The sequence below is a fragment of the Vicia villosa genome, unplaced genomic scaffold, assembly GCF_029867415.1.
Source record: "Vicia villosa cultivar HV-30 ecotype Madison, WI unplaced genomic scaffold, Vvil1.0 ctg.000077F_1_1, whole genome shotgun sequence".
NCBI lineage: Eukaryota > Viridiplantae > Streptophyta > Magnoliopsida > Fabales > Fabaceae > Vicia > Vicia villosa.
Window position 1 is genome coordinate 308,597 of NW_026705001.1, and position 72,089 is coordinate 380,685.

At 34.5% G+C, this 72,089-nt stretch overlaps 6 protein-coding genes across 6 annotated transcripts; 2 read left to right on the plus strand and 4 right to left on the minus strand.

Annotated features, from left to right (window-relative positions):
• Positions 1-1,006: 1,006 nt before the first annotated feature.
• Positions 1,007-2,163, minus strand: LOC131623737 (uncharacterized). Its single transcript, XM_058894761.1, has 3 exons — positions 1,767-2,163; positions 1,336-1,499; positions 1,007-1,225 (listed from the first exon to the last, which is right to left on the minus strand). The coding sequence occupies exons 1-3, from the start codon at positions 2,161-2,163 to the stop codon at positions 1,007-1,009; spliced, it is 780 nt and encodes a 259-aa protein (XP_058750744.1).
• A 1,060-nt stretch (positions 2,164-3,223) lies between these two features.
• On the minus strand, positions 3,224-4,935 carry LOC131623646 (cytochrome P450 703A2). The gene is made up of 2 exons (XM_058894650.1): positions 4,009-4,935; positions 3,224-3,862 (listed from the first exon to the last, which is right to left on the minus strand). Exons 1-2 carry the CDS (start codon positions 4,933-4,935, stop codon positions 3,224-3,226), a joined length of 1,566 nt encoding a protein of 521 aa, XP_058750633.1.
• Positions 4,936-11,463: 6,528 nt separating this feature from the next.
• On the plus strand, positions 11,464-18,297 carry LOC131623689 (COP9 signalosome complex subunit 2). The gene is made up of 12 exons (XM_058894704.1): positions 11,464-11,645; positions 12,640-12,732; positions 13,153-13,231; positions 13,907-14,147; positions 14,234-14,308; positions 14,444-14,578; positions 16,276-16,463; positions 16,812-16,880; positions 17,009-17,099; positions 17,221-17,355; positions 17,796-17,908; positions 18,010-18,297. The coding sequence occupies exons 1-12, from the start codon at positions 11,636-11,638 to the stop codon at positions 18,098-18,100; spliced, it is 1,320 nt and encodes a 439-aa protein (XP_058750687.1). The 5' UTR covers positions 11,464-11,635; the 3' UTR covers positions 18,101-18,297.
• Positions 18,298-19,591: 1,294 nt separating this feature from the next.
• Positions 19,592-20,337, minus strand: LOC131623738 (uncharacterized). The gene is made up of 2 exons (XM_058894762.1): positions 19,843-20,337; positions 19,592-19,603 (listed from the first exon to the last, which is right to left on the minus strand). Exons 1-2 carry the CDS (start codon positions 20,335-20,337, stop codon positions 19,592-19,594), a joined length of 507 nt encoding a protein of 168 aa, XP_058750745.1.
• A 7,403-nt stretch (positions 20,338-27,740) lies between these two features.
• LOC131623647 (uncharacterized) lies at positions 27,741-29,257 on the minus strand. The gene is made up of 4 exons (XM_058894651.1): positions 29,037-29,257; positions 28,801-28,893; positions 28,317-28,689; positions 27,741-28,148 (listed from the first exon to the last, which is right to left on the minus strand). The coding sequence occupies exons 1-4, from the start codon at positions 29,169-29,171 to the stop codon at positions 27,988-27,990; spliced, it is 762 nt and encodes a 253-aa protein (XP_058750634.1). The 5' UTR covers positions 29,172-29,257; the 3' UTR covers positions 27,741-27,987.
• A 16,778-nt stretch (positions 29,258-46,035) lies between these two features.
• Positions 46,036-49,208, plus strand: LOC131623690 (ubiquitin-conjugating enzyme E2 22). Its single transcript, XM_058894705.1, has 7 exons — positions 46,036-46,187; positions 46,875-46,948; positions 47,331-47,475; positions 47,561-47,638; positions 48,077-48,189; positions 48,343-48,446; positions 48,612-49,208. Exons 2-7 carry the CDS (start codon positions 46,946-46,948, stop codon positions 49,021-49,023), a joined length of 855 nt encoding a protein of 284 aa, XP_058750688.1. The 5' UTR covers positions 46,036-46,187; positions 46,875-46,945; the 3' UTR covers positions 49,024-49,208.
• The last annotated feature ends 22,881 nt before the right edge of the window (positions 49,209-72,089 follow it).

The following is a 72,089-nucleotide window of genomic DNA, read 5'->3' on the forward strand; positions in this document are numbered from 1 at the left end:
CCATTTTGGGTCACTCAAGGCCTCTTTCGTCTCAACGGGTTTGGATTCGACCATGAGTTCAAAATGGTCAAAATCACCATCATCGTTGACTTTGTTGTCTCGGAACAACTCACAATCTTGGAGTATATAAGGCAAACCTATTTGCCTTGTTTATCTTCTCATATTGTTTTCAATTTAAGCTTCAACAAGGGGGTATTTTTGCATTATCAAATTCTGTAGAAACTTAATTTTCAATGTTGTAACCGATTACATTTTTCTGGTAACTGGTTACAAGCCGCTGTCGCTCCTTGATCTCATAAAAAATGACTTATCGGCTGATCACAATCCTTCTATTTGCTACATCATACAACTTAGAACCTTCAGTGGAGTGACACCCTACATGTATAATCAATTCTCCATTGTCACCCAACTTCTTTGCATTCAGACCATGTCTCTTCCGGTGTTATATTCTCAAGCTTCTTTGTTGGACACATATTCAACAATAGGCAACTGTGGACACCGCTTCTCCCATAACTCTTTTGGTAATTTCTTCCTCTTTAACATGATTTTCACCATGTTCACAGTCATTAATTCTTCCTTTCGGCAACACCGTTTTATGATGGTGTATAGTGTGGTACTAGCTTATGTATTATCCCTTCTTGATCATAAAACCTCCCAAAGTCATTTGATACGTATTCGCCTGCACCGTTTGTTTTGAAAACTTTGAGCTTGTGACCGTTTTGCATATCAACCATGGACTTGAACTTTTTAAACACTTTGAAAACCCCATCTTTTCTCTTGAGTAGGTATGTCAATAGCTTTCTATTATAATCATTGATGAGTGTGACAAAATGTTTATTGCCACCAATCAAATCAACTTACATCAGTCCACACATATTGGAATACACCACCTCAAGATGATGCTTGGTTCTACAACCTGCATCCTTGCTGAATTTTCCCCTGTGTTGCTCCGCTTGCACACACTCTTCACAAATTCTAGTCGGTATGTTGATCAATGGAAGCCCTGTTACCGTTCTGTTACATTAATAACTCTAAAATTGAGATGCCAAAGACGATAGTGCCATATCCATTTTTCTCGACTATCCGTTGTAGAAAGACACCTATGCTCTATAACCTTCAACTCAACCTTGAAATTTCTATTGCCAGCCATAAATGCTTTAAGGATCAAAACCTCGTTTACATCCATAACGCATAACGCCCTGTTCTCCATAAAATTCTTGTAACCCTTCTTAAGTAATTGGCCAATACTTAAAATATTACACTTGATTTTGGGAATATACAACACATACTTTATAAAAAAAAATCTATCATCCCTTCTCTTGATTGATACATTACCGATCTCATCCACTCATCTGTGAACTTTACTTTGTTCTTCATGGTACGATTAATTTTGACAAACCAATATTTCCTCCCTTTCATATGCTTAGAACATAAGGGGTCTAAATACAATTTCTCGTTGTAGTGAACTGCTCCTCTCACATTCTCCATTACATTTTCTTCTGCCAGTCATTGGTTACAACTTTTACGTAACTAGTTACAACATGTTTTTGCAGCGTTTCCAAAACTTTTGTTGCTATATTCCCCCTCTGTGATCATGACCAAGAGTGTGTTCTCCTTATCAAACTCTTTTCTTGCAACTTTAACTTCATCCACTTAAGGATCCTTCTTGTTCGCGTTGCACTCTCTTGTAAAATGATTGAACTTTTGACAAATAAAACATTGCATTTTTCTCTTGTCAATCCTTTTCATTTCACATATAAAGTTACCTTGACCATCATCCTTGTTGTATCTGCTCTCACCCTTTTGACAAATCGAATTTTTGGAACTTTGAGACTCTCTTCCACCCAAATTCAGAAAATTTCCTTTACTCTTTATGGGTAATTTTCCTTTCGACTTCTTGTCTTTCTCATTGAAACGAGTTTGCAAAGTGATCTCTGCCTTTGCCTTGGCACTATTTCTCTCCTCTATCCTTTGCTCATGAGCCTCAAGAGAGCTTTGTAGCTCCTCTTTACTCATCCTTGCAAGATCCTTCGATTCCTCAATTGCTCCGACAACATTGTTAAATCTTGGCGCTAAAGAACCCAAGATTCTCATGATAAAATATTGCTCTGTGATCGTTTCTCCACACGCCTTTAATGGGTTCACTAACTGAGTAATTATCATTGTGAATTCATTGATTGTCTCTTTTTCATTTGTTTTAATTAATTTGAGTTAACGTTTGTGAGTTTGTAACCTCACAACCTTTGCTTTGTCAGCCCCTGCATATGTCTTCTCCAAGATTTTACACGCTTGTTTCGATGATTCACAATCATAAACTTTATCAAAGTTGTCATCATCCACACATTGATTGATAAAAAATAGAGCCTTGAAGTCTTTCTTCATCTCTTCCTTATGTGTTACTCGTCGTGCATTCGTTGCACCTTCAGCAAGAGGATTCACCTCATTCTTGATCACATCTTAGTAGACAAACAACACCTTCATTTATTTGCATCATTTGTCGTAATTCTTCGCATCAAGGATGGGTAGGTTTGTAGGGATTCTTTCATTTGAGACAAAATTCATGTGGTGAAAAATATTATAACTTAAAATCACAAGGTTGGTGAAAAATGAAGTAATTGAGTGTGGAGAGGGAGAGAGATGGTGAGTTAGAGAGATAATTATTGAGGGTGGGAATATGAACTTTCATTAACAATTGATGTTGATATCTCTAAGATATTTATTCAACTTACAATGGACTGAGATACAAGTAAGTCAAGCTGAAACAATTGAAAAACTAAATTTGCGTGCCTGTAGCAGGTTACAAAAAACCTGTAACCGATTACTGCAAATGCGTAACCAGTTACACCAACAATAAATTCACCTATTTTTCAACTAATTTAGTTTGTTTACATAGTTGTAACCAGCTACACCCTTGTGATAACCGTTTACATCACTCTAGTTATTAAATTTCTCTTAACAATATTAAGAGAGTATTAAAAACATAGGTTTCATCAATGATAAAAGAGAGAAAGTTAATTGATAATCCACAGAGTAAATTTTTTAAATTTTTTTAATATTATTAGTCGTAGGATTAATTAAATCTAACAACTTAGATTTTCCCAAGTCAACTTATGTTTGATATGTCAACACATATAATTTGAAATAACATTAAATTAATAAGTTTAATTCCAGATAATTATTTGTTCATGCATTTTTTCGTTAAACAATAGAAACCACCCTTAAATCAATCATACATATGTCTTGCCAAACGTGGCTTGGCAATAGCGATCAACGGTTGAACTTTGGGCATAGTCATTCCATAAACTTCTTGAGTATCAATATCCTGATGATTCAATCCCTTAGGTGGTTCCCAATCAAAGCAATGAAAGAGTCTAGCCAAAGCCATTAAAACCAACGTAACTCCAAGTGGTGCACCTGGACATTTGCGTTTTCCAGCACTAAAAGGCAGTATCTTAAAATCACTTCCATGACTAATCTCAACTCGACTCCCATTATCTAAAAAGTGTCTCTCAGGCCTAAACTCCTCCACATTGTCCCAAATCTTGGTGTTTCGACCCAATCCATGAGTGTTGATGAATACACGAGTCTTTGCAGGAATATAGTATCCATTGATAGTAGTAGGTCGAAGTGATTCATGTGGAATGAGGAATGGTCCTGCTGGATGCATGCGAAAAGTTTCACGTACAACACATCGTAAGTAATTAAGGTAAGGCAAATCTGATTCCATCACCATTCTATTAGGGCCAACCACTGCATCAAGTTCTTCTTGGATTTTATGAAGGACATGTGGATGTTTGATTACCTCGGCCATCGCCCATTCGTTAGTAACAGCTGAAGTGTCTGTTGCAGCCGCTATCATATCCTAAAGATTTAATAACTTTGTTATAATCATATAAAGCATAAATATCAATTATTCAATGAATCCGAAAAGTAGATTTTTGTTTGTATTAGTGATTAAAATTTATAATACGAAAAATGAACCCTAAAAAAATAGAAAAAAAACAATACCTGAATCAACGCTTTTATCTCAACATCATCCATATGCTTTTTGCCATCTTCACCTGGCAAAGACAATAAAACATCCACAAAATCAAGTTCTTCATCACATTTTCCTATCTCTTTCTTATTTTCCCTTGCCTTTCTATGTTCTTCAATAATTTTTGAGTGAAAATCATCTACTCTTTTTTCTACTTCTCTCATTTTCTTTTCACAACCATGAGGATCAATCCATCTCCACATTGGTAAGTAGTCACCTAAATATATCACACCTAATAACCAAAATAATTCATGAGTTATGTGCATAAACTCTATAGCCTCTTGTGGACCAGCAGATTTAGAACCAAAATATTGTTTCCCTAATAACATTCTAGTGACATTGTTCATTGAAAAAGCACCTAAAACTTCCCTTAAATTAATGTCCTTTTCTGATTCGACCATGGCCAAAACATCCTTAATAAGATGTTGTGCTTCCTCTTGGCGATGTTTTGAGAATGATTCGAGTCTCTTAGTAGTTAACAAATGTTCCATACAAATTCTTCTCATTCGTTTCCAATGAGGTCCTAATGGAGCCAGTGCAACATCACCACATCCATATGCTAAATGAACTGCAGCAAGAGTGCGTGGACGAGAAGCAAAAACATCATCTTGAGAAAGAAGAATTTCACGTATAATATCAGGGTCATTAGTAGTAATGGCATCAATATTTCCTAATTTTAAGTAAACTAAGGGTCCATATTTATCACATAAAGATGCTAAGTCTCTATGAGGGAGTTGTCCTAATTGGAGAAGGTTACCAACAATAGGCCACCTTGGTGGGCCAGGAGGAAGATGTTTTTTCTTATGTAAAGAAGGACATTTTTCTATAAGCCAATCTCGAATGACTTTTGAGGCCAATGTTGTTAGGAGTAAGGTTAGGGCAAGTATGGCCAATACCATTTTCTAACATAAATAAACTCACTTCATATGGTGAAAGACTTTTTTTTCTAATGGTTTTTTTAGGTGTCTAGAGATTATTGAAATGAATTCATGACTTGTTTTCAACTATGGTTAAATTCTTTATATATAGCATGTTTCGAGGCTAAAGGGATTAAAATAAATTTTCTTTCATAGATTTTAATAGATCACAATCTTTATGAGTTCATATTTATTTTTCTTTTATTTTTCTTAGTTAGTTGGAAATATTAGACTTTTATTGGTACATAGTTGGTAGAACATCATGCACATGATGGTTGTTTTCAAGTTCTTTTCTTATTGAACACACACAAATGTTGCATTCTTCCTACTTTAAATTTTTGTATAATCACAATGTACGTGACCCTTGAAATACATAAAGAAGTTATATATTATTCCCTCCGTCCCAAAATATAAGAGAAAAAAAACATTTTTCTTGTCTTAAAATATAAGAGAAAAAAATCATCTTTCATTTTTTCAAGATAAAATTAAATACAAATTGCATTTGGTTTACTTTCTCTCTCATATTTTCTATAACCAAGAGTAGATCAAATTTGTTTTAACATATTTCTAAACACTTTATTTCATTAAACCCACAAGTTAAATAATTATGTTTATAATTTTCTTAATAAATTTGTTTTTTGTTTTTTCTCTTATATTTTGGGACGAAGGAAGTATTATATAACAATATCAAAGTATTTCTATATTAAAAAAAAATCAAAATATTGTTGATTTATATTTTATTACTATTTTACTATAATAAAAGAAGAATTTAATTAATGTTTACTTTCAAGTCATTAAAAATGTTCAACTTTAATCGCAACAATTTCTAAAATTATATTTATGGTTGACTGTGATTTGTTGACCGTATAATTTTTTTTTACAAAATAGTGTATTAAAATTAAACTCAAAAGAAATAATATTACTTTCGACTAGTATTAGCTTATAAAGAATATTTTTCCACTTAATCTTCTTCTTGTCAGGGCCGACCCAACACATTTTGAGGCTCAAGGCGAATTCTAAAATAAAGTTTTTAATTGTTTTTATGATTAGATTTTTAATCAAAATTTTCTTTTATAAAGAAAATTAATTTGTTAAATTATTATAATCAATTTTATTTAATACAACTTTTCGGTTAATAATAAAACTAATTCATTTAGTTAGTTTATAATATTGTTGATATTATAATAAAATTTTATCATCTTCAATTAAAAAAAATTTGCAAACACAATATTTATAAAAATTATTAACATTACACTATAAGTAATATACAAATATAGAATAATTAAATCTCTTTATATAATTAAAAATATAATTGATGTGTTATTTTTTATAAAATTAGTAATATATTCTTAAAAATAAATGAATAAATAGTAAAAAAATTACAAAATAAAAGATAGCGAAATGACACCAATTTTTGTTTTTCCATGTTATTTTTTACCCATTCTATCTTTCGTTAAAACTAGTAGAAAACCCATGCGTCCATACGGGTTCTGGTGTTGACTGCGGATACCTGGAGTACATTTTTAAACAGAAAATATGAAGCTCAAATGCAACATTATTTAAAAGAATATTGTATACACACCTAAAAGGAATGTCTCTTGATTCATAAGAAAACATCGTGAGATTTGCAACCAGAAGCTACATTTATGCATTGATATCAAGACTTGATCTCTTCCGAATATAGAATAAATAAAATATAGTTAATATATTATAGACAAATCATGAGAAATTAAGCAAACAAATAATATAATTTTCAAGAAACAACTTATATCTAAAAGAAGTTGAATGATATTATTCAAAATATTGTGTTCATGAATAAGTCTTTTAAAGAGATATTTTGTAATTAAACAAAAGTATTACCCATAATAAACCCTTAGGTGAAACATAAAAAAAATTACAAAATTGAGAAAAGAAATCATATAACAGAGGAGAATTTACCAATTTTCATGATTTGAAGAAGTGAGAAGAAGAAATAAGCCTATTTTTTAAAGGTTGGCAGAAGAAGATGAAAAGGGAAGAAATGAGACTCACCCCATTAACTGGTTGATTGTTGAGAATATTTATTTCATAAATTACCTACAAAACATGAAAATAAAATTTTAAAAAACACCACCCTAATTCCTATTCTCACAAATTCCAATATTTTATTCCATAATCTTGTAATTTTATGCAACAAAAAAATTGATCTTTCATAAAAGATAAAACTCAAATCTGAAAAGAAAATTATAAATCATATAAAAACCCATATTTGAATTTATACGAAATAAAAAAGGGAGCAAGATCTAATCATCATCACTATGTATTTTGTAGGTGTAACAGTTAACTATACAATATCATTGAATGTTGTCAATCCATTGGTCGATGAACTTGATATTGTTAGACTAAATACTTAGCTATACAATATTGTTGAGTCGAATGTTGTTGAGTCGGATGTTGGAAAACTTAATGTTGCTAAATTACGTTTTCATGAAACGAATGGTGATAAATATTTATCATAGAGCAAAAGTCTATCTTAAGATATGATATATTTAAATGAGTTTGTAGTAAAGCTCTTTAAATATGTTTTGGAATATGTGTTAAATATAAATAAATAAGTAGAGACAAATAGAAAGTTGAAATGTGATGACACTATAACGAGGAAATATCAATTTCCAATAAGTTTGTGTGAATATTATTTGTCTTAAAATATTTTCACTCTTTATGTTGTTTGTGAAGCACAAAATCGTTATAGATGCACGTTATAGAAAGTCATACTATTGTTGCTGGTTTAAATGTTAAAAAGATAAAATTTATTGTTGAGGTAACAATGAACGTGGTTCTTACCAAAAATATTCACATGACTTTGTAAAGAAAAAAGTGTGACTAATATTCGTTAAGTTTATAATGTTCGACAAAAAAAAAACAAGGTTATAAAAAGGGGTTCGAGTAGCATATATTAACATTGTTCGAGTAGCATATACCTATGGATTCAATGTTAAAGTCTTAGAAATATAAACTAAGATATTTGAATTTATTGGTGTTATCGTTTCAAAGATGACATATTAAATTGAATTTATTTGTATAAACTATGAAAAAAATAGGATGTTGTTACTTAGAGTCTTGAGATATATTTCAATTTGATAAATGATCTAAATAATATGTTGCAAGTCATTGTCACCATTCATGATATCTTAATAATGAATGTTGCTGTAAAAATTATTTTTTTTCAACAGTTTTACGGTGTCGGTATCACATAATAAAAAATACGAGTGATGGATGTAAGTTGGATTTAAAACTTAAAAATCGCAAGACTAAAACGAGAGAGAAAAAACATTAAACCAAAATAATTGTGAAAAATAAGTTTTTAGTGACTCTGATGTACAATTTAGAAATGTGTGAAGTTTCTAAATTTTTTCAAATTTGTTGAAACTACCATAATGGAACTAGGGATGGAAAAAATAGTTCTAACTTAGATTAATCAAGTTATAAACTTCTACAATAAAAACACAAAGAGAGTTGAATATGAACATGGTATGTTGAATCGATTTTGTTGAATAGTAAGAGTGACTTTTACAAGGACTGAGAAACAATTAACTAAATGACCGTGTTGTAACATATTGTGATACATGCCTCTTTCGAGTAAAATCTCATTATATTATAACATAGAACAAGAGAAAAGTTGTGTACTCTCAGTTTGTTGTAGTTGGTAGTATTTCTTAGGTGAGATTAAATTTTATTCTTTTATGAAACTGTACGATTATAGGAAAATGGCTTGTATAAGTCCAAGTGGATTTGTATAATCATAAGAACATATGATATTTTATATGCTTGTAACATTGTCATGAAGCATTGTAACATTGTTTGTATGTTTACTTCCAAATTGGAGGAATAAAAATATTCTAAAATTTGATTTATATAGTGAAACATGATTTTATATGCTTAGAGTTACCCATAACTTCCTATCCATCTTCAAGAGTATGTAATGACTTAGATTAAGGTGTATAAATATATTTCAATATAACATGCTAGGACATTTCGTGTACGGCCTAATCCAATACAGTTAAAATCATAATTTACTGAGTATGTCTAATCCTAACACACCGAATCCTCCTCTGCCTACAGTAACCCAAGGCATTTCGTGTCTTAACAAGAATGAAGCGTGCTAAGGCAACCGCTTCATCTCCACCTCTCTCAAACAACCCAGATTCGATGCCCTCTCCGTCATCTGCATAATGTTCTGACAAATCGGTAAGACATCAATGACACGATCATCCCTGACCTGCTCATTCTCCAGGATCTCCTCATGAGCGCATAGTGTCATGTAAGGGTGTGACACAGAATAAAACCAAGTCATGTAACCCTCAACATAATACCACTCACATGTGACTTCCTGACTCTAGTATTTCTCCGGTACCAGATGACTCTCAAAATCCACCAAAATGTTATCCAACTCTTTGTGGACATTACTGATAGGAGCAACCTAGAAAGGGGACCTCAGAATGATCTGAACATACTCAAACCGTCGCATGCACCGCTCGGGCAGATACCTACCCATGATATTAGTCCCACATGCCAACCATCTAGAGTATAAGGAGATATGGTCGAATGAAATTCTTTATCGGTGAGTATTGTATGACATCGAGACGATGTCATCATTTTGAGTCCAGTCAATATACACACGAAATGGCAAGATAGAGTTATCCCTCCTGTTAGGGATGAATCGACAAGCAATTGGATAATCCTTGGTATACTGAGGGTCACGCCCAAACTTGTGAATGCGGTGATAATGGGCAAGAATCCATCCGTAAAAAACGAATAAGAAAAAAATATTAATAACAAGTGTGTAAATAAAGTTGTTTGTAACTTAATTGTGGGATTTGAAAATTAGCATAAGCAGGATGCATGAGTCTGTCATTTGCGTTGTCGTTCATTTATAACCTTCGCTCATATTGGTGTATAGGTAAACCAAACATGCAACACCCTAATTCCTCTCATGAACGGACTCCAAGTGGATGAAATATTTGAGGTAAGTCACATCCATACAGGTTGCACTTTTGTCCACAAGCATGGACGTGCCAACAAAAGACATGAAGTAACACCTCAGGGCACACTCCATGTGGTAGGCAACCCACAAATCTCTGGCATATGGGTTTTCGACTATCTATAAGTTGTTGTGATACAACTCAGTTAACAAAGAAAACTTGGCATGTGCATCCTGGTGCTTCTATTGTGCTTAACTACTTCCTTAGGGCAAGTTCCCAAATAAGCCACCATCATATCAACTACATCAGCCCTACTGATCTTTGAATGATCAAGCAACCTTCCTCTGTTGGGAAGGTGTAAGAGGCAAGCTATATCATCTAATGTAATAGTCATCTCGCCGATGGGCAAGTGAAAAAGATGATGTTTCTCTATGCCATCTCTCAACAAATACAACCTGTATGCCGTGGCTGATGATGGTGTATTTTGGAGCCACTTATCCTCTAGATGATATAGCTCAGAGTTCTGGAGTGCATTTTGGAACCACTTATTTTGCATGGTTCACAAACTCATTATGGTGCACACGACTCTAGGATCCCGACCTCCATGATAGTCGACTCCTAGAACCCAATGCCTCTGTATCGTGAGGCAGAAGGGGGTCGCGACAAGCATACGCGGTTAGGGTGGGTCGCCCGAGTCTCAACCTTTCATTGTTTTCATCCATAGACCTGAAAAAAATTAACAAACGAGATTAGTATATGCGGAAGGAAAGAGTTCGAAGATGAATCTCTGAAAACCCGAAGCAGAACACTTTGGAGATGCATCTCCGAAAAAAAGTTTCATTCAATTTCAATGGCAGAAGTGCTTATGCAACTGCCCTAGCCATCCAAACTCATCAAAATCATATAAACAGAGTCTATACATAAACTATTTGAAATGCTAATGCTATCTAATGCATTAAAACTAACAAATTTGAGCTAATACATTAATAAAAAATCAAAATAAGCTAAATTAGAAACTTAATAAAAAAATTATGTTGATGAGGGATTAAAGTGCTTTAATGTTGATTGCAATAGTTAGAGGGAGTTGGGAATAACAAGATAAAGTAAATGCTGCTTCAAAACTTGACCTTGAGTGAGAACTGGAAATGGATAGAGTGAAGTATAGAGAAACTTTTGATTTTTAAAAAAAATGAAGAAGGAGGTCTAGCGCAGGCTTAAAATATGCTCACTGAGTTCGAAGATTCTTCTCCGAATTAATTTTTTGAATTAAGAAAAAAGATGTATTAAGAGATACATCTCCGAACACACCCTACAAAATCCTTCAAAGATACATCTTCAAATAAACCTGTAGTTAAAATGGAGATTTGATGCATTTGGAGATATTTTAGAAATTTCTCACAAGACCGAAGAGAAAAAGCAAGAGTGCAATGAGAAATTGCTAAAAATAAACTAATAATAATTGGTAAGATACAAAGCCCAAATTCACTTGAATATAGGTTCGAAATTGGATCTGGGCTAAGAAAACAAAGCACACTCTACATATTACTTACTACACCATCCTTCATAACTCTCGCTTTTTCCTTTGCCATTCTCTTCATTGCCTCACCGGGTTTTATATTTCCCCCACTCGCACCTCAGATTCTAACTCGGTGTTGCCGACTCACCACTTCCAACTACAAAACCCTAACTCGGATCCTCAAACTCAATCAATTTCATACACCATGGCCTCCGGTACACGCTCTTTTCTTCTCTCGTTTCCTCGTAGTAGTGTTTTCTTCCTGTTCGTTTTAGTTCCCAAGCTCAATCGTAGTTTTCCTTTTCTATTTTATGTATTTCTGCGTTTTTTTTCTCGATTGAAGAAACTTGGATTTGGAATAGCGTTTTGATCATGTGCGTGATTTATTCGATGAAAAGTTGAAAACTATTGAACTTAATACTTTAGGTTTCAAGATTTTATTCAGTAGTGGCGCAATTGAACGCAAACTCTGTAACCCTAGATTGTTTAAGTGAGTCGGTAATACTTGATGTCAATGTGTTGCCCAAGTTTGTTTACTTGTGTTGAGGCAAGTTTACGGGAATATCAACTCCAAAAAGGAGTGAAGATTTGTGTGATATAAGGTTTTTTTCTTATATATATTTGTTCAGTTCAATGTTCTTGTGGATTTTATGAGGAGATAATGCTACTGTTTATTGTTTATATTCCTTGTAGCACCGACACCTCTGAAAAAGGTGAATCCTGAAACCGACACTGACACTTGTGATTATGTTTAATTTATTATTTTTCCAAATTATCATTGGTGTCAACATGTTGGTGTCGTGTTTCCGGTGTTTGTGCTTCATTGTTTATATCAAGCATAGATGAGTCATTTTTTATGCCGTGCTTTGTAGCCATTGCTAATCTTTGCATAACTGGTTCCAAGTTCAGATACCAGTTAAGAGTATGGTTGTTGCCAGCTGAGTGAAAACTTTACATGTATTCATATACACGTCTCCTTTTAGTTATTATTTTTACTTCATTTTTGTGAGGTGGTATTGGCAATTTGGTATGCATAAACATTATGCCCTAAATCCAATGATCTGAAATCCTCCTATTATTAAAGAAAGGATACTTCCATAGGTAGTTAGAAGGGTATTCTTTAATAAGTTGGCTAGTTATGCTTCTCTGAAATATTCATATTTAAAGGCATCAAAAATCAAAGTGGTTACATTACCTATTATTCTATAGATGCTGATATGGAGGACTATGGATTTGAGTACTCTGACGAGGAACAAGAGGAACAAGATGTTGATATCGAGAATCAATATTACAATTCAAAAGGTATTTTTAAGAGCTATTATTACTTTCACTGTGTTTTACATTTGTGAATTGAGTTTGGTTTATTTATGGGATTTCATAGTTTAGTTCTACGAATTAGATTGTGTAGCTTGCTTACTAAATAGTTCCATTCAAATTTCGGTCATTGTATTTTTTATTTATTTAACAATTACTTGAGTGCAGTTTTTTTTGATAAACATCATGGCTGAAATCTACAAATTTGATTCATTATTTAGTTGATTTAGATTTTGTGGGGCTATGTTTCTTCCTTGTCAAACTAAATTAAAATGTATCATTTTCCATATTTTCTTATATTAAATTTGTTTTACAATGTTTTGAGAGTTGATTTTTCTTAATTTGTGGTTCAAGGCTGCTTGGTTTATTTTTTAATTGATCTCTTAAATGTCTTCTGCTTGTTTACAGGTTTGGTTGAAACTGATCCAGAAGGTGCACTTTCTGGTTTTGCCGAGGTAGTGGGCATGGAACAAGACAAAGCAGAATGGTAATAACTAATAACTCTTTTCTCCAGTACTTCGTTATAAAATAGATATGGACGTAGAAGTTTGTGAGCTTAAATGTGAATGTAATTTTGTATTTTTGCTGTACTCTTCTTCTATGCCATTATTGATGCCATGATCTATTATTGATTGTGTTTATTTATTTATTATTTTTTTTCAAAACAAGAATGTTTCTCTTTCTTTTAAATTCAGGAAAACAAGATTAGACTAGACGAGATAAGGTTTGAAATAAAATATTCGAGTAAGTGTTATGGTAGCACCTATAGAAGAAAATATGGTGGAAAATAGACTTTGGTGGTTTGGGCATGTAGAGAGAAAATCTGTAGATTGTGTTGTAAGAAGAGTAGACCGGATAGAGAGGAGTCAAACAATTAGAGGTAGAGGAAGACCTAGAAAAACTATTAGAGAAACTATAAAGAAAGATCTCAAGATTAATCAAGTTGAATTGAAACACGGTCTTTGATAGAATAGAAAATTATGCCGTAATTTGATCTATGTAGCCGATCCCACTTAGTCGGATAAAGCTTGGTTGTTGTTGTTGTTTCTTGTTTGTTCATATTCTTATTCATAAACTGCACAGTGTGACACTGTCTTAAAATCTTTGCACAATGATAATAAATCAATTTATATCATGCCACATTTATTATACTTGTGACTAGGGGATTTAAAGCTCTGAAGCAAACGGTCAAGCTTTATTACAGACTTGGAAGGTATAAAGAGATGATGGAAGCCTACAGGGAGATGTTGACATATATCAAATCAGCAGTGACCCGTAACTATAGTGAAAAATGCATAAACAGCATTATGGACTATGTATCTGGTTCGGCTAGCCAGAATTTTGGCCTTCTGCAGGAGTTCTACCAAACAACTCTTAGAGCTCTTGAAGAAGCAAAGAATGAGGTTAATCCATTTTGACATTATCTTTCTACTCACAGGTTCTCCTATTATTGTGGTTCTATGTTTATTTTTGTCCACTCATTTTGCAGAGATTGTGGTTTAAGACAAATTTGAAGCTTTGTAAGATCTTCTTTGACATTGGGGAATATGGACGGATGAGCAAGGTAACTTGTTTTTTTTTTCTTTCTGGGTGGGTGGGTGGAAATGGTATATCTTACTTTCAAACTTAAGTTAAATGGCTCTTTGTATCTATTGGTATCTACTAGTATTAAATAGATAATGATTTCTTGTACTGTCAGATCCTTAAGGAACTTCACAAATCATGTCAAAGAGAGGATGGTACAGATGACCATAAGAAAGGAACCCAACTTTTGGAGGTTTATGCAATTGAAATTCAAATGTACACAGAGACCAAGAACAACAAAAAACTCAAGGTTGGCATTTACCATAAAAAGTAATTTTTCATGTCACTTGCATGAGTAATGACGCGCCTTTCCAGTTTCTTAGTGACCTTTTACCATTTACACGGTGTTTCATATTGTTTATGGATAAGCACGATTTCTCATTGCATCTCTTAAGAGTTAGTTTCATTCCCTAAGTACCGTTTCTATCTAGAAAAATGGAGTTTTCTTAAAGCTCATTGACAAATAAGTACTTTACATGTATTTGAGGTTATGATTGGCACATTTTTGTATATCCACTTTTTCTATTGGTTGATAGAAAATAGTGTAGAAATTTTAGATAGACGAAGATATAAATATTCCCCCACTAATGTATTTTCTTTTAGTTCCACTCTCAAAAGGAGAGGAATGCTATAATGCATGCTAATTTCATTAGATCCAAAAACACATCAAACCAAGCTCAGACTCTCATGTGGTATAAATTATAAGTGCATGTATCTGACTTATGACCTTTTGAAATTTTTATTGATTGATTGATTTGTCCAATGCTTAGGGAACTTTGTTCACCCGAATTTGTCAATATCTGTGATATTTGTTGGAATATTGGAATATTAAAAATAGTTCATAATAATGTCATTCCTGTATAAGTATATTAAATCATTCTTGATGATTTTTTGGGAATATTTCCATATTTTATGATTTATGTCATTGCATTAGTTAGAGTGGAAATGTTAATGTGTATATAGTGGTATAGGGGTTAGTGATCATCTGAGTCATGTTTATATTATTTTCGTAGGTTTACTCATAACAAGCTTAAACCTTAATAAACTTTAAGCTTAGGGGAAATTGTTATAATTTCATGAAAATGTTTCATAATATCATAATTGTATCTTAAACATTTTAGAGTATCTGAGATGGTTTCATCAGAATGTTTCCATTTTTTTAGTTTTATTGTATTTCATGACTTGTTTCCTTAATTAGGACGGGAATCTACTACCTCCATTCATAAATATAAGACCCCTTTGGCAAAATCTCGAGATTTCACGAAAAATGTTTCATAATATCATAATTGTATTTTAAAACATTTTAGAGTATCATAGATGGTTTCATCAGAATGTTTCCATTTTTATTATTTTATTATATTTCATGACTTGTTTCCTTAATTAGGACGGGAATCTACTACCTCCATTCATAAATATAAGACCCCTTTGGCAAAATCTCGAGATTTCACGAAAAATGTTTCATAATATCATAATTGTATTTTAAAACATTTTAGAGTATCATAGATGGTTTCATCAGAATGTTTCCATTTTTATTATTTTATTATATTTCATGACTTGTTTCCTTACTTAGGATGGAAATCTACTACCTCTATCCCTAAATATAAGACCCCTTTGGCAAAGTCTCGAGATTTAAGAAAGTTGAAAGTGGTATTAAATTTGTTGGTAATCGATATTGTTTTTACAAGTTTGTCCTTTGAGAGAGTTAATTTATGTTTTCACTGATAGTATTTTATGTTTGATTGCAAAAAATGATGTAAAATAAATAGGGGCATGTTGGTAATGAAATAATTAATGCAGGGATGGAGGTAGTAGTAATTATATCAAAGGGGTTGATGCTTTTTCTTTTGTAAGACATCATCACACTCCAAATATAAATAAAATTTTACTGTTTCGTTTCCCCTCCCTCCCTTTATACCGAAAACCTTATTATTTCTATGTCAAATGCAGCAACTTTACCAGAAAGCACTTACTATTAAGTCAGCAATTCCCCATCCAAGGATAATGGGGATAATCCATGAATGTGGGGGTAAAATGCATATGGCAGAGCGCCAGTGGGCTGAAGCAGCTACAGACTTCTTTGAAGCTTTTAAGAATTATGATGAAGCTGGGAATCAGAGGCGTATCCAATGCTTGAAGTAAGCAACCCAATTTTCTTTTAGCTTTTGTTACTACACATTTCAATTTTTAAATAATCTTTATAATGGGAGGCCTCTGCATTTTACATTGTTATTCCCAAAAATATGATTAAGTGTGAATTGTCATTTTTAGTGATAATTTTCATAAAGATAGATGATATTTTCATCTTTTAACTGCATAATATGTGGATTATCATAATTTTCATGAAGATAGCTATAATTATCTTTTAACTTCATATTGCTTGCCTTCGATTACAGCGATGCTCGACTACGTCAAAATAAATCATTCAAGCATTCTTTGTCTTTTACATCTTCAACCATAATTGTTAATTTGCTGCTGTGTGTTAGGTACCTCGTTCTTGCTAACATGTTGATGGAGTCCGAAGTAAATCCATTTGATGGGCAGGAAGCTAAGCCGTAAGCCCTTTGATTTTGTTCATCTGTACCCCACTTTTCGGTTATCTCATTCCTTGATTAAGTCCCTCTTAGTTTACGATGGTTCTCCCTCTTTTTCTTGGTTTTACCCAACATATTATTTATTGCAGATACAAGAATGACCCTGAAATATTGGCAATGACAAATCTGATAGCAGCCTATCAACGAAATGAAATATTGGAATTTGAGAAAATCCTGAAGGTACTTACTTTTATTGAGTTTAGCATGATAGTATGTTTTCTCCAGTTTGACCTCAACATATTTATCTTTTTTTTCTACCCAATATTTGTTGGAATTGGATATTGAATATTTTTCTTTCCAGAGTAACAGACGAACCATCATGGATGATCCATTTATCAGAAATTACATTGAGGATTTGCTAAAGAATATCAGAACACAGGTCCTGCTGAAACTCATCAAACCATATACAAGAATCAGGATCCCATTTATATCTAAGGTAGATAGCACTCATAGTACTACCGCATAATGCCTTTCAACTTCAATTGCGAGCTATTCTTTTTGCCTCAGCCCATTAAACAAATTAATGGAATGAAGAAATAGAGAATAATAGTCAAATACACCTTTTTTCTATGAAAATTATCCACGTATGATTTGACTGCTAGTTTAAGGATTGATGGTCTGTTGGTTAAGGGCCTGCTGCTCATTGTGAATAAAATAAGCCAAACATTTTTTTTTGTTGGTTAAGAGCCTGCTGCTCATTACTGCCTATGTTTTTTTTTTTTCCTTTTTCCTAATTACCTTGTAATGATGGTTAGGTTGAATTGCTTTTGTCTTTTCCTTTCATTAGTAGTAATATTTGTTTTTTGAGTTGAATTTGCGAGGCACATGAATTTTGATTAATCTAATACTTTGTGCAATAAAACAATTAATTTGCAGGAACTTAATGTACCTGAGCATGATGTTGAGCAGCTACTGGTGTCGCTTATTTTGGATAACAGAATTCAGGGCCACATTGATCAAGTGAACCGGCTCTTGGAACGCTCTGATAAGTAAGTTTATGTGTTTTAATTCCTCTCAACTGGACTTGGTCCCTAAATTATTGTGTATTTAAAACCTGGTATTTTATTAACATTAAAAAAACAATTTTCAGGTCGAAAGGAATGAAGAAGTATACAGCTGTGGACAAATGGAATACACAACTTAAATCTCTTTATCAAACTATCAACAACAGAGTTGGATAAGTCATAGTGCGGGTGTAAGGATTATCTGTTTTGTTGCCCTGGCTTGCAGTTTTGTCATGTGAATTATTATAACCTAGGCTGTATGGAGTTAGGGGTGTATTACTCCGGTGGAACAAAGTGAAAAGTGAAAACCCAACTTGTGATTCTTGTTTTACTTCATGAAAATATAATCATTTGAAATTGATGACTGAATATAATTACCGTTCTTTCCTTCTTTCTCTTATTCTTTCCTATTAATAGAGATTCATAATTACCAGCTTTGGTGGATCAATTTGAATTTCAAATTTAGGGGTCTGCATACTATTTTCTCATGTCTCTGTGAGTTCCTAGTAAATATATGGGAAATTATTCATGGTTGGAGCAAGTTAGTTGGCTCCTCCTATTCCTGTTACACCATGGTTTGGCTTATTCATGGTTGAATTGTTTTTTGTGCTGTGGCATATTCTTCAGTTTCTCTAATTGTTGAGCCTGCAAAGTCATTTTCCAACCGTGATATTAGTTTCATTGTGTTTTTAGGGACCCCAAAAGATAATTTTTGGTTCTAATTTTTAGATGACAATCCTTCTCTTCTGCCTAATATACTTTACAATGTTGATCCTCCTGTCCTTGGGACCAAGACACGCCCTTGGTATTGGTCAAATCACCTCTTCCATTCTTATCTTTAAATTCAGTTTTTTATTTGTATATTGTGTCTTTCTATTTTGATGAGCCAACTTACTCGCTCTAAATTATTTCATAATATTTAGCTATTATTTTCTCAAAAGCTTTACCTCTATTAACCCTACTTTAATCTGTTTCTAGTGCTTGTGTATAACTGACTAAAATTAAATTTTGATAAGCCATTCACGCACTAAAAACTTATTCCATAACATTTACCAAAGCGATAAATATTAAATTTTGCTAAAAACTGAAAACTTGAGAACACATGCGGGAGAAAAAGTGGAGATCTATTCCCTTCTTGCTATCTTGAATGAGTAGGATTTTTGAACACTTGAATATTGACAATGTATTTTTTAACATTGTGTAGAAATACATTATTATAACTATTAATATAACTATAGGAAAGAATAAAAGGTAATACCTTATACAAAATTGTAAAAATTACGTTGTTGGGCACTGGGAATATGAATTAAGCTAAATACAACTTTTTACATTTCTAAAGAATATATTTATTTGAACACTTAAAATGGATGTTCCAAAAGGTTGCAAGTGTATAAGATTAAAAAGGCTACATTTACATCATTTTACATAAGTACCTGTACTCATAGTTAAATGAAGAGAACTAATAAACGATCAAATCATTTCTCAAATTTGAAAAGAGAGTGTATTTTGTTGACATATTTAATCTAAAAAACACTTTTCTTAATTATTGTGCTTTGATCAAGATGAACTTACATAAAAGAACACTATATCATAATATTACAATTCAATAACATCTGTTATTGTGTAAAACTTTCAACTATAAAACACAACTCTTGATATGAAATGTAACTATAAATTTACCTGAGTAAAATAAATAAAATAAATGTATATCACCAATGTTCATGATAGACCCCCCTTGCTTTGTAGATTCCATAAGGAAAATTATACATCTAATTAGCATAACGCCTTGCAATCCTTCAGCAGCAACAACAGATAAAGCGAAAGAACTTCTTGAGTATCCAAAACACCAAACGGCACAAAAGTATCACAAACAACAAAAGAATCAACCCTATCCAAAAAATCCCATAATAAACTGTAACCTTATAAAATATTCCATCAAGCGGATTTAGTATCATCCAAATCGCAATCACATAAGCACCCGCCGTACAAAACACTGAGAGACACGTAATAAGTATAAGAAACCACATAACAAACTTATTCCGAAGAGGAAATCCACATATGAGCAACACAATTATCGCTTGAGAAGCCGAGAAAGATATAGTACACAAAAGTAAAAAAAGCTCATATCTAGTCTTTTGGTCACTATCACCAAAAGCTAAAACTGAAGTACCAGCTTTGCATGTTTGGCCTGGAGCACAACCTTGTTGAATACTCGAATTCTCTTGCCAAACACCACCGGGTGGATTGATTGCAATTTGGAAAGTTAAGGATGCAATAACTGTTGCTACTATCATAAGTGAACCTCTCATTTGTTCCATCCAATTTCCTTGATTGTTTTCGTATCTTGCGAATTGGTTATGTGCCCATGATCCTGGTAACACTTGTGCTCCATTCTGAACCACAACACCCTCCATTGTTTTCTTCTTAGTTGTGATGAATTATGATGATATATAGAACATTGGGTTTGGGTCAACGTGGAAAAATTGAATGATACAGAGTTGAATATAATGGTCAATATTTATACTAATATGTATTAGTAATTCAATTGAATGATGTATAGATATGTACTGAACTAAAGATTATATATAGAATTATATAAGAGTATAATAAGGCTATAAAAGTTTAATTAAAGAGTAGATTATGAAATATAGAAACTATAATTTTCAGAACTCAACTTCTAATGCCGTGTGAATGTAACACTAGCTAGCACCCAATGTTGATTTGTGATATTCAACGTTGATTTTTGTCTTTTAAAATGTTTGGTTTCTTTTTTCAAATCAAAATGGATTTAGGTATTATGTGTCGATTTTCCTTTTCACACTCATATCACATTTTATTATGTAGATTTTGTGGATTTTTTGTTTAGAAACTAATATTACAAAGTGATATCATAATTTAATTGAATGTGAAGTTTACAATAATCGATAATATATTGCTATTTTGTGATTTTCTTTGTTTGTTTTAGTTTTAAAATTGCAATAATTATTTTCTGAAGTGTCAATCCGATAAACATAAAATGTGTTACCAGATGTGTCACGAGGTGTCTTTATAGAATGATTTTTTTATCTTTCTTTCTCTGTTTTTGGTTTTTGTATTTGTTAAATTGTCACAATATCGGTGGATTGTCTTCGCGGTTAATTCTTTAATTTTTGTTTTGATTTTCTCAAATTGTACTTTTTCTAGATGTTTTAGACACTCTTCCTCTTCAATGTCTAAATCTTGTTCTTCCTCTATAATTGAATTTGCTATCACTCTTTTTAATGGTAGAGGTGTTATTTCATTCAAAGTTGTATCTTTAATGAGTTTTTCAATTGCTTCCGATTGCATGCATTGAGTTTTTTTATTTTATTTAAATGGTACAACTTCGAAAATAATGAATAATACCCATTCGTTTTAGAGTATTTAGATCAATGTGTTTCAATAGTGTACCTGAGCAATTGAGGAAGAAGCTAGATGATCAAAGTCAGACCATGATGCTAATAGGTTATCATTCGACTGATGCATACAAATTGTATTCACCAAATGATGATAAGCTAGTGATCAGTAGAGATGTTCTGGTGGATGAAAGCATAGGGTGAAATTGGACTCAAGATTTGATTCGATATGAGCAAGATATAATCATAATTGTGCTTGAAGAAGATCAACAAACTAAAGTCACAACCAATCGAAATGAAGAATGACTTGAGCAAAATGTCAAAAGATCGACTAAAACGAGAACTAAACCGACAAGGTTGGATGGATATGAGAGATTTCTTAATCAAGAAATTGATGCATATGGTGATCTCATAGAAGGAGTGATGATGATGGATGAATCATAACCAATTAATTTGAATCAAGCTATGAATGATTCGATATGGTTGGCAGCCATGAAAAAGAACAAGACTTGGGAGCTTTTTGAAAGATCTAGCCAGAAGCCAATTAATGTGAAGTGGGTGTTTGGGTTGAAACTGAGGCCAAGCGATGAAATTGTCAAGTATAAGGCAAGACTAGTAGCAAGAGGTTTTTGGAAAAAACCTGGTATCGACTTCATTGAAGTTTATGCACATGTTGCAAGGCTGGAAACCATCATGATTGTTGTGTTGAAATCAGCATACAAAGGATGGAAGATGCACCAATTAGATGTAAAGTCACCATTTTTGAATGGACCATTAAAACAAGAGGTCTAATGGCTTCAAATTAAGGAAGGATCAATATGGTTTGAAGCAAGCCCTAAGGGCTTGGAACAAGAGAATAAATAGTTTCCTAATCAAAGCAGGTTTCACAAAGTGTGTCTCTGAACATGGAGTATATGTAAATGATACATACAATGTCAATCGAATCATTTTATGCTTGTATGGGGATGATTTGTTGATCATAGGTGCATATGAAGCAAAGATACAAAAAGTCGAGTCAAAGCTGATGTAGGAGTTTGAATTGTCAGACCTAGAGAACTTGTCATATTTCTTAAGGATGGAGTTCAAAAACACAAGGCCATATATTTTTCTAAGTGTCAGGTTGTTGAGCATATTTATGGGGAAGCCACAAGAATGTCATCTAACTACAATCAAGAGGATGCTGAGATACATAAAAGGTACTGTCGATCATAGGGTACTGATGTCGAGGCAGGAGAATACCAGCACAGATGCAGAGGTACATGGCTACACTGATTCCGATTTCAGTGGAGATCAAGACGAAAAGAAGAGTACTACAGGGTACATATTCATGATTGGAGGTGCTTCAATCTCTTGGAGCTCAAGAAAGCAAACCATTGTGGCTTTGTCATCATGTGAAGCTGAGTATGTGGCTGTATCATATGCAGCATGTCAAGCAGTATATATAGAGATGCTGCTAGAAGAGCTCAATATCATGGAACCTAAGAAAACGAATTTGTTTCTCGATAACAAGTCAACTACCGACCTGGCCAATCATCTTGTGTGTCATGGTCGAAGTAAACACAGAGATGAGGTATAATTTCCTTAAGGGTATGTTTGGTTCGGGGTAGATGGAGGGAGGGGAGGGGAGGGGAGGTAATATTTTTAATTAAATGTGTTTGGTTCAAATTTTATGAGGGGAGGAGAGGGGAGGGGAGCAAAACCCCTCCAAAACACACTTTTTGCGTTCCTCCAAATCGGAGGAATTTGGAGGGGAGGGAATCTCAACTTTAATATTTAAAAAATTATTATAATTACTATAATATCCTCAGTTTAATTTTAATATTTTAAAATTATTCATTTTCTTTTGTATTATTGCTCTCTTCTGTGTGATTTTTCTCAATTGTTTTTATCAACTTATTATAATTATTCTCCACCTTCAAATTATTTTGAAATTTTTGTCCTTAATATAAATCATAATCATTTCACTTTTTTGTTTTTTATAACTCTTTTATGTTTATTTATGTTTTTTTTTTCTAATTTTGTTATGTATTCTATCATTCTTTTATATCAAATTTTAAAATTTTCTTTTTAATTAATTAATTTATTTTATTAAAAAATTTAAACCATTTATATTTAATAATAAATTACTTTATGTATTTTATGTGTTAAATAATTCATTACGATTTCAAAGTTGTTATCAACATATAGTTTAATTTGTTTTTGAACATTTTATTCGAATTGAGTGAACTCAATTTTTTAACGTTATGTAGTAAATTATAACTTTTTAGTCACTCAATATCAGAAATTTTACTAACAAAAAAATATGTATAGATTTTTCACATTTGAATATCATATTGTATCACTTATATAAGATAATAAGAATAAAAATGTAAATTATTAATAAAATCCCTCCCCTCCCCTTCTGAACCAAACATATTTTTAATTAAAATCCCTCCCTTCCCCTCCCCTCCCCTCGTTTGAACCAAACACTCCCCTCCCCTCACCTCCCCTCCCCTCCATTGAAATCCCTCCCCTCCCCTCCTCCTCATTTGAACCAAACACACCCTAAGGATCAAGAAAATAAAGAAAAGCTAGAACTTGAGCATTACACGACATATTGGCAACTAGTTTATATACTCACCAAGCCTCTGAAGAAAACCAGGTTTGATGAGCTAAAGAGAAGCATTAGGGTGAAAATCCTTGAAAACCTGAATTAGGAGGTGTAATTCATTGTTTAGTAGGTAAGTAGTATTCAACATAGTTGTTATAAGACAACATAGTCGAAGGAGGAGTAAATTGTATTTGTCTAAGTTGAATACAACATATGTGTCGAAGTGTGTAAGCAAGTATTCGATGAAGTTGAATACTGCATTCTGTAATTCTGTATATTTTGGTTACCTATATATAGGTAACGTTGTAAAGAAAAATAGTAGATTCACTTTAATAAATTCTCTTTTCAGTATAAGCTCTTCGCTTCTCTCTCTTTTCCTTCTTCTTCTTCTTCTTCTTCTTCTTCTCGAAACCCTAATTGTTCTAACAAAAATCAGATGGGAATATAAATTTATCCACTTTTACCAGCATATATTCTAAGATGCCCTTCAGATATACTCGTGATATTTAATAATGTGAGTGTCATCTTTGTATCTTTTATTTATCCATAATTTATTTTCTTCATCGTTGATAGAGACATCTAATTGATGCTTATCCCTAAATCAAATAAGTCTCTTCCCACTTAAGGGATTGTAAAATTATTTGGGTAGGAGGAATCTTTCTTTTAATGATAGAACAACACTACTCATTTAGAGTAATATGATCATCATTTGTGAGCTTTCTTCTTTTTATGAACAAATCTTTCATAAATTTGTATAAATCATAATTTGTTCCATGGCTTCTTCAAATGGGATGGTTACTTGAAGTTTAGTAAAAAAATTCAAGAAGAACGACTTCTATTCTTTTTTACTCACATTACTCATTTAGTGTCAGTATTATGAGTAGATTTACGGAGAACCGAAGGTGTCCCACTTGGTAATAGTCTAGAGGATTCTAAGATATATATCAAAGGATCAGCTGGATGCGAAATTATTTTTCCTGCAATGGACAGGAGCAGAAAAAGAAATTTCCTTGGTTTTACCGATTCCAATTGGTGCAGAGATAAAGATGATATAAAGTTTACAACTGGATTTATCTTTATGTTCGATGAAACACCAATCTCATGGTGTTCGAAGAAGGAACCAATATCGACACTCTCTTCTTGTGAGGTCCAATACATTCTTGCTTCGTTGTGTGCGTGCCAAGCCGTGTGGTTGATGAATTTGTTGAAGGAGCTAGGCAACAAAGAGGGTGACATTGTAACACTCATGGTTGATGACACGTTTTTTCTATAAATCTTCTTAAGAATCCAATTGCACATGAGAGGAGCAAGCGTATTGAGATGAGATTTCGTTACTTGAGAGAACTTGTTAGTAAAGAAATGTTGAGATTGGGGTATTATAGAAGTGAGGACCAAGTGGCTGATTTACTGACCAAGAAAACACAATTGAAGTGTTCAAGAGATTGAAGAAGAACATAAGCATGAAACACTTGGTGCTAGGGCTGGCAATGAACCAAACTAACTCGAAAATAGTTTGAAATTCGATTCGAAAATTAAATCGTTGAACTAGGTTCATGAACCAAATGAGTTGAGTATGAGCTAAAAACTAAGTTCGTTAACTAAATGAGTTGAACTTGAACTATACATAGTTCGACTCGTTAAGTTCATGAGTCAACTCGGTTATATATGAGATAGATTATATTGTCTTTAAGAGTAGGTTTAGCCCAAGCCCGAAAAATCATAGGGCTTGGGCCTTAAAATTAGAGTCCATATTTTTCAGGGCGTTTTTAGCCCAGCCCTGAAAAGTCCGCTACCCATTAGGGCTAGTCCATATGGGTTGTGGGTAGCCCATCAGGCCCGCATAATTATAAATTTTAAAAAATTATATTAATATTTATATTATCTTACTCCAAAATAGCATATTGATTTTTCTCACTTCACTAAATTTTATCTCTATTTTATTCAATCTTTCTCTTTTAGATATTATACATTAATATAATCAACATTTTTTCATCATATTATATTACTTTTTCTCTTATAATAAATATTCAAGTATTATTTTATACAATTTAGACATATATTATATTTATAAACACATTATAGTATTTATAAGAGATAATATAGTACTTAAAAATGTATTATGTTTAAAATAACTAAATTTTAATTTTATTTATAATACATATTATGGAGTTTTTATTTTTATTTTTTTAAATAAAAAATCCATTTAGGGCCGGGTAGCCCGAAGCCCATCTAGGGCCGGACTCGGGTAGTAAATCTCGAGCCCATGTTATACATGGCCTTTTTGGCCCATCCCTGAAAAGCCCAGGGCCCGCTAGGGCCGACCCGTTTAGGGCCGGGTAGCCATATTGACAGCTCTACACACACACACCTAACAAGCGAGTTGAATCGAGATGTTCGTGAACTTTTAACAAGTCGAGTTTGACCTGGAAAAAAAGTTCGAGATAAACTTGAACTCGGCCAATTCTTAACGAGTCGAGTTTGAGCTGAAAAAAAGTTCGTCATGAACTCGAACTCGGCCAATTCTTAACTAGTCGAACTAAGTTGAGGCGGGTTCAACTCGACTAGACTCATTTTCAGCCCTATTTGATGCGCACGAATTAAGGTGGTATGTTTAGAGAAAAAGCTAATTCACGTGCATGTAAGATTGCACTTTCATGTCAACCGATTACACCCTTTATAAATGTCAAACAAAAACTTAATTCATGTCAACTAATTGATATTGTATGTCAACTGGTTACACCTATGAATTTTTAGTTAAAATCTGACTCAATAGTGAAGTGCAACAAGTTGATTTAATATGTTAACCGGTTGTACAATTGTACCTTATCTTGTATTTATATAAATACTCTTGAAATATCTTTGTGAATAATAAAATTCTATATTTTTCACCCTTAATCACTCTAATTATCTCTCCATACTCAATTACAAAATAGGTTGATTCTAAGTTATAAGAACAACCTCTCTATTACTCGCCAATTCTCCATCTCTCTCTCTCTCTCCATACTCAATAGGTTGATTCCAAGTTCTAATAGACAACAACAATCACAAGTTACCATTTTAAGATTGCACACAACAAACTTGTTGCGAATAAGAAATCCATACTCTAGTAACACAAATATTGTTTGAGAAGCAGAGAAAGATATGATACATAAAAGTATAAAAAGGTCATATCTTAAACTTTTGATAACTATCACCAAAATCCAAAATTGAAGTATCAGCCTCACATATTTGATCATGTGCACTAGGGCTGATCATGTGCACTAGGGCTGTTTATGGTAGAGTTCGTAAAAAAAACTAAATCGAGTCGAATCAAACCATAGTAAAAATTTATTTGAACTGAACCAAGCCGTTTTAATTAACTAAGAACTGAACTAAATTAAAATTATTGGTTTGGTATACCGTTTCAAAATTTTAAACCGTACCGAATTGTTAGAAGACAATTTTTTTAAAACCAAACCGTTAAGCTATTTTTCATTTTTTTATAAACATTTAACTTATTTTAAACATTTTTCATTTTCAGATTTAGTTCGGTTTCAGTTACGATTTAATTCTCGAATTATTTGTGCATAATGATTTAGTTCCATAACCAAACATAACAGTTCGATTATTTTAATTTTAGTTCCGTTCAGTTCTTAGATTTTTTTTTAATGTGCACAACCTCGTTGAGTCTTTGTGTTTGACTGCCAAACATCCTCCTTAGACATCATCAAGACATCTTTTGTGAATTCTAAAGATAAGCAAAACAAACAAATATGCTGACCAAATCCTTTGGCAGCTAGTCTTAGAAAACATTTGTATACCTAACAAGTTGGATGCATTTAACATGCATCCTCTAGTTAGAGGCAGATCAGTATTAATCGCAATCATAATTATCATTTATTCATGCGTCCTATTATAGATTACTACAGAGATAGATACAAAGAAAATGTCCACAATCAATTCGATTAATTCAAGCAAAAACATATTCATGATTTGAGGTGAATTCATCTAACTTTATTACAAGTACTCAATAATTCAGCAAACTACATGAAGAATCACTACTAAAAACATAATTTGAATCAATTTCAGATCCCTTCCTTAATAATCTTAAATTTTCCGGCTTAGACCGCCTCTATAGTATCCGCATTTCCATTGTTTATTTCCACCCCGTCGGTACCATCAACATCTTCCTTCCTTTCATCCTCACAAACTGAGACACCAACTTTTTCTTCCCTTACGATTTCCGCAACCCAATTTTTCAACAAAACGGTAGAAACTTCATCTGTTTGAGCAGTGCAAGAAAAGCTCAATTATATAGTGACTATTTAAATATTAAACACGGACACCAGAAACACAACATTAACACTGACACATCTTTTTTCAGAGATATACTGCTAGATAAGTGTTTAAACATAAGTAGGTAGTAGACTAGACATTATGAGAGCATTACCTAATCTTGGGACAGTGTGACCTTGAGGATGCCTTATTATAACAGGTTTCTCAAAAGCAGAAGCAAGTTCCTCAGAAGGAATTTTCAACCAATCTTTCTCACCAATAAAATGAACCGATTTAGCTTTGATTAAATCCTTATACGCAACATCACATATGCTAGGATCTCTAAACATAGATCCTGATATCGATACAAAAAACTTTATAGGTGGATGCTCCTTTAACAATTTTCCCTGTGCTTGATAACCTATTAAAAGTGCTGAAAGTGTTGCTCCCTGTGAGAACCCAAGGAAACCATCAAAGGGACCATTGGCTATGATGTATTCAGTCAAATATGTGATACATTCTTCCAAATTAGTATACTCAGTAAAATCCTGAAATATATTAAAATTTAACGTTCAGCTAAATTTGATTTCTTAATAAAAATTATACAGAAATAGAAGACAATCAGACAATATGCTACACTTTTTAAAATATTTCTACACCTTATCGAATTGAAACCACTCGAAGTAAGGTGGAGGAAAAATGCTTTCTATGTCAGATTTCCCTCCAGCAGGAAATTTTCCATCTGGGAATTCCTGTGATCACCAATAGCATTAATAGTTAATTATTTTCTACTAAAATGCATTCGTTAATATATATAATATAAGAAAGACTATACAGAAATAACAGAGAAACAGATAACAAATTATGCTACGCAGTTACTTAGTAGTATTATTACCATATGAAATTGAGAGAAAATGGAAGGATCCCATTTGCTGATTTGTTTTTTGATAAAGCTGCCACTGGTTCTGAATCCATGGAGGCATAGTATTTTCATCTTCTTTTCATTTTCATTTTCTCCTCCTCCTACCATTTTTTGTTTCTTTGTTTAATTCAACATCAGAAAATTGGACTTTTTGTAAAGAAATGAGAACAAACCAGAGCCTCTATTTCTACCTAACTCTTTTAGGTGTGTATTAAATTGAAGGCTTCTAATGTAACAACCAGTTACTTTTGTTGAATTGGTGGGTTGGTGTCGCACGTGCAATGAACCTTGACACTGAATTTTCCAACTTCTTAAAAGTGGTGTTAGTGATGTTTCTGCCTAGTTATAAAATTTTGTTTGCCTATGAAAATTGCATCTATGCGAATGTTTGGGATTTTTGACTTTTTATTAACTGTGAACACAATTTGTAATGTGAAATTAATTGTTCACACAAAGTGTGTGGTGTGGGGCACATTAACAAGATTTTATTCCTTAAACATGTAGTTATTGATAAAAAATATTATTATATTTTAGTAATAGTAGTTTAGTTATTTTTTAATATTTAGTATTTAGATAGGTGATTAAGTGATGCAATGAAGTTCATATACGACAAATTAGTCTTATGGTGCAGTGGATCGAACTTTTGGTGCGGTGGAAATGGAGTTGACCTGCAAGTTTTACGCTTCAACAACCAAGTCACTTAAGGAGAAAAAATAGTTTTTAGAGTAGGAATGAATTGTATGCCTGAAATGATGTGATCTAGTCTTTATATAGTGTGCGGTTAAAATCATCCTTGCGTGATTTGACGCCTTGTGCAGGGTGTAGTTCGATAGATCCAACGGTGAGAGATGTGATGGACGGCGTGATCGTGTGTCCACGACAAGGATGGAAGTCTACCTGTTTTGTGTGCTTCTTTTTTAACATTTGTTATTCACCCTTCTTAGTAGATCTTACAGATGGCCCATAACAGTTTCCATCAAGCCATTGTTCCTACGCCTTATAATGAGAGCTTTGTCAAGTTCTTCATCAGTCCGACCTCTAGTACGTATAATAAAATCAAACAATCTTAATGGGACATTGATGTGTTTGGAAAGAGGTACATTAAATGTCTCCCTCATGATTAACAACGATTCACATGTATATTTTAATATGTGCCTCTACGTCTACCAGTAATGATCCCTCCTATAGTGCTAGGGCTTTGAGTGTTTCTCGAATAGTTCATTATGAGATCTCAATTGTTCGTGGTGCTGTTCACGCTTCCCAATGATGTGAATTTTATGTTTCTTTTTCCCATGGAGATATATAAGGAAGTTTGGAGTTACCATGTCCAATTTTTCTTCATTTGTGAATATATAATAGCTTTTTTCTTACGTTTGTAACCTCTTTTGCATTCACTTTCCTCCGGCCATTACTTATGGCATACTAGTCAAATACTCGTGCGACCGCACATGTAAATTTATTTGCTAAGATATAAATTGTATTTAGAAATGTATTAAAATTTAAAATTAGCTATTAATTCTAAAATGAACAATAATTATATAAACTTAATTGTATTAAATAATCAAAGTAGTTATTGTTTAAAGTAATATGCATTGTACTAATAGTATCCCGTAAAATAAAAAGTTTATTTGATACAATATAAAATCTCTTTATGTACATATGTAAATTTAAAATGAGTTATTTAATTATAAGATAAAAAATAATTATCATGCAAAAAGGGCCTAACACCTCCCTCATGTCAAAAAAAAATGCAAAAAATGAATCGTGAGATGAAGAAATACAATTTTTTTTAATAAATATTTTGAAATAAGAATTTTGTCTTTCAAATCAAGACAAATTATTGATTAAAATCAAATAAAAATAATGATCCGTGGGATAAAAAAAATTATTTGATGCTATATAAAATGTATTAATAACAAATGCAAATTTTTAAATGATTTACTTAATTGTAAAATGAACAATAATCATATAAATTTAATTGTATTAAATAATTATTAAAAAAAAGAATTGTGAGATGGATAAAAATTTATATTTAAAAATAAGGATTTTGTAATATTTAATTGTGATATAATTGGTGAAGTTTGAAAAGTGAATGCCACATGTCACGTTGTAATAAGAAATCAACTATCTACCCATTACTAAAGAATTGCCCAAACTGACCTTTCTACCCTTCCACAATAAAACAATTCCAAAGCCAAAAGGTTATTCAGGTAATTAACAAAATAGAAATTCATCCATGCCAATTGTTCTCTTCTCATTGGCCATTACAATTTACATTTCTACTTTTCTGAGTTGTTGCACCAAGTGTTGCACTATTATTGGTCCTTATTTCCCACATTGTACTACTTTTTTTTCTCTCTCATTTCAATTTCACGGTTCAAATTTCTTTCTCTCTTACAGCCTCTTCTCGTCTCCTTTCCCTCTCCCAACCCTAGCCGCCGCCCATTCTCTGGATCATTACCAATTCCGAATGAAAAACCAATCACATATTCGATCTATTCATCTCTCAACCTTCCTAATGAACCGAATATAATTTTGTTTTGGTGAATCTTGTCATTGACCCTAATAATGAGTTGTGTGTTGTGGTTTTGATTTCATTGATACACTCTCTTTGTATTCTCACCAGAAGTTCAATTTTTTTCTTGTCAAAGTTTACAGGTTTGGGATGGAGAAGGGTTCTCTTAGGGTTTTGAAGGCTTGGTACTCTCCTATCTCATATAGTCAGTATTTCTAATTAATACTTTCTATTTCTTTTCATTATATTATTTTGTTTGTCTGAGACATTTGTTGTTTCTATTGATTTTGTTGGTTTTCGATGTAGTTTTATCAACATTGGACAATATGGATTTTGTTGCAAACATGGCTAGCTCTGTTGTCAGAGCTTTCAATTCTTCATGCATAGTATTGTTCATATGATTAACAACTCACTTATAGTTAACAAATTCCTATTGTATGTTAAAATTTTCAGGAAGTCTGCAACAATATCGATAGATGATTTTTTTATGGCTGAAGGTTAGGTATATATAATACATTTTCAAAGATGTTGTTTTTTCGGTTAATACTCTCATGTTGTTCTTTTTATTTTGGAGTAACAATCAAATTGTGTTTCGATCGTAGAATAAACTACGAGAGACTAATCTAGGAAATGCACTTCTTGAGACTCTACTATTTGTACATTTTGTTTTTATGTGTAGTATAGTTACCACTGAAGTACACTTGGTTTAAGTTTTATGTAGTTTGTATGCCTTGCAGGATCATTTAAATAGTAATGTAACAATAATGATTCACAAAAAGCAGAGTTCTATCATGGTAACCTGTTTCCATTAATTTAGAACATTGGATGTTCTATACCACTTCCCTTTTTATTGGCTTCTATTTAGAGCAGTTCTATCATATCATAATACCTTTTTTTTGTTTCTGTTATGACTTCTGAGTTTTTTTTCTGCATTGATTGTAGACTGAGATCTTGAAGCAAGAGGCTACCCCTGCAATGAGATTGCTCAATAGGAATTGCCTTTGGAAGCGGAGGCAACCAATCAGCCACTGAGTTGCCTGCTGTTTCTCCTTGGCTGGTATGTTTCATAGAATATAATTTGTCAATATATAAGATGGTACCAAGTACCAACCTGACAGGTTTATTCCACAAAATCTGTTTGCTCATTTGCCGTGTTTTTTAATTTGACAGTTGGTTTTTGTTTAATTTTATTGGATTCAATGCAGGTATTTGTTATGGTTGATGGTGTGGCTGTTGGAGAATTGGTACGGTGCAGGTTTTGTGTTAAATCTGTATTGGTTTTCAATTTCAATATATAATCTAGATTCTTTAAACAATGATTAAACCATTTACCTCCAATGATTGAGTTGTCCGTGTTAGCCTTCTCCAAAATTTAAGTCTATTGTGATGTATTAGTGTGTATGTTGGCTAATGCATTGCTTTCACTTTTGAATTTTCAAACTTTTAATAGATGTTGATCACTTTTCTAAAACATTGAAATGTTAGCTGATATTTTGCACTGCATTGAAATAGAGCTCCTGGTGGAAGCCACACACATTACACATGATTCTTATACTCAAGTCTTAGGCATCATTGTATTTTACTTTCAGTTTATTCATGATTCCTACTTCTACATGATAATGTGAGCAGCGAGGAGTTCTTTGCAGGGGCTGAGGCAGACTATATACCCTGCAGAGCCAACTTTTTTTCCATTTTTTAACCTTTCACCGCACATAGCTTTTGGAAAATTTGAACCACTGTATTACTAATTTACTACTCTATTTTGATATGTTGATTAGTATATTTTGAATTATTTGGACAGAGAATCTACGAAAATTCAATTGTGTGATTAACATGTTGAAAATTCAATTCAATACACTTACTGAGAAAAGTGCCCAAAGCACTTGGTATTTTTATTGAGGTGTTTTTCTGCCACTGCCAGGAAAGAGCAGCAGCAATATGGCTTTTGTTTTGTAGGTGATTGTGGAGAAAGTTGGAAGAAGTGACATTGCTATAACGTTTGATGTCTGCTCTTTATGAAGAACATAAGAATGAGGTTGTCTTTCTTTACATGACTCACAGTGGAGAGAATATCTTTGGCTTCCAGTAAGAATAATTTGAGACTAGCTTAATGTAAATATCTCCCATCTTACCAGTCAATTTATAATACATAGCATAAATGCTGCATTTCTTATTATTTTCATTATATTTTATGTTATGAATTTCAAGTTTTTTATTAATGGATTTGGATTTTGTTACTGCACACTTGAATTATCAGCTTATTGGTTTCAGTAAAATATTCTACAATTATTTTTGTAGAATTGCATGGTCAAAGCCATAATAAAAAACCATTAAATTTTTCAGGTTTCTTGTATCTCAACTTTTTTTTTACTTCTAAATTTGAAATTTCAAACATGATATTAGCAAAAAGCAAAGATTTTAATATGTGGCCTCTATCTAGGAGAGAATTATGGTGCCGCCTCTCACTTGATAAGTGAGAAACAAAATCACTGAGTAAAGTAAATTGAAGAAGGAAAATGGATTAATGGTTGTGGTGATGGTGCATATTTAGATATGAGAGAGCTTCAAATCTAAGTGTCTTTATTACAAAGTAAATTAATCTACTATGGACACTACGCCAAATTTAAGCTGTAGCAGCGCAGCTACTAAAGCGCTTTTAGCAAAAGCGCTCTCGTAGGGCTCGCTAAAAACAAAATTAATAAACAAGGAAAAATGATGCAAAAAAAGTGCTCTGGTAGGGGGAGTTATGAGAGCGCTTTTAAAAAGCGCTCTGGTAGGGGGGGGTATGAGAGCGCTTTTAAAAAGCGCTCTGGTAGGGGGGTTATGAAAGCGCTTTTAAAAGCGCTCTTATAGGGTGGGTGCTACGAAAGCGCTTTTGGAATAAAAGCGCTCTGGTAGGGGGTGTTATTAAAGCGCTTTTGAAAAGCGCTCTGGTAGCCCATTTAAAAAATTATATATTTTACAAACACACGCGTTTTGTTTCAGATCTTTCTTCTTCCTTCGTTGCTCCGCCGTCCTCTCTCCGAAACCCTAGCAACCTCCGTCGTTCTTCTTCCTTTCAGATCCAAAACACACGAGTTTATGGTGAGTTGAGGTTCGTGTTGTTGCTGAGTTCGGTTTCGATTCTGAATCTACAAACCAAAACCGGGTGAGACCTTTCTGAGTTTATTTCTTATTCTCTCTTCCTCTCTCAAATTTCTGAAGGGTTTGTTTGATTAGGAAAGTGATGAACAAATGTTTGGGTTTGATGAATGTTTGTCTGGTTATGTTTGATGATGATTTGTGAATGGTTTTGTTTCTGATGAATGGTTTGCGTGTATGAGAAAGATGAACAATTAGGGTTTTGGTTAGTGTTTGCGGCTGTGTATTGTGATTGTTGTTGGATGAATATGAACAATGTATTTACAGTTTCTGGAGAGGTTTTTCGAAGATGATGAACAGAATTTTTTTAGGGTTTTTGGTTGTTGGCTCTACGGCTCTACGGCTGATTTTTTTTAGGGTTTTTGGTTGTTGGCTCAATTGACTTGTTCTTTTATCAAAAACTATTTTTATGTGCATGTGGTTGTTAATTGATTTCTTATAAATTGGTTTCAGTTCTGGTATAACACTATTTTTATTAACTATTTTGTCTTTTGTTCGGAGATGAGGAAATTTTTGGTTGATAGAGAAAATATTGAGAATGTGAATGTTGTGTAAATAATCACGTTTTTCTATTGTAGGTTGAGCTTCAAACAGTGGATGGACTGGTAAAGGATAGAACACAATGTGCCCCTGCCGATTATGTTCCACAGAATATGAATCAAGTAATGTACCCCGAAGTCTTCTGTGGCAGGATCGTTCGGGGTACAGTTATTTGATTCATATTCTGTGACACAATACAACATAGCTCAGGTGACTACTGGTTCTCCACTAAAGCATCAATACAACATAGCTCCAGATAATACAGGAAGCGTACATTGATTGCATAAGAACTCGGAAGTTGTTTCCCATTTAGTTGTTTTGGTTTAGAAATATGTGAATTGGTTTAGTTGTTTTGGTTTAGAAATATGTATATATGTATTTTGATTTACATTAATGGTATATAATATAATACTTTTTTTGTATATAATCGATATCGATTATAATGGTATATATCGATTTGAAATGATAAATTATAGGTTCATGAAAAAATACTGCCAAAAAATAGTAAATTACAGGTTCTGAAATATTGCTGCCAAAAGTGCAGGTTTAGAAATAATAAAAAGCATAAAAAAAAAAAACGCAACATACGAAAGCGCTTTTGGAAAAGCGCTCTTATAGGGGTGGCTATCAGAGCGCTTTTTCCAGAAAAAGCGCTCTCATAGGGGGGGTATCAGAGCGCTTTTCTTGAAAAAGCGCTCTTAAAGGGGGGGGTCTACCAGAGCGCTTTCTGAAGCGCTTTTGTTACCTACGCCAGCGCTGGCTTTCACAGCGCTTTTAAGCGCTCTTAAAGCCCAAAATAAGCGCTGTCGTAGCCCTTGTACGGTGTAGTGGGACCACCCATATATATGGTATCATTGAGTAGCTAATGTATATGTAAAACTAATTTCAATCAACTTGGTCGTTGATAATAAAAAGATTGTATATGCAACTTGGCCATAAGCAAGCCAATTTATTAACAAATTTTGATAAGAAAAACTATTTATTTCTATGTTCCAAGTGGTTATATAGATTCAATATTAATTTTATTGAGAACCAAAATGTGAGTTTATGTGTTTTGCATTGTTGAACTTTTTAGGTTTATGTTAGTCCCTCTCAATTCAATTTTTTGAGTTTTAACAATTAAAAATTTATTTATAACACGGGTCACTATCAACACAATATCAAATTGAATTATTTTATGTATTCTATGGATTATTAATTAATCTATTTTTTACCTTTAATAAAATAAAAATTGTATTTTATCTCATTGAATAATATTATATAGTTATTCACACAATTAATTTTTTATGTTACGGGTCACTATCAAATTATTACCTTTAATTAAATACAAAATTATTATTTTCAAGTACACTTAAATCTATATGATTATTGTTCAATTTACAATTAGGTAAATAATTTCATATTTTTCATTTATATTTTAAATTTTACACTTACATTTTTTATAATATTATGAAGTTAACATTCTATCAAAATTTATATTTTTTTCATGTCTAATTAATTTACATAATAATTAATAAAATTGCTCATAGTGACATTTAACATTGACTTTTATATCATTCAATATTTACTACATTAAATAGACGAAAACCCGTGCGGCAGCACGAGTCTCTTACTAGTGAGAATGAAAAAAAGTAAGTATTACTTAATTACTTAAATATCCTTTTCTTAGTGGAAATAATTTATTGTGAAAGGACAAATTAGAAAGTTTATGGGATTGAATTGTTATAGATAGATAGTAGATTAGCTCCACCTCTTTTGGAAGAGCATACAACGTGTGAGTCACTTAGTTCATCTTTTCCGGGGTAGCGGTTGAACCTAAATTTTTCTTCTCTTTCAATACTTGATTGCTTTATTAGGGTTTTTAGAAAGGGGAGTTGTAGGTTTTTAGTTTTTTTAGTTTTGTACTTTGGTAAATTCCCTTGCTTTAACTTTGGTAGGGGTGCGTAATTTGTCTTTATATTTACCATATGCTTTTATTTACGATTATTTTTTTATGTATTGACAGTCTCTTTTAACACGAGCAACTCTCAACTCAGAGTTCGAAAGGAAACATTAGATAACTTTGTTGTGTCAGTGGACTAAGAGACGTTGTATATTGTTTCTTCCTTTGTTGGTGAGGGTAGTCTAGACCATGCATTCACTGAAGTGGGTCCCTCCTCATACTAGGGAATGCTTCCCCTCGAAGGGGATAAGAGGATCAACAACAAGTATGATGTGTGTTTCATACTTCTCCAGGAATGCTTATTTTCTTTGATAGGTATATGCCTCCTCGTTAATGACTTTAAGGTAGGTGTCTTGAACCACCTAGTGAGTGCTTCTTCACAACTACACTTGGTTAATTGGGCTTATGCCAAAGTCTTATAGTACTGGTGTGAATATAAGAAAGGTGTGTCGTCTCTGACACTCTTCCAGTTCTTTAAAGCCCAATGGAGTTTTGTTGATTCAACTCAAAGTCAAGACCTCGTATCTCTTAGATGGAGTACCAAGATGTTTGAGGTCTACTTATATAGTGTTAAAAACTTCAATGACCACTACTACCTAATTAACCTCCTTATTGAGGTGGCTCATACCAGCATATACGACATATATTTTGAGTCACCTTATCAATATTCAGATGAATTCTCCAAATTCTTGTGCCATAGTCATTTCTTGGTGGATGCCAGGTCTTTTGTCCATAAATTGGAGATCATCTTTGAGTGAGTGATGCAGGAGATTTCATATTTTCTTTGATGCTGCTTAGATTATTATCATTTCCTTGTCTTAATTAATCCTTGGTTTTTAGATAAGATGAAATGTTACAACACGATGCTTGACTAAAGTATAAAATTGAAACTGATATTTAAAATGTAACTAAACAAAAAAAGTCAAACCATAAGTGCTACTGCTTCAACTGCAGCTGGAGATGTCACAGGATCTACAAATACATTGCATCCTGTAAATCCATAAGTAAAATAAAGAACTAACTCTTTTTTGAGAAACTAGCTAAAATATATTTTAGTCATACAAAATAATATATGTAGTAATATTTATTTGGGTGAATAAGTAGTCCGAAAATAAAATATTTAAAACTGGCATAACCAACGGCTAGGTGGGGAGGTGAAAGCGACACCCCAACGGTTAGAACCCGCTGCCAACCAGCACTCTGTCAATTGCATAACTCTGCTCTTCCATTATTTTTTGTATCTTCAAATATGTTGGTAATTTAATAATTAGATGAATACTATTTGTTGAATTGTTGGACTCTCTTCAACCGACAATTCTAAAACACATCTGGCGACTACCACAAAACACCATCACATATATATGACATTACCGTATTTTTATACTATATATTTATTTTGGACAGAACCTTTCATTTATATTTATATTCTTATTTCATTTTTAATATGTCATACGCTCGTCGTACCCAAATTTATTTGTTTTTTTCAACATGGTTGAAAGGGATAATTTAATACTCTTTTTGTGATTTTTTTTTACCAATAACCAGATTTTAATATTAAAATACATTCATAATTAATTTTTATTTTTAAAAATTACATAAGTAATCGTATTTTAAAATTGATTAAAGGGTTTAAGCCATATGAGATGACTCATGTATTGCGTGTAAGCCATGTGGAATGAATGTCGCATGCATGTAATTTTAAAGAGGAGGCGTCATATTGATGCATGAGTGTATCTGTGTTTTCTATAAATAATTTTTTATTCCTCCATCATTCTTCACACATCTACTCTCTTTCTCTAAATTTTTTTTACATGGCATCTGAAATGATTTTCAAAAGAGATGGGTATGTTATTTTTTTGGCTATCAAATCTCCAATTAAAATGAAATTTTGGAACATCCATTTGATGGACCATCTTAAGAGATCTTTGATCTGTTGGTTAGACGGGGGATATCCAAGATGGCGAAGTCATTAAAAGAATTCAGAGACATAGAACAGTCACCTCACTTGCAACTGGAAAACCTCAACGTTGGTGGAGAATGCCAAAAATGACAGCGACGTTATGCTGATCATGCATGGAACATATGAAATTGTTTTGACAGTTGTAATTTATTAGATATTTTAACGTGTTAACTAGTTTTATCTTGATACATGGAAGTAGGTCGAGGGCCAATGTATTAACCTAAAGGACCTTAAAATGTATTATATCTCTCTTGGGCTAGACTAAAATTCGTCAAAGGATGCTAAAGTCCTTAAAGCAATAGTTTATACTATGATACTATTTGGAAGCCTGTTATTTCCTGAAACTGAAAGAACAGGTAATATTGTAAAAGGGTATAGTTAGGGTTCCTTTGTTTTAGCGCATCTATATAGTGCACTCTGTAAAAATGTCAAAAGATAGACGTGTACTTTTTATGAATGCACTTTTTTGCTCCAAGCATGAGGTTGGTGCAGGGTCAGTTCTGATTTTTTAGAGACCCAAACCAACAAAAAAAGTAGACCCTTAACAAAAAAAAGATGTTTTACTCACCTCCAAAATTAAGAAGAATCTCGGAAACAATATAAAAAAAAATGAAGTCATGGTTGTTTTTAACAATAAAAAGAATTTCAATGTAAATAAAAAGTCATATATAAATCATTAAAAAATTCAAAATTGAAATATGATTAAGTGAATTAGAATGAGAATATTTTAAGTGTCTTAATTGCTTCAATTCTAAGCCTAATTAGTAAAAAGTTTATTTCTATGATTAGATAAATAATAAATCAAAGTACAAATGATAATGAATTTGATTTCTTTACAAAAATTTGATAATAAATAAGCTAATTGTATGACAAATTTTTAAATATTTAATTATAGGGAAATGCTAACGAGTGCCCTTGAGGCACTCTCTAAATGATTAAAGTAGTAAGTTTTTTTTGAAAATGTGTGTAATCAATACATTGAAAATTGAAATATTAACTTTTGTAAATAATATTTTGTTTATTTAGTATCCTTAAAGAATGTCTTGAGGGCACTCGTTAACATGACCTTTAATTATAACATTATAACATATAAATAGTCTCTAAAATTTATATTGAAATAAATGAAAATAAAATTACAAAGGTTACAATAAATAACCATCAAAAACAAAATTTAATTTAAAATCTTATTATAAATTTGGATTGATTATATATAAATTATTTTAGGGAAATGCTAACGAGTGTCCCGGGAGCACTGGTTAAGAGTCTAAAAAAAGAATGTTTTGTTAAATATACTTGTATTTAATACATTAAAAATAGAAATAATTGACTTCTTTTAATGACCAAAAATGTCTATTTCATTAAAAAAAAGTGTATTCAATGCATTGAAAATTGAATTGATTAATTTATTTAGAGAATATTTTCTTTATATGGAAACCTTAAAGAGTGCCCCCAGGGCACTCGTTAGCATGACCCATTATTTTATAATTAAAATTTAATAAATGCTAATTATCATAAATATTACATTAGGAATTACTTGGCACTAAGGTATAATTAATTAACTTTGTATTTTTAACAAAGATTGAAATGTTCATGTAAAAAAATAATAATTGAAATTTAGAGGACACTAGGTATCAAAACACTTACACTAAGCTCCTAAAGACATAGCTCAGCCGCTGGGCTACAAACAAGGAGTAGTTTTATAGTTTCGCTAACAATTTGTGTTATCTCTCTTTGCTTTAGGTTTTATGTACGAGAAATGGATTTCAGCAAGAATCCTAGATAAAATGTCGATTTTTATTGCAATTTTTTGGATCACATTGAACCATATGATGTATTACCAATAAATTATACATCTTATAAATAATTTATCTTAAAAGTTATCATTCTTATAATAATTTTTACTCTGCAGTTTATTTAGAGATCATATCTAGGTTTGAACCATCAACCCAACCTTGAGGATGCAATAATTTGAACTGCAAAAACTGCGATCATCCGGTTCAAAGTTGTGGAGATGCACCATAGTGACCGTGTCAAAATACAGTTTGGCATACATAAGGAAATCCCAGCCAACCCAACATGTTTGTCACCATGGCATCTCCTTAAAGCCGATGTCCAATGAACTTATAACAATTGGAAAGAGTATGCTCTAGAATGGTGTCAGATGTCAAAGAGACGTGAATGTTATGTCCTACAATTTCTTGTCGCACCCGCGAACTAAACAATGTGACAAACATATGAATATATGAGTTGGTACAGAGTTGTTACTACGCTCAAATGTTTGTGTCCGACCCAAGACATCTAATCGACCCACACACACGAGTTGCATTGTCGTCCAATACCCAAAAACATTACAAACAAACATAAACCCCCAGTAACAAACGCAACACACTTTCACCACTCAACTAGCACAACGACGATACCGATCCACAAGCACCCAACCATATCACCATGACCAGTACCAAGACCAACAAATGCCACATTCTCAAACTCAATACCAAGAACGTATACCATATAACCAACAACCCCATGTGAGTCCATCCACTTCTCACCTTAGCCCTGACCTAGGCGAACATAAGGAATATTCCCCAACCGATCCAACATACACACAACCATTTCATCACCGTAGCACCCAACACACACATGTCTACCAAACTTTACGAGATTTATTTCCTTTTTACCCCCTTATTCAAACGATCAGTGCTACCATCCACCCATCCAGCCCATACCCCCACCAACACGGTCAAACTTTGAGAACATGGGTAATCGACTTTTTGACAACAAGGCTTCAGGATTTGGCGGCCTGACATATTTCATGGACCCTGATCGCATTGACCTTGCAAGGCTCTCGACCCAACCACAACAGGAATTTCGTAAAGGACGTGGACAGGGCAATTAGGTCTTGTTGTAGTTTTTATTCCCACAATGTAATCGTTTTATTAAAATGAAAATATTAATTTTTTTAGTTTTATTTATAAATTGTTTTTTTTTTATTTTAAAAAATTAAAAAATACCTACATTACACATAGGCGCCATTTGAGATGGCTTCTCAGGGCATGCATGCACCTAAGCGTCATCTCATCTGGCGCTAACATACAAAATTTAAGTGCATGCACCATTTCATCTGGCTTGCACGCTTTAACCAATTCTAACATATGGTTATTTGTGTAATTTTTTTGAATATTTGATTATTGATGTATTTTACTCCATTGTTCACCATCATTAGTTATTTCATCTATGAACATACTGATGATTCCAGACTGAGAAAAACTCCAAATAATAAACTCCCTCCTAGAAATTTTTTTGCTTACTTGAAAGCTTTCCTATTTAGTGCCCGCTAGTCTTTTCACAATTTCTGGAGTAACAACCTACTATGACGATGTTTCAACATCTGGTTGAACATCACTAAAGGTACTTCTCTCAATAGAGAAACTCATAAGCATACCTTGTTTTCTTTCAAGGAAAACATAAGAACCTTTGAAGACTTTGCAGATTATAGATTTTCCTTTGCTATAGATCACAAAAGAATATACCTATTACTATCCTCCAAGATATTCACCTTGCATTAGACTGATTAGATCCATTAGAATAAATTCTATAACTTTCGTAACTGTCTGATGTTGTACTTTCTAGTTGTCATCCTAACTTCATCTTCCTTGAACACCAAGAAACAGAATAAGTAATTAAATACTTATGGTGACCACAAATAGCAATTGTTTTTAAATCCTCATAAGAACCCCATGCATCTCATCAGAGACAAGACATTATTTCTTGATGATATATATCTTCAGACTTTAGTCAAATAACTAACTTGTGTTAAACATAATCTTCATTAGTATTTTAGAAGAATTTTATTACCAAGACTTAGATACTTCACCCAGAAATATTTAAACATCCAATGCCCTTATTTCCCCTTTTAGTATCACCAAAACGAATAACAATTGATGCAATGAGACAAAACACATCACCAGTAACACTCTTACTGCAGTCTAGTGTCAGGAATATTCGGAGTCAAAATGCCAATTATCTTAGTTGAAGATCTAAGATATGTAGGAGAAAATTAGGCAATTATCACCTTCAACGAGTTTTAACCACTACTTGGTTAACCAATGCTGATATTGACCTTATAGAAGTCAGGGAAATCAAACAAAAGAACCAATTAAGATCAACTTACCATAGAAGAAGTCTTCAATGCAAGTATCTACCTATAGCTTGAGCAACTTGATTTCTAGCACAATGTTGAGGGATTTAGATTGACATCATTGACTCAGCTTGCCTTTTGATTGAAACAACCTTTTGTCATTTGAGTTTCTTCATTGCTTGTCACAGCTTGAAAACTCATTTCCTTGTAGGCTTTGAAACATTTCTCCTCCTGAGAAAATTCCTCAATCTGATCTGATTTATCCTCAAAGACTTGATCATTATAGGGAGTCACCTTTCTCTGCAAGAAATAAATGGTAGACAATCTTCCTTCTCTTAAGACACAAGATGAAAAACAGTCTCCTTCTATTCCCTTCATGGTTGACAAACCATTTTATTCTTTAAGCACAAATTAGAAGTCCATCTTCCCGTCAAACCAGTTGCATCCTTGGCCAAAATAACATAGGAACACATCCTTCATTTAAGCCAAGAAGTAGAAAGCCCGTACAACTGCTATTGAGATAGGTAGGGCATTCATTCTGCTCCATAAAGAATTCAAGGTCTTTCACACTCACAATATTTAATGTTTTTACATTAATTGGATTTTATCTCCAACTCCAACTTTATCTTGAGTATAATAGATTTATTGATGTTAGAACAAGTGTTTTGGACATTTGTCTAGACATTCAGTCCATTGTCCTATAAATATGGTTGGATTTCCTTCCAAGGAACATAACAACCATAAGAAACCCTTAATACAAGCTCCTATAGAGTCGGGAATTAAAGAACACTCTTGTTTTTCTTCAATAGCTTGTCACTTTCAAGTCAAGCCTCTTGATTAGAGACCATAGTACTTCTTCTTGATCAACTTCACATATGAACTCTTTTCTTTCAAACACACTTAGATGTGCCTTTATGAGTGGACTTAGGGAATTCTCTAGTATCTTTGGCCACAATACAAGTGACAAAGAATGCTTACCAATTCCATGGATGAAGTTAATAATTTCAGAGTGACAAAGAGCCAACTCAAATTCTTTCCTTCTTTCTTCTTAACACCATGGTTCTTCCAACCTGTCAAACTTCAAATTCCCCTGGACATTGATTTCCAGAATGCTATTATTCTAACTTTCCAAAAGACAAGCAGTATCAGAAAAATATCTCCCTGAAGCTCACCCAATAAACACACATGATGTCTGCTCTGATGCCAATTGAAATTTCTAGTACAGGCAAAACACATGCTAACACAACTGTCTCACATGATGTCAAGATAGATGTAACAACATTTAGAAACAGACCAGACACATCAGACTGAAATTGATACTGAAATAAAATTGCAGAATGATAAACAACACAGAGAATTGTTAACCCAGTTCGGTACAACATCACCTTCTCTGGGTTTCAACAAAAATAAAACTATCTGCATTTTTTTGAATTTAATGAATATTTACTGATAAATTAAAAGAGAATAAATGTTATGCACTATCACTGTCACTGTTAGTGTAAAATATTTTACATGGTGATTGCACCACAACCATTAACAAGTAATACTTTATATATAATTAAAGAAAAAGTCAAATATCTACAAAATCTTAACGATTATACTTCACTGATAACGTAAAACTTCTTTACATTATTAATGTATTTGAATTAAATTCAAAATACAATAATTGTACACAATTGTTTGATAAAAAGTACAAATCTTTTTATATTATTCAACTAATTTTAATATATTTTATATTTTAGTGATTAAGTGAATGTCATTGTAATATATGTATTAGAGAAAAAAGAGTATGCACTGACAATGTAAAATAATTTTACTCCGTCAATCAATCTGACGCGTGTATCCAACTAAATCACTCTTTTAATTTAAAAATATCGATATGACATGACAAAATGTTATAATTTTATTAGATGATGGTGTAAAACTTATTTACACTGACTGACAGTGCACTACCTTTAACCTCTATACATTAACACTACATCTCTTATTTTTTAGATAATAATTAATTTTAAAATTGAGATTAATTGGTATGCACTGTCAGCGTAAATTGTTTTTACACCATTAGTGCATCATCACTATTCAAATGAATTATTTTAATAAAAATCCAATAATTTTAACAAATCAACAGTTGAATTTAACAGACAGTATAAAATTTTTTTTATACCATAATTGTATTCTAATAAAATTCTTTAAAATTTCAAATTTTTTATTTTCATTTTCTTTTAATCAAATTTAAAAATTTTTCAATTTCTTTTTACACCACCGATTAAAAATTCTGCCTCTTCCCCCCATTTTTGGACAGAATATTTTATCATCTCTTTTCTATTATTTTACTTTTACTACAACTAAACCCATTAAAAAACTCCTAATTTCCAAACCAAATTACTACATACTACTGATAATAGTACCGTTAGTCAATCTCATCCATGTGCATGTACATTCACGCGTCACCAAACCGCGTGACATTCTCTCCATTTAAGCGAAAACACAAGGAATCCAACGTCTATAAATCCTGAAGATCTCGGCAACCAACACGTCATTTCAAAAATCCTAATCTCTATACCTAATTTGTCATTAACCAATTAATAAATCAATTAACCTATCCATAAACACTTTTGTTATACATCGCTTTAACAATTAATTAAATCATAAATAATTGCGTCTCAATTTCCATTCCCACCCTCCGATTAATTAATTAATAAATTAAATATTAATTATTATTAATAATTTTATTTATGTGCCCTCAATTTTTTTTTTCATCCAATCAATCATTCATTTCATTGAGAGATCGCGCTCTCGCTCTTTCTCTCTCTCTCTCTCTCACTCCTCATTCTCTCTCTCTCTCTCTTCTTGCACCTCCAAGCTTCTTCTCTTTGTCTGTGAAACAGGTGAATCTTCTTCATCCGATTTTTTGAGTTCAATTATTCAATTTCGATTTGTGTTAAACTCTGTTGAATTGTACCGAGGTGGTTCTTTTTTTGTAGTTTCGAAATTGGTGTTGAATTTCATGTTTCGATTATATCTATGGAATTTCTTTATGTGTTGTGTGTTTTGTGAATGATGCTTTTTCTAATCTGATAGGTAAGGGTTTGGTTTCTTTTGTGTTGGATTAAGAATATTGAGATTGCGGGGTTTCCATTTTTCACATTAGGGTTTTGCCCCTGTGATCGAGTTTTAAAAATAGTTTATTTTTTCATTCAATTTTGTTTAAAGTTTCTTTCTTTATGTGTGATGTGATATAGATTGATGCTTAATTGTGTTTTGTTGTGTGTGTATGAAGGGTTTTTGTTGTAATTGAAGACATTTAGGTTCAGAAGCTCTATGTGAGTTGGGTTTCCTTTCTATCTTCTTTTGATTTGGTGAATTGTTTCTTAGAGTGGTTCTGATGATAGGGTTATAGTTCTAAAGCATATTGGGCATGTGTATATTCTGAGTTTTTTGTTTTGTGATTGTAAAAGTGGCTGCAAATTGGCTTAATTTTAGATGTCATGACTATTTGGGTTTTGTTGGTTTTCTACTTGAAATTTCTGGTGAAGGCATTTTGACTTTACTGCTTCAACCTTTGATTTGTGCAGCAAATCAGCTCAGAACCTCCTCACTCCTCAGTGACAGAACTATTCAGAGGGTACCCTTGTGCTGCTGATTGATGGTAAGCATTTATTTTCTTAAAAGATCCACAAGATACCGAATCATGTGTCATATGCCAATTTAATAACGTGCAGAGTGCAGCAGATTTTTCTTGTAGTTGTTCAATAACGGTTGTTTGTCGCTTAGTTGTTCGATTCCATTTTGGTTATCTGACTGTCTTGTAGTTGTTTGATTCCATTTTGGTTCAGTAGCGCTTGTGTGTAGTTCTTCTATTTCTTTTTGGTTTAACGTTTGACGTATAGTTGTTCTATTCCACTTTGGTTTAACGTTTGTCGTGTAGTTGTTCAATTCTATTTTGGTTCAGTAATGTTTGTGTAGTTGTTCAATTCCATTTTGGTTTAATAACGTAGGTTCTTACATGGTTCATGGTGCTTTTGTTGTAGGCTACTAATGAAAATCTTCCGCCTAATGTAATAAAGCAACTTGCCAAGGAGTTGAAAAATCTTGATGAAACCCCTCCCGAGGGCATTAAAGTTGTGGTTAATGATGATGATTTCTCAACGATATATGCTGACATAGATGGCCCAGGCAAGTATTTTCATATTTTAGTGAAACATGGGACATTATGTGTAGAGCTCAAGCTGAAATTTTGTTGTGTTGTGTTTTTTTGCAGCCGGCACTCCTTATGAAAATGGAGTTTTCCGCATGAAGTTGCTATTGTCCCGTGATTTTCCACATTCGCCTCCTAAAGGTATGTTATAATATTATTATATTCGTATTTTTTCTTTGGAATTCTGAATTGTTGTTTTTGTTGAACTGTCTTATGTGATGGAATTTATTTTTTAATCGATCCTTAAAGCTTTGGTTGCCCTGCGGTTCTTGAATTTCTCCTCTATTCTGGATTGAAAGAATCTTGTATGTTAGTGTTGTATGCGATGGAATTTATTTATTTTTATCGATCCTTAAAACATTGGCTGCCATGTGGTTTTTGAATTTCTCCCCTACTCTGGATTGAAAGAATCTTGTATGTTAGTGTTGTATGCGATGGATTTTATTTTTTTATTGATCCTTGAAACATTGATTGCTCTGTGGCTCTTGAATTTCTGCTCTTTTCTGGATTGAAAGAATCTCGTATGTTAGTGTTTCACGAGGTGTTATCTAACTTGTGAATCAATTGAATTTAATGTAGGATATTTTTTGACCAAGATTTTCCATCCAAATGTTGCAAACAATGGAGAGATTTGTGTCAACACACTTAAAAAGGATTGGAATCCTAGCCTTGGATTACGGCATGTTCTTATCGTAAGTCTTTTGGCTGTCCTAGTAATGAAGCTATTTTTTCCCAACTTACCTGTCTTCCTACAGTAGAGTTGTTTAAATATTCTTGATTTTATTAAATTTAATTCTGGTTGATAGGACTTTTAATTTATCGATACTGATTTTCATAATCGACAGGTTGTTAGGTGTCTATTGATTGAACCATTTCCGGAGTCAGCTTTAAATGAACTGGCTGGTAAACTACTGCTTGAAGATTACGAGGAGTATGCCAGACATGCCAGGTGAGTTAAGCCAATGGTGCTGCTCCTGTCAATTCATTGCTTGTATAGGTTGATCCATGGTTTTGATAGATTTTCTTTAGCTAAATTAGTTTCATTGCTAGTTTCTTACCTATCCGATTCGCCATCTCGTGTTTGTAATTGAGAAGCTTTAATCATGACATGCAGGATTTACACTGGCATTCATGCAAAACCAAAGGCCAAGTTCAAAAGCGGAGCTATAACCGAATCAACTACTGCTCTGAATGTTGATCAGACGAACACCTCAGTGCTTAATGCTGACATCAAAACCATGCCGTCAAGTGCTGCTTTGCCCCCATTGTCGACAAGTGCTGCTTTGCCACCATTGTCGTCAAGTGCTGCTTTGCCACCATTATCGCTGCCCTCGACCACTGCAGCAAGAGGTGCTAGTCAGGATCAGGCAGGGGGTATTCTGACCGAGTCGTCTGCCAATCGTTCTACTGCTGCTGCGGTAGTTTCTGCTGCTCATGCACCACAGAAGAAAGAAATTGGAACTGCCAAAGCTCAGGCAGACAAGAAGAAGCTAGATGCAAGAAAGAAAAGTTTAAAAAGATTATGATTAAGTTGTTCAATAATCGAACTTTTTTTTTTTTTTTCCTGTTTTAGTTTTGTTATTTGATAGAGAGAAAGAAAGAGGGGGCAGAGAAAAGGATTCGAAATTTGGTTTATGGATGTGTACTATTGAAATGGGTGAAATTGTGAACTACTATTGATCTTTTAGGCAAAGAAGATTCACCCTTATTTTATTTCCATTATTTATTTGTTTTTGTGTTTTCTTTTCAAATTGATCTCTATAAGCAACCTTAGTATCATTTATTGTTGATTACTTAGTCTCTAATTTTACTCAAACCCCTCACTATTATTCCATCATATTCATTGGAAACTTGACAAGTCCACCTTGTACTTTTCCTCATAGGACATGTAATCAAGTTTAGAATGATACATCAATTACTTGGGGTGTATCTTTCTTTGTTCTTGTAATGGTTAGATGATACATCAATCACTTTGGAGATTACTTGGAGTGATAACAATCACACGGGTATTTTTCATCCTAGGACATGAGACCTTCGAATGATACCAATCACTTGGGGGTATTTTCCACCGTCCTTGTAGTGGTTAGATGATACACATCAATTTTATGTTAAATTTTAATTCACCTTTAACCCAACATAAAAAGAGTAATAAACACTGTAAATTCTACAAAGAAAATCAACAGTATTCAGCAGCATTGACAATTTCTTCCTCTTGGTTTGTTGTCTAACATCCGAGACTAATTTCAATGTAAGGACGTTGCAAAGCTTCTTTTACAATATCACAATATTACTTTATTGTTATTGTTATTTTCTAAAAGATTTACAAATTATGCAAAAAAAAATAAAAATCACTCCACAAATAATTAAAATTAAACGACAAATTCAGTGCAAATACTATTTTACAGACGGTCAGTGTATATCCATTGCACTCAAAGAAATGATACTATTAATGCAGACAAATTTAATCCTAAATTTCAACTTTTAATATGACAACTACTATGAAAAATATAATCAATAATTTTTTTTCATTAGACGTGTAATTATTATTAGTAATAATTGACCCACTAACAGTTTTGAAAGGTTGACCCAACTGGATACATCTCTAGTTCACGGTCCAACCGGTTGAACCGGCGAGTTCGGTCCAGTTTTTAAAACATTGCTATAAAATTTAGAGTTCGAAATTATTGAACTTATGAACAAATACGATGACTTCATTATCCTGTTGTTATATGTTGATGATATGCTTATTGTAGGAAAAAAATATTTCTAACATTAACAGGTTAAAGAAGCAATTGGGGGAGTCATGAAAGACATGTGAGCAGCTAAACAGATTCTTGACATTAGAATCTTGTGTGACAGAAAAGAGAAGAAACTTTGGATGTCACAAGAACATTATATCGAAAGAGTGCTGCAAAGATTCAAAATGGAAAACTAAGGCGATAAACACTCCTCTTGCTACTCATTTCAAGTTGAGTTCTAATCAAAGTCCTTCAAGTGAAGATGAAGCATTTGATTTCAGAAAGTCTAGTTCGGCATACACGATTAAATTTGCAGGGGAGCTGTAGCTTGGCAGTCCAGATTGCAAAAGTGTGTAGCATTGTCTACTATAGAGGCTGACTTTATTGCCATTACCGAAGGATGCAAAAAGTTACTGTGATTGGAGAAATTTTTGCAGGAGCTTGGTTTTGTTCAAGACAAATATGTGTTATTTGTTGATAGTCAAAGCGCTTTTCATCTTGGTAAGAATCCAACTTTTCATAATAGGTCTAAAACATTGACGTGAGATATCATTGGATATGTGATTTTTTGAATTCTAAGTTGCTGGAGTTAGCTAAAGTTCATATAGATGATAATGGTTCTGATATGATGACTAAAACATTACCAAGATGGAAGTTTGAAGCTTGTTGTTATATTTCCAGTTTGGAAATTTCCTCCACATGGTTGTGAGGGGGAGATGTGTTTGGCTTGAGTTCTCTTCCTATGTGAAGAAAAGCCAAAATATGAATAGCTTATTTATCTCACTTATTTAAGTGGATAGTGTCAATATAAGGTTAAGAGAGATAGAGAGAAAATAAGAATTCAAAAGAGAGAAAAGAGGAGAGAAATTCATTCCCGTTTTTTCTGCATCAATCTCACTAATTTTTTGGGCATGTTTGTAACTCATGTATCTAACTTTTGACCGTTCTAAATTTGAAAACAAAGTCTGAGTTGAGAGATATGTGCCTCGCATTGGATCTGTATGAAATTCTAGTATCAGATATGTAATTTCGAAAGAGATGTCACGATACTAATATCTGAGAACAAACACTTATGGAACAAGTTGCTAACAGTAACAAAAGAAGCAGTGCAGAAAAGTAAAAGACACAAGGAGTTATTTACCTAGTTCGGAACAACCTCCCTACTCTGGGGGCTACTAAGCCAGAGATGAAATTAATATACAATAGTATCAATTTGAAGTTAAACTCCCCCATTTACAACTTCTCACTTAATCACTACCCTTCCTATGACTTCTACCTAAGACTCACCTAGGTATGAGGCCCTCCTCAAATCCCCTCAGTCACAACCCGTGACAAACAACACAAACAATCAAAAGTAGAAGACACTCTTCAAATACACATAATTCTCAATACTTAAAAGCTTATGAGAATTGACGCATACTCTCCTTGCTTAACAGCTTCGGAGATCAAACATATTACAACTCAACAAAAACACTCCACCTCTAGTATCAAACCAATGCTAGAGTGGATTACACGTAACACAATAAGGGAATCGAAAACCTAACACTAGGTAATCACACACCATAGAGTCCTTTTTCAAAACCAAAAGCCGCAGCACAATTAGGATTATCAAGTCTCTGTATATAAGTAGCAGGGGAGTATCCCATGAGCGGGCTTGGGCCATTCTTCAAAGAAGGTTCTAAAGTTACCCATAAAAATTCCAATAAATCAGGTCAAGATTACTCCAATATTGTCGGAGTAGTTTTAGAAAATTCCTCCTGAGATTATGCATGTGCACCTGTCAACAAATAAATTAAACAACCTAACTTAAAACATAAACTATCACTCAGTTCAGTTTTAGTAACCTGATGTTAAGACATCTGTTTTGACATCTTGCAAAAACACCCCAATAATATGTTTTACCAAAATTGCGGCCAACACACAGAACCTACAACCCCCCCCCCCCCCTTTGACAAATTTTGGCTTAAACATTATTAGCACACTAACACACATCAGAGTAGCAGCACACAAAAAAACACAAAAAATAATACTCCCCCTCAACCTTACAAACGCAAACATTGCAACTCCCCCTCAAGAGCAACATCATCGAAACTATACTATATTACTCTTTTAAACTCTCCCCTTTTTAGCCATAATGTGCCAACTATATAGAGTAAGCAGATATAGTCAAAGTAGTTTAGAATACATCACCAAATATCCATGGAGCAGGCACACGCAGGTGCCAAAAACTCAAGAAAAAAAACCACAAAAAGGAGATCAACAATATAGACATTAACTGTCTTCAGAATCAGTAGACCCAGCAGCTTCGGAGCTGCCTTTCTCATTTTTCAGAATCTCCTCCTTCCAAGCCTACTTCCACATTCGCATTGTCAACCTGCTTCAAATCCTTAATCATCTGTTCAAACTCAAGCTTTCTTGTTGAACTCACCCGTATGACTTCATCAAGATCTTTGCAGGCCTCCATGAGTTCAGAGATCATTCCAACCTTTGTGGGGTTCATGTTCACAGCAGGTGCCGATGTCATACCACTGTCTGGAACATGCTTACCAATAAACGGTTTGGAGTGAAGAGACATGACAGACTCTCTTTTGGCTATCACATCAGTACAAAGAAGATCCCAGGATGCTGACTGAGGATAATTCCACAGATAAGAATAGGAAAGGAAATAGGCAATTTTACTGCACGAGAACTAGCATGCTTCATAGATTGATCAAATATGAAATTACCATAATCAAACGCCTTCTTGCTGCCCACAACATAAATGAATTTTCCCAAACTCACAGAGATAACCGAGGAGTTGTTGGTTGGGGCCCAGTTTGCAGCTCCAATTTTATGCAGGATAGCATATTTGAAACTCAGTTTGCTAGCTGGGAGCTTGTGCTTCACAGGCCAGGTGCTAACTTGGTTTGCAGTAATAGTTTGGCAAATTTGATTATTAGTTGCTTCCAATTCACCTTGTTACTCTTCACACCTGCCCAGATACCTGTTGATAACAACAGGAGAGAACTCAATGCATCTACCTCTCACAAATACTTTCCTGAACTCTTTACTTCTGGGGTCAGCACAGTCTACAGGAATATTGACAATGAATTCCTTTACAAGACCCTCATAATACTTACCAAACTGAGTTACAGTCTTTATCAAGCCAGCATGAGCGATCAGCTCCATAATCTTTGGGCACTCAAAAGCCTCTTTTCCCAGCTCTTTTTCAAGAGCAATTCTCCGTTGATAAACATACTTCCAATGGTCAACACTGTCCCTAGAGTGAAAATAAATGTTGTCCATAGGGACATCAGACACTTTGACAGAGAGGTTCTTCATCTTGGATTTTTTATTAATCAAGATGTCTTGGACATCATCTACATCATCACTATCTGAATTAGCAATATCCATGAAGTTCCTCTTGTTAAAGCTAGATACCTCTTTACTCCAAGGCTTTGAAGGACCATACTAGTCTCTGTCTTGGTAGAGGTGGAGGTAGCCACATACTTGCCTTTTATGGACCTGAGTCTCTTAGCGAGACCAGCCATCACAGTGGTGATAAGGTCATTGTCAGATAAATCATCAAGATTTACCACAACCACAACAACATGATTTTGTGATTCCCTTGGATTAGAAGTATCACGAATGTGAAAAGATTCCTTCCCTGCAGAGGATATCTCTACCCCTTGCTCAACACTGGTTCTGACTTCCTCTAGGACTGAGGTAGCAAGCTTGGCAAGCTTACCTTCTCCCCCATCTCTTTCCAAGCTAGATGAGGCAGTAACATCATGAGGGTTAATACCTATGTTTGCCTCAACAAGCATTTGAGAGGTCTCATCCACAGTTATACCTAAAGCCTGAGCTATAATCTTTCTAATGTGTCTATCAGTAGCCACAATGTTTTTCTCTGAAGCGTTAGGGCAGGATGACTCAATACTAAGTTTAGAAGAGTTACCTCTAGGAAAATTAGAAGCAGCTTACGATGGCCTTGCATAGGGCAATTTGGCCCTCTTAAACTCCGTCGCAGAGCACAGAACAATGGACAGGGGGACAACATCAAGCACGTCATCAAGGGAAGGCGATACCGGGTGGGTTTTTGACCTAGATACAAGAAGACGAACCACAATGTTGTGACATCTTTGGGAATTTGTGAACTGGAGAGAGGTGAAGAAGGAGGCTTCTTTTTGGCACGAAGATGAAGGGGTTGTTGGAGTGAAAGAGGGCAATAGTGTGGCGTGAGGGAAGATATTTGACGATGATTTGAATTGATTGTTTTTGATGAGCGCTCTTTTAATTTTGGAGCCCTAAAATAGCATTCGTGACATGGTGGCACTTTGATTGTATAAAGGCACTTTTAATTGTATAAAGGCACTTTGATGATATTCCCGCACACTTTTAATTGCTATAAGCCCTTGTATGTGTCACTGTCTAATTTTCCTCTTGGGGCCTTGAAGTTTTTAATTATGATTTTAACACCCTTACTCTGAGATAGAAATATAGGATCTTCAATCTGCTTGGCTTGTAGATCAGAGTGATATGGTGGCTCACCATATTTTGACTTTATTTTCTTGACATAATGTTGAGACATCTCATCAATCATTCCACTAGACACAATATTATCAACATACATTTGAGTATTCATAAGTTCACCTTCCTTTTCATTTGAGAATGTGGTGGAATTCCTTAGTCCTTGAGGAACCCATATGTAATAGTTGTGCTTAGTCCTGACTCCTTTCATCACCACTTCACTCTTCTTATTGAATACAAGACACTCAGTTTTAGTGAAATTTACTTTGCACCCCTGATCACACAGTTAACTTATGCTTATCAGATTGGTTGTCAACCCTCTTACAAGTAGCACATCATTAAGGTTTGGACCTCCTGAGCACCTTAAATTTCCAACTCCCTTGATTTCACCTTTGGTTACATCACCAAAGGTTGCATAGATAGTGGAATAAGGTCTGATGTCCATCAGCAAATTCTTGCTATACGTCATATGCCTTGAACAACAACTGTCGAAATACCAGTCACCTTTGGCTAGACTTCTAGTTGAGGTATGAGCCATAAGGATAGAAACAACATTCTTAGGGACCCAGTGTTTCATCTTTTTGCTATTTGATCCAACCTTATCAACCTTGGGGAGAAAATCAGGCTTAGGGAACCCATACAGCCTAAAACAAAAAGGTCTTATATGACCAAATCGACCATAATGATGACATCTTCAGTGCTGAAACTTTTTCTTGGTATGAATGACATTACTCTTGCCATGATGTTGAGACCTCTGATTCGACATCTTTGGCTTGGACTTGGGTTGAGTGGAATCTGAGACAGACATCTTGTTCTCATTGAATCCTAATCCACTCATGTCTCCTGTTGCTCTTCCCATTTGTAAGATCTCATCTAGGAAGTGAATCCCATTATTCAGCATCCTGACAGACTTGTGAACCCTGTCAAGTTCAGACTTCAGAGAGACCACTTCTTCTTCTAATCTAGAGATATTTTTCATCTGCTCTTTCTTTTCCGTCTTTAGATTGTGTATGAGACCTTTTTGTTTCTCACTCGTTTGACATAGTTCAGTACTTCTGAGACAGAGTTCTCTGAATGATGCAGCTAATTTATCATAAATTAGCTCATCATCACTTGAGTCTTCATTAGTCACCCATCTACTTGTTAAGGCTTTCACATGCTTGGCAGATTTTTCATCAAGGTCACTTTTAGAATTCTCTTCAGTTCAAGTTACAAATAAGCCCTTCTTCTGTTTCCTGAGATATCTAGGGCATTCAGTTTAAATGTGTCCAAGGCCTTCACATTCATAGCGCTATATGCTCTTCCCTTGAGTGTACGTTTCTTCAACTCTCCTACTTCCAAAATCATTAGTCTTGTGGATGTCAGATGAGTTGTTCTGGGCAATTGATCTTGATTTCCTTCCCATATGCTTAATTACCTTGTTAAGTTGTCTTCCAAGAAGAGCTATATCATTAGATATCCCTTTATCTGTACTCAGATCACATTCCTCCTCTTCATCTACAGTATTGGTAACGAAAGCTATGCTTTTGTTCTTCTTTTAAGATCTTTCATTGATGCTTAGTTCAAATGTCTGGAGCGATCCTACCAGTTCATCCAATCTCATCTGGTTAATGTCTTGAGCTTCTTTGATGACAGTCACCTTCATGTGAAATCTCTTGGGAAGAGATCTGAGCATCTTTCTCACCAGTTTGTCTTCTGGTATCTTTTCCCCTAACGCACTCGATGCATTAGATATCTCAAGTACATTCATGTGAAAGTCATGAATACTTTCATTATCCTTCGTCCTCAGATTCTCTAATTGAGTGATGAACATCTAGAGTCTTGACATCTTCCCTTTGGAAGTGCCTTCATGAGAAGTTTTAAGCGTTTCCCAGGCATCCTTAGCTACTTCACACGTGTTCACTAATTTGAAGATGTTCTTGTCAATTCTGTTGAATATAACATTCAGGGCTTTAGAATTTCCAAGAGAAAGTTTATCCTCTTCTTTATCCTAATCTTCTTCAGGCTTCAACTTAGAGGTGGGTTGCTTATTTGCATCCAATATAACTGGGTGTGTCCATCCTTTCACCACCGCTTTCCAAGCCTTGCTGTCCAAGGATTTTAGGAAAGCCACCATGTGTAGGGTCCAGTAGTCATAGTTGCTTCCGTTCAGAACATGTGGTCTGTTCAGGAAACCTTCATCCTTGTCCATAATACCAGAAATTATCTTCCCTAGATCTCATCCAGATGCAGAGCAAGATACCTGCTCTAATACCAATTGAAATTCTGGTATCAGATATGTGATGTCGAAAGAGATGTCACGACACTAATATATGAGAACAAACACTTATGGAACAAGTTGGTAACAGTAACAAAAGAAGCAGTGCAAAAAAGTAAAAGACACAAGGAGTTGTTTACCCAGTTCGGAACAACCTTCCTACTCTGGGGGCTACCAAGCCAGGGATGAAATCAATATACGATAGTATCAATTCAGAGTTAAACTTCCTCGTTTACAACTTCTCACTTAATCACTACCATTCCTATGGCTTCTACCTAAGACTCACCTAGGTATGAGTCCCTCCTCAAATCCCCTCAATCACAACCCGTGACAAACAACACAAACAATCAAAAGTAGAAGACACTCTTCAAAGACACACAATTCTCAATACTTAAAAGCTTATGAGAATTGACACATACTCTCCTTGCTTAACAGCTTCGGAGATCAAACATATTACATCTCAACAAAAACACTCTTCCTCTAGTATCAAACCAATGCTAGAGTGGATTACACGTAACACAATAAGGGACTTGAAAACTTTTTTTTTTCAATAGGCAAGGGACTTGAAAACCTAAAACTAGGTAATCACACACCACATAGTCCTTTTTCAAAACAAAAAGCCGCTGAACAATTAGGATTACCAAGTCTCTATATAGCAATAGCAGCGGAGTATCCCAAGAGCGGGCTTGGGCCATTCTTCAAATAGGGTTCTAAAGTTACCCATAAAAATTCCAATAAATCAGGTCAAGATTACTCCAATATTGTTGGAGTAGTTTTAGAAAATTCCTCCTTAGATTATGCATGCGCATCTGTCAACAATTAAATAAAACAACCTAACCTAAAACATAAACTAACACTCAGTTCTGTTTTAGTAACCTGATGTTAAGACATTTGCTTTGACGTCTTGCAAAAACACCTCAATAATATGTTTTGTCAAAATTGCTGCCAACACACAGAATCTACACTGTAGATTTGAATTATTTTTCAGCTCTTTGATTCTTATTTGTAAGTTTGTTTTGCATTGTGATTTGCGGTTGTTGCACTTATTTGTGAATCACTTTAAGATTCTATTGTACCCTCAATTAATTATAGTGGAGCTATTTCTTTGATTTGAACTACTTATGTTTTACTCTCAAATAGAGCAGATCCCTCAACATATTCTTATTCATTACTAACAAAAATAATTTTATAAATCAACCTATTTGACAAAAAAAAGTTATAGAGTTTAAAATCAACATGTAGTACGTCATATTTCAAATTATAGAATTTGGGTGAATGCCTAGGGATGTGACCAAATTCTATATTCTGAAATCATACCATCATGTGTTTTTAGATTGTATAATTCCAACGATACCTGCGTAACCCATAAAAAAGACACACAATTTAGCAAATAATCGAACACATATTTATTAAGATGTTTCCAAATAAGAAAATAAACGATGATTCAGGAAAGTTTTGTTTACAAAATGAGGCAATGCAAGGATTTCAGATTTAAAGATTTAGGTTTGAAATTGTAAAAATATAGAAGTGAGGTGAAAAAGAAGGAATTCACAACTTAAATGAAGATTTTAGATTTAAGTGTTTAAGAGATTCAAAATCACGCTCCATATTCTAAGATGCGAGAAACATTTTTATCAAAATGGAAGGTATAACTCTTGATTTTCTAAAGAATATAATTAATGTAGAGAGAGTCCAACTTCTCTCTAAGTTTTGGTGGACTTTTAGGAGGTTGACTTTCATGGATTCTTTCAACAATCCAGACAACGGTTGGCGTAAGGTGACTTATAAACATGGAGGCAAGAAGTCTATAGGGGTATGGGACATTGAGAACGGCGGTAGGAAAAGATCTCCCAAAGGGGAAATCACTTCATTCTTCTTCACTGAGTTTAAAGACACATGGAAGGCGAAGGATATCTTTTTCGAGCTCAAGGAGTTCGGGGAGTTAGTAGAGGTGGTGATACCTCTAAGGAGGGATAGGAGAGGAAGGAGATACGGTTTTTCTCGTTTTTCTAACGTGGCGAATGAGAAGATGTTGTCTATCAAACTAGACAATGTCGTTCTTGAAGGAAGGAAGCTTTACGCTAACTTACCTCGTTTCCAAAGACGACCTAAACTTCATAGTTGGGAGTCTCAGAGAGGACCCAAGCACGCACCGAAAGGAGCTTCCCAGTCAGATTTTAATTCTAGATCCAAGGAGAATGTCCCAAAGGAAGGGCCGTCTGATCGTTCCTATGCAGAGGTCTTAGCAAACAGAAGGTTGTTCAAGCATGAGAGAGGCGATTCTTCTATTGCGAAAATTGTTAGAATGTCATCGGACGAAGAGGATCTTAACAGATACGGGAGGGCTTTCACTGGTGTTCTGAAAGATCCGACAATGGCATCTGAAATAAAAAGATTATTCATTGAGGAGGGAATCTTCACTATTAGGGTTACTTCCCTAGGTCCCAACCACTTCTTGTTAGAAGATTTGGTGGTAGGAGAGATGGAGATTTTCTCGGAGGAAAGAAAAAGGTGGTGGGAACAATGGTTTAGTTGTACAAAGGCATGGAATCCCAAGGATGTAGACACGGAAAGATTAGCTTGGCTTTTGATATCAGGAATATCATGTCATGCATGGGGTCTTAAGGTGTTTAAGTTAATCTCGAAAGCCTACGGTGTTTTCATCAAATGTGATGATTTTTCTCTTTCACGTTTAAGGATGGACAATGCAAGGATTCTCTTAAAAACTAAGCATCAACCTGTTATCAATGAGCAGATTTGTGTTATAGTAGATGGAGTTTTGTTCAAATGTTATGTGAAAGAAGAACCTGTTCCTTGGAAGGCTCCGGATGTTTCGAAGTTTTCTAGGGAGGATGAGGAAGCCGATTACAGTTCTTCTCCGGTGAGGAAAATATTGGTAAGGAGGCGCCAGTTTTCGAGAAGATAGTCTCAGATGATTTATTGTAGATAGTGACAACTGAAGGGGATAGGGGGAGTAAGGAGGAAGAGTCAGGGGATAAGGAGGGTAGTAACTGAAGCTTTAAGGATGTTTTTTCAAGCAGTTCCAAAATGGTGTCAAATGAAGTACTTGAGGAGGTGTCCTGTTTCATTGATGAGCGTGAGTCCATTCATGCATTAAATGCATGTTATGATTTCTGTGGGAACCACAAGGGAAGTATCTTCGGGGAGTGTGAAGTTCCTTTTAACCCAACAGATATTATCCATGAGGAGGTGGGGTCCATAGCAAGTGGGGCTAGTCCAGTTTCATCTAATGGGCCGAGGGTCCAATTGGAGAAATCATCAGGCCCTAGTTCATTTGATTCAGCCTGCAGAAAAGCGTTAAAAGCAAGGTCCAAGAAAGGAGTAGCTAAAATAAAAAAGAAGAAAAAACTAAAATGCGTTGAGAATTTGGGAAACATAGTGGGTATGGTGTCCTCCTATTTTGGATATATCGCGCCAAGGGATAAACGCTGTGTGATGCCGGATCTTTCGTCGAAAGCTATCCCAGATTTAGTTGGAGATCCGAATCCTAACAGTATGTTTTACCCTTGTTCCTCTTTCACAGATTCTGATGTTAAGCGATGTAACAATAGATTGATAAACAAGGTGAATTCGGAAGTGGGAAGGAGTGTTTGGAAACCCATAGTTAGGTTAGGAGTTGTCAGTGGTGTGGAGGAAAGCGAGAACATCAAACGTGTTGAAGACATGGAATTGAGAGACAAAGTTGGAGTGAAAGGGAAGAAGGCGATATTAGAAGCGGTCTAATGATTCTGCTATCATATAATATCAGAGGGGGAGGGTCAGTGTCTAAAAGGAAGAGAATTAGTTATATTCTGAATTCCAACAAGGTGGATGTGTGTTTCATCCAAGAGACTAAATTGACTCGGTTTAGTGATGCTTTGGCAAACTCTTTTTTGGGAGGCCGTGAAGTGGACTGGACGGCGAGTAACTCAGCTGGTGCTTCGGGGGGAATGGTTATTCTCTGGAAGAAAGATTTATTCAAGCTCAATTACAGTTTCATTGGCAGAGGGTATGTTGGCGTTAATGTTTTGTGGAAGGGTCTAACCATTAATTTTGCTAATGTATACGCCCCTTGTAGTGTAGCGGCTAGGAGGGGTCTTTGGGCTGAATTATCTGTTAGAAGGGCCAAAAACGGGAACGAAGAGTGGTGTATCGGTGGAGACTTCAATGAAGTTTCTAGTAGTGATGAAAGATTAGGGGAAGGAGGATATCTGTAACACCCCGATATCCGCTGCACGCATCAACCGTGTCGGCCAACCGAGCATGTTACCGGCTTAATCAATGATCCCCCCTAGGTCCGCTTATCGGCTGCCCAGGAAATATTGTTTTTGCCTCCCGCAGGAATCGAACCATGTACCTAGGGGTTAAGTACATATTCATAACAATTCCTGCTACCACTTGACCATATCGGGGTGTTACATTAAAAAGGCGCCTTTTTAATGTAACACCCTGGATTTCCGCTTACCCCGCAGGGCTTCCGGCCTACCAAGCATGTCACCAGCTTAATCAATAATCCCCCCTAGGTCCGCTTATCGGCTGCCCAGGAAATATTGTTTTTGCCTCCCGCAGGAATCGAACCATGTACCTAGGGGTTAAGTACATATTCATAGCAATTCCTGCTACCACTTGAGCTAGTGGTCAAGTGGTAGCAGGAATTGCTATGAATATGTACTTAACCCCTAGGTACATGGTTCGATTCCTGCGGGAGGCAAAAACAATATTTCCTGGGCAGCCGATAAGCGGACCTAGGGGGGATTATTGATTAAGCCGGTAACATGCTCGGTTGGCCGACACGGTTGATGCGTGCAGCGGATATCGGGGTGTTACAATATCAAAGTAGGAGAGGTATGGAGGAGTTCAGATCTTTTATTGCTCGTTCGGGGTTAGTGGACGTCCCTTGTTGTCATACCCCAAAATTTGCCCATGTTATTTTTCACACACAAAATCAAATCAAAACACAAAGCTCCAAAACACATTCTCCTATACAAAGCTCAGAAACTAGGGTTTGGTTTACCCAAAGGAAAATCAGTGAATAAATGGCTCCAAGGCATCTCACATGGATCAATATATCTCACATCATCTCAATGACAAATATCATGTCTCAATTCAAAGGATTGGTCACTCAGTTGTTCAGAAAGTCAACAGTCGACTAATTTAACCTAAAAGTCAATTGTGGTCAAAGTAAAGTCAAAACTCCTAATTTTTTGTCAAGATCCTCATATTGAAGTATCATTCACCATTTGATCAAGAATTGATCATGGTTCATCAAGGAAATATCAAGAATCAACAAATCAAAAAGTTTCTAAATTAGGGTTTTGCATAGGAAAAGTCAACTGAACTTTGACCAGCCATAACTCTCACATGGAACATCCAAAATTTTCCATACAAAGCTCATTTTGAAGGAAATTTGATTCTCTACAAAATTGTGTCTCACATGCCCAGTCTAAAAATGCTTCATTTAAGAGATATGGACCAAAACATTATAGGTCCTTGGCAAAAGTCAACCGAAAGCAGTTTTTTGACAAAGACAATATCATCAAGATAAAATGCTCAAATGGAAAAAAGCTTCCAAAGTGGCTTGTAGAGGACACCCTGAGGTTTCCAAAAAGTCCTAGAACACCTCCAGATCTTAAAAAAATTGAGTGAAATACGCCTTGTCAAAGTTGGTCGATTTTGAATGAAAAATGCGAAGCAAAAGTGGCACAAAAAAGGATTTTTTGCAAAAGAGCCCAACATTTTATGGCCCAATTCTGATCTCCAAGTTATCAAAGACATCCAATCTAACCCTCATGAATTTTTGAGTTTTAATTGATTTTATATGAATTTTTCATTCATTTAAAAGTGATTTAAGTCATGAAAATTAAAGGGAAATCAAAGATTTAATTAAAGATATTATATTGGTCAATTTCCATCATCAATTACACCACATAATATGTCAAAATTCGTGCTAATAGTAATGGGTAAGATTAGATTGAAATATGGCATATTAAGGAAGATTTACAAACAAATTTCAATGAAATCCATAATCCTTGATTCAAGAAGATTGAAACCAATATTGTTAACCTAGTTCCATCCAGTATATATAAACATGATTCTCAGAGACTAGGGGACGGATTTTTTTGGAAAGGAATTGCAGACAAAAGAGGCCTAAACCGAGTTCTTCAAGTGAAGAAAAAAATCAAAATCATCTTCGCGTTACAGCCAGATTCAAGGCGTTTTGAGGATTGAATCGCATCCTCTGGTGTTCATAAGAGCTACCTCGATCTTTATCAAGGCCGGAGACATTCAGAACCCCCCTCACTACCATACGGTTTGCCCAGTTTCTTTTCAAAGATTGATTTTGCGAGTTCATTCACCATAAACATGATTTGATTACATATTCATGATTATATCCGTGTTTGCGAACTGTTTGACTCGTTAATTGCAAGGTTTGGTATAGGAGTCAAGCTATGCCATGGTTAGGGTTTTTGAGGTCGAATTTGGGAATTTTCTAATCGAGTGAAATTGGATCAAATTACTGATGCAATTGCGATCACAGGTTGATTACGAGTTAAACCATGGCTTTAGATTGGATTTATTGTTGTTATTTTGTAGTTTTGAAGTTTCAGGGGCTATGGCTACGCGCAAGAACCGTGGGTATAGGTCTGTTCCGTTTCTTAAAAAATCAAGGTTGAAGAAGACAACCTGCTGGGCGCGCGTTTTGACAGATTTGAACTTTTGTTTTTCTTTATTTTTAAGTCGTTTGAACTGATTATCGACTTGTTGTTCTAGCACAGGTGGTTAAGCGCTTATGCTGATAACGTTAGTGACGTGGGATCGAGCCCCAGCGTCATGAAGTTATTTTGTTGCTATTTTATTTGTTACACTTGCTTTGTGATCCAGTACACCTCCTTCGCATGGATACGCGATGCACCCTCAAGTATTAACCATCAGATCATCATCCAAGTGAACCTAACGCCCTTGATGATGCAGTCCTACCGTGGACCTTCAGCCGTGCGCCATAGGGAATCATAGCTAAGTTTTTTTATATTATTTATGTTAATATATATGTTCTTGTTTGTTTTATTTTTATTTTTAACTAAAATATTTCTTTCTTCTTCAAACTCATTCTTTTATTAATAATAAATGTTTTTTTTTCTCTTAATTGGCAAACCTTTATTATTTAATTAACTTTAGTTCATAATTTTAAATAATTAATTATAGTAATTAGGTTGCATAATTAGAATTAATTTAGAGTAATTAAATTAATTTTAATAAAAATAATTTAATCAAGATTAGTCGATGGTAAAATTAATAAGGTTGAAAACCAATAATTAATTTGACTTTTATTTATTCTATTAACTATGACTAACTTGTACCCTAATCAGGGTTTGCGAGAGTCAGTCATACACTGAAAAAATATTTTCTTTGTGTATTCTTTTCAGGGTTACTTTCAAGTACCTTCCGACTACTTGCCATGCCCTTCACAAGGCTAAGTGCCTTATTCATTCTGAAAGTCTATTTTGTTTCCCTTTTTTTTTTTCAGGGTTTACCCTTTTAATCTTTTTTTGAACTATGCATACACTCACATTCTCCTCTAACAGCCATCAGATCCACTACTCCTTCAATCCAACGAGCATGAACGCGCACATGTACCATGGATCCTCACAACTTAACCACACAGAATAAAAGCTGAGTATATTTGTTATTTTTCTTATTTTTTTTGTTTATTTATTCACATTATATTTATTTCTTTTATTCTATTCCATCTATTTTATTTATAATAACAAATAATAGTTACTATTAATTATTTTGTTTTTCTTAATATTACATTTTAATTATATTTATTATTTATATATTTTCAAATATTCATATAAATCTTATTTTAAATTCCAAAAAACTCCCAAAAATATATTTTACATCCGTCTTAATTAATTAGGTCGCAAGACCAATAATTAATTAAATCGATTTATCATTATATTCCATTTGAATCTTAACCAGGATTGATAATACACTGAAAATATTTTCTTTCTTTTGTGCCTTGCCTTTACAGGGTTATCAACATGGTTCACTCCGATAACGCGCCCGATCAAAAACCCAAAGCTAAGTACCTTATCTTTAAAGCATATTTTATTTTCTTTTAAAATCAGGGGTTTGTCTTGCCTTCACTGTTTTTGCCTTGCCTTTTTCAGGGTTACTCCTGAGGCTTCCCGCCAACCATATCAGATCAAATTCGAAGCTAAGTGTCCTTTCTCTATTTTACTTTTAATTTCATTATTCTTTTACTTCTATGGTTAATAAAGTTCGCCTTCGAACCGATAATGCACTCACTCTCTGTTTTCTGTCTCTTCTTTTTCCTTTTCAGGGTTTGTCAAATGCCAAAGTTACGTCGTTGGTAACCCTAAACCCTAACCTTTTATTTTTCTGTTTAATTATTACTTATGTCAAACCCTATTAAGGGATCCGCTGGGTGCAGTTTCCCTCCCCCATATCTGTTTTGGTTATATTATTTAAATATGTGGTTAGTAATCCTAAGGAGTGCAAGATTGTAATGAACATAGAGTCACTAATTTTACAAGATAATATATTCGAATATGATCACGTGATTGTTGCACACACACACTCTTTTGGGGTAACCTCTCTGTTGCCTTGTTGCCTGTTGCCTTTGTGTTTTTTGCAGAATAAGCCACGTCCCTCGAATATGAGGATACCTCAGCCATGTTGCCTCGATAAAAAGGTCACGACCCTAAATGATGCTGCCTTCGATACGCAAATGACCTCGACCCTCGGAAGTTGCCTACGGAAAAAGGCTGAGGTATCTTCTGGTTGCCTAACGAAAATGGCTTATTCTGATCCTTGCCTTAGACTACCTGCCCTTCTATGGCATGGGACAGTCTTATGGCAAAGGATGCTTCGACGACCCTTCAACCTCCAAACGAAAGGCTTCCTGCCCTCTTATGGCAAGGATAGACCCTTTCATTCTGAAAGGCTAAAAAGAGACCTATCATCTGAGTTTAAGGTAATTTCCCCTAATTGCCTTGCAATGCTCAAACTTTCATTATATTCTTTCTCATAATTTTTCAAAAGGGCTACGCTCATTTACGAGCTAAAGTCCCTATCTCTTTCATCTACATTTTCTAAACAAACGAGCAAGCAAAGCAATTAAGAGCCCATGGAAAACCATGGATGCAAAGGGTGCCTTACACCTTCCCTTCGCATAAATTACCCCCCGGACTTGGATTTCTTAAAAGGTTTTTTTCTGTTTCTTTTTGCCTTTCCGAATATTGTTTGGATAAAATAAAAGTCGGTGGCGACTCTTGCTATCCGCAACATTTTCGATTATAAAAAAGTCAGTTCACCGAGTTACAGAACTGGCGACTCTGCTGGGGATAATTTTCTTATAAAAGAGGGGTTACCTTAAAAGTTTAGGATTCACTTAATTGTTTTCTATTGTTTGCTTTGCTTGCTTTATTTTTCAGGGGTGTTTTGGGAATTGAATGAAGGACGAATCCTATTCCCGGATTCAAGAACACTTAAGATTAGGAGTGGCATAGTCATGGCGACCTCTTTCACATATGTGGGAGATGAGTCAATATGAAGTTCACACTTGAGTTAGGACTCCATAGCATATGCACACCTTTCTCAAATGAGGGAGGTCTATGTATGTGTCTGTGGGTGCGCCGGAGCTCAAGGACCTTTAGTTACCCTTAACCCATCCCGACCTTTAGGAACGTAGTGGGGGGACTATTCTTGACAAATGTTAAGAACTAGTCGCTACCCGATGCTACAATTCAGATAGGTCCTTTCTCAAAGTATCATTGCATGATGCGAATGTATCATGTCCGAGGGTGCTTTAGAAGGGCTGACAATTCTGGATAACTTGTAGAACCCGTTGCTGAAATCTCCTTATCCATAGAAATACCCTTGGGAAGGACACCTGATCAGACCCCATGCAAGCCTTAAGCCAAAAATGGTGTGACTTGTGTGACTTGCGTGACTTGCTTGTGTTTACTACTAACCTTCGTTTCCTCGCAGGTTTTGTTAAAAGGTCTTGTTTGTCCCTACTATCTCACACTATGCCAAATGAACTTCATTCGCATAACATCATGACATCATGACATCATAAGCATAACATGATTTAGCTAACCCTTTCAAGGATCTTAGGAATTTAGGGCGCGCAATTTTAGGTGCTCTTATCAAGGACTAAATTCCCATCAAGGGGCAAGAGGATTTACTTTCCTCTGGCCACATACCTTCCAATTCAGAGACTGAATACCTAATCAAGGGGCAAGAGGATTTACTTTCCTCTGGCCATGTACCTTCAATTTCAGAAGTATCCCGAATCAGAGGCGATGACCCACTCGATATGGTGAGTTTGATTCTCAAAGAAGGATGTTCAAAGACAAGAGTCAGAATTCTTCAAACAAATATGCGACCAAATCACTTTCCAATGTTGCTAACTAAATTCCTTAAAGACCCTTGAAAACATTTCATTTGCATTCATGACATTGCATATTTCTAACTTTGTTTTCAGGTTCCGCCTCGACAATCATTCCTCTCAGATATAATCGAGCTGGAGATTCATTCTGACAAGCCCTTTTACATTCCAAAACTTCGTCAAATAACTCATCGACTCTAACAAGCAAGCATTCTTTATCAGATATGGTCTAATGTATGACCCGTTCCGGTATTCTCTATCAGATATGGTCCAATGTATGACTCGTTCTGACATTCCAATAGATATGGTCTAATGTACGACTCGTTCTGCTATTCCTCAACAGATATGGTCTAATGTACGACTCGTTCTGCTATTCCTCTTCTAATGGTCTAATGTATGGCTCGTTCTGATATTCCTCCTCAGATATGGTCCAATGTATGACTCGTTCTGACATTCCTCTACAGATATGGTCTAATGAATAACTCGTTCTAACATCCTTCAACAGACAAGGTCTAAATGTACGACTAGTTCTGATGTCCCTCAATATATATGGTCTATTTGCTCTGACGTCCTCTATCACATATGGTCTAAATGTATGACCCGTTCCTCTCATCACGAACAATGCTGTGCACAATCCGAAAGGTCGCAATGGACACAACCAATCTGTGGGGACAATTTTGATCTCTACACCAGTTCCACAATAAAGATGCAAGGTAGACGCACCCAAACGTCAGTTCACAAAGATCAACATGTCGTTGGCTCAGCCATCACAACATTTTTTGAGAACAAACTTGATTACTGTGAGGGATCCTCCTATAAACCCCAACACTTCTGCTCCTAGCTATAAGCCCGACGCGAGGCGCGCATATCACTCCAATAGCCCTGGACACGATACGAATGATTGTTGGTCATTGAAAAACAAGATTCAAGACATGATCGATGCTGGAGAAATTGAATTCAACCCTCCGAGAACTCCTCTGGTGATCACCGCTCATATGCCTAATCACGACAAGACTAATTGATGTCTAAGTGGATGAACTTTTAATCATTATATTTACTTTCATGCGCAAATTTTATTCTGTTTGTTTAAACATTTGAATCATGATAGACATTATCTGTTTTAATAATTATCATCAGTGCATTGCATATGTTTGCCTTGAATACATTAGTTCGTTATCACTCATTTTAAATTATGTCTCTACTTTGCATATGTTTTGTGTTTATTCAACTCCTGCTAAGCTGTAAACCTTTTGAGGGAGGATGACGAAAACGATACCGCGACCTCATACAATATGCTTTTGAGCGGACTATGTTGACGATGTACAGGCATTGTTTCAATTCCTAAACAGTGGAGATATAAGGATGTTAATCCCTCGTCAACCCCTTTGAGCTTAAGGAGTAGAAGTTTCTTTCTTGTACTAATTTAAAACCCTTGATCATAACCCGGGGCAGGGTAGTTCTCAGTTAATCTGGCTGTGCATTCTATTTTAAGAGAATCATTCAGTACACCTTTCAACAAAGGTCTCAATCACAAACGTTCAACCGCACGCATCAAAGAAGTGTTGGAAATATCAATCAAAAGACAATGACGGTTCATCAATCATCAAACAAGGCAGTCAATATCTTTCAAAAAAGAAAAAATGGAAAAAACATATATACAAAGAAAAGCCTGCTAAGTCAAAAAACCAAAAAGAAGACTTAGGCAAAAATCAAGGCGGCCCGCTGACTGTAAGCTCAAAAGAGACAGTTCAGGCAAAAGTTAGGGATATCAAAAAGACGAAAGAAGAGAAGTCAATAAATTCCTGAACAATACAATGTTGTGACTACCAAAAGGAAGAAGTGACTGCCATCAAAATTTCTCTTTGTTTGCGAACCATCAACATTATCAAAGGCGCAAATCCAAAAGTCTCTTGGAACCTGAATGCATAGGTTGAATTAACTGAGCTTAGGACTGAAGAACATCACGAAGAAGGGGATGGGTATAAATAAATTTTGAGCCATTATCCTTTGTTTCTTAAACCATGAACCGAGCCACGTTACAACCCTTGAAAGTCCTAACTGAAGCATGGTTAGTTCGAAAGCATACTGTCACCAAAAAGGTATCCCGACTCCTTAAAGTTTACCAAAATGCTGAGTTGGTATTTCTTTTTTACAAACATCACGTTGTTACAAATATCATGTTTTACAAATATCGCGCTTTTACATCTCTTGTTTTAATGTTTTCAAAAACTCAAGACAAACGTATGCATTGCATCTCATGAATCCATTATTAAACATATTCTGCTACATAATTTCAAATGTTAGCATCAGAAAGAACTTGCACATGGTACAACTAATGACTGAAAGTTATCCCGACAGACAAGATCACTCCGAGAAGCAAGGTCCCCTACGTATACAAGGGGCATGGCACGCTTTGCCCAATCAATCTGGGGCAATCAAGTCAAGATTCGAAGAATCTCTTAAAATGCCAAACAGTCAAAGGCATACATCCCAAATGGGTTTCAAACTATTTCCCGATCAATCTGGGGCAATCAAGTCAAGATTCCGAGAATCTCTCAAGGATGCCAAAACAATCAGGGGCATCATCCTAAGTTTATGATTACTAGGGGCATGTCGCTCATAGTAAAGTCCTCGCGAGGCGAATCTTTCCAAAGTTCCTACTAACCGGGGCAAATCTATGCAAGTCCAGTTTGACATCTTGATCAATACTCAGCGGTGTGTCCTAATAAAATCTAGGAATGGTAGTTACTATAATACTGGGGGCAATGTTCAAGGCATCCATGCCTTCCCACAGCTCCGGGTTCACAAGACCATATCTCCATAGAGTAATCATTGAGAAGATATCTTCAAACGCTCTCGACAAAGACATGGCTCCCCAACAAAGTTTACATCTTCAACACTGCCAGTTCTCCAACAATTGGCTCTTCTCAAAATCTTTTAGTCCCAGTCAGGGCGCGTCAAGCTACTATTCATCCCCAAGCAAAAATCATAAATCCTCAGCTGAGCATCTTCAAGACAAGATCGTCATAAGGATATAGAGATTTATTTTCTCAATCAAGAAAACATAAATCATATTCACATATCATATGTCATAAACATATTCATACATTGCATACATTACCTCGTAATGAATTCATCCATAACATACAAAGTTTCTCATTTATTTTGAGGGACTCATTACATAATACATGTATCATGACATTGCATAACTATACCTATTGCAGGATACAGGTACCGACAAATGAACGAAATCTCCAACTTTCCAAGATCTAATTCAGCTACTACGAATGGTACTGACACGGTCAACGCTCGAAGATCTAATTCATTTACCACGAACGGTAATGACACGATCGTTTTCAAAGTTTAATTCAGTTACTACGAACAGTGCTGACACGGCAAGAGAATCTAATTCTATCATCACGAACGATGTAGACACGATTATCTCTCCAAGATCTAATTCGGTTACTACGAACGGTGCTGACACGATCAACCTTTAAAGAATCTAATTCTATCTTCACGAACGGTGTAGACACGATCATCTTTCCAAGATCTAATTCAAGTATCACGAACGATACTGACACGATCAATTCCCAAGGATCTAATTCATCTACCACGAACGGTAATGACACGATCAACGCGCAAACAACATCTTCTCAAAATTCAACTACCAGATGGCATCCACAAGCCCATCTCCGACAAAAGTCCCTACTTCAAAAAGGGCAAATTTCTTGGTATTCTTATGTTCAATCATCTTCCACCTTCAGATACCGACTGGCATACAGACCACTCTACATCTTCAGGTTTAAGATAATTGAACAGGGGCAGCTGTCATACCCCAAAATTTGCCCATGTTATTTTTCACACACAAAATCAAATCAAAACACAAAGCTCCAAAACACATTCTCCTATACAAAGCTCAGAAACTAGGGTTTGGTTTACCCAAAGGAAAATCAGTGAATAAATGGCTCCAAGGCATCTCACATGGATCAATATATCTCACATCATCTCAATGACAAATATCATGTCTCAATTCAAAGGATTGGTCACTCAGTTGTTCAGAAAGTCAACAGTCGACTAATTTAACCTAAAAGTCAATTGTGGTCAAAGTAAAGTCAAAACTCCTAATTTTTTGTCAAGATCCTCATATTGAAGTATCATTCACCATTTGATCAAGAATTGATCATGGTTCATCAAGGAAATATCAAGAATCAACAAATCAAAAAGTTTCTAAATTAGGGTTTTGCATAGGAAAAGTCAACTGAACTTTGACCAGCCATAACTCTCACATGGAACATCCAAAATTTTCCATACAAAGCTCATTTTGAAGGAAATTTGATTCTCTACAAAATTGTGTCTCACATGCCCAGTCTAAAAATGCTTCATTTAAGAGATATGGACCAAAACATTATAGGTCCTTGGCAAAAGTCAACCGAAAGCAGTTTTTTGACAAAGACAATATCATCAAGATAAAATGCTCAAATGGAAAAAAGCTTCCAAAGTGGCTTGTAGAGGACACCCTGAGGTTTCCAAAAAGTCCTAGAACACCTCCAGATCTTAAAAAAATTGAGTGAAATACGCCTTGTCAAAGTTGGTCGATTTTGAATGAAAAATGCGAAGCAAAAGTGGCACAAAAAAGGATTTTTTGCAAAAGAGCCCAACATTTTATGGCCC

Coding starts and splice junctions, on each gene's coding strand:
- LOC131623737 (XM_058894761.1), bottom strand. CDS start 2,163: ATGATAATTACTCAGTTAGTGAACCCATTAAAGGCGTGTGGAGAAACG. Junction 1,500..1,766: donor CAACAAGGATGATGGTCAAG/GTAACTTTATAT, acceptor AATGACTGGCAG/AAGAAAATGTAATGGAGAAT. Junction 1,226..1,335: donor CAGATGAGTGGATGAGATCG/GTAATGTATCAA, acceptor TTACTTAAGAAG/GGTTACAAGAATTTTATGGA.
- LOC131623690 (XM_058894705.1), top strand. Junction 47,639..48,076: donor TCCACATTCGCCTCCTAAAG/GTATGTTATAAT, acceptor AATTTAATGTAG/GATATTTTTTGACCAAGATT. Junction 48,190..48,342: donor GATTACGGCATGTTCTTATC/GTAAGTCTTTTG, acceptor CATAATCGACAG/GTTGTTAGGTGTCTATTGAT.
- LOC131623689 (XM_058894704.1), top strand. Junction 14,148..14,233: donor TTGAAGAAGCAAAGAATGAG/GTTAATCCATTT, acceptor CTCATTTTGCAG/AGATTGTGGTTTAAGACAAA. Junction 14,579..16,275: donor AGAACAACAAAAAACTCAAG/GTTGGCATTTAC, acceptor TGTCAAATGCAG/CAACTTTACCAGAAAGCACT.
- LOC131623647 (XM_058894651.1), bottom strand. CDS start 29,171: ATGGTAGGAGGAGGAGAAAATGAAAATGAAAAGAAGATGAAAATACTA. Junction 28,690..28,800: donor AGTGGTTTCAATTCGATAAG/GTGTAGAAATAT, acceptor AATATATTTCAG/GATTTTACTGAGTATACTAA. Junction 28,149..28,316: donor TCACACTGTCCCAAGATTAG/GTAATGCTCTCA, acceptor CTGCTCAAACAG/ATGAAGTTTCTACCGTTTTG.
- LOC131623646 (XM_058894650.1), bottom strand. CDS start 4,935: ATGGTATTGGCCATACTTGCCCTAACCTTACTCCTAACAACATTGGCC. Junction 3,863..4,008: donor AGATAAAAGCGTTGATTCAG/GTATTGTTTTTT, acceptor TTAAATCTTTAG/GATATGATAGCGGCTGCAAC.
- LOC131623738 (XM_058894762.1), bottom strand. CDS start 20,337: ATGGAGGGTGTTGTGGTTCAGAATGGAGCACAAGTGTTACCAGGATCA.